The sequence below is a fragment of the Nicotiana tomentosiformis genome, chromosome 11 (assembly GCF_000390325.3).
Source record: "Nicotiana tomentosiformis chromosome 11, ASM39032v3, whole genome shotgun sequence".
NCBI classification, from domain to species: Eukaryota; Viridiplantae; Streptophyta; class Magnoliopsida; order Solanales; family Solanaceae; genus Nicotiana; species Nicotiana tomentosiformis.
Window position 1 is genome coordinate 3,731,475 of NC_090822.1, and position 72,089 is coordinate 3,803,563.

The following is a 72,089-nucleotide window of genomic DNA, read 5'->3' on the forward strand; positions in this document are numbered from 1 at the left end:
AGCAATGAATATAAACATTTGAGGAAATAGAATAAGAAAGAATGAACCCTACATAAACAACAGTTCCAAAATACCAAACCTCAACTTCAAAATATACTCAATTATAAAATATAGTTCATAAATGCGGAAAGAATGATCAATTAAGTAATAATATAGTCTAAGCATGGATATCATTATCAAACAACGAAATAAATTACAAGGAAACAATTTCCACCCGCATGCTTTAACCCGACAACAACACATAGGTACTCGTCACCTCACATATACGTTCTACCCATATATTTAAACACGTAGAAAATATGCATATAAGTTCTAATCCCTCAAGTCAAGGTTAACCACGACACTTACCTTGCTCCGTAACCGGCTCAAAGTCCAGCACAGTCTTGCCTTTCGAACAAGCCTCCGAACCAACCAAATCTAGCAAATTATTAACCAAACGATTCAAAATAAGCCTTAGGAACTATCCCACAAATGAAAGAGGTTCAATTTAGGTCATTATTGAAAATGTGAACCCTAGGACCGCTTGGTAAAAACTCAAAATTCGGACCAAAACACGATTACACATTCACCCCCGAGCACGGTTTTGAAACTTGTTTTGAAATCCGACCTCAAGTCGAGGTCTAAATTTCAATCTTACGAATATCCCTAATTCTACCTAAATCACCAATTTCTACTATGAAAATCCTAGATTTATGGTTGAAAGCTTATGAAATGTAGCGGGTAATTGAAAGGAAGTAGGTTAGAGTCACATACCAATGAATTGAGGAAGACGAGCTCTTGGAAAAATCACATCTAAGATTATTATGGTTGAAAATTTGAAAGAAAGAGCAAAATCCCGTCTAATTCAGTTATTACCTAGCTACGGATGTCGCATTTGCAATATTTTGTTCGCAATTGCGAAAATCGTAATTGTGAGAAAGATGTCATAAATGTGAACTCCTCTCAGAAGCCCAGTCATTACAAATGTGATATTTTTGGTCGCAAACGCGAACCCCCAGCTTTCGCAAATGCGGACCAGTTCTTCGCAAATGCGAAGACTGTCAAGAACAATACTGAGTCGCAAATGCGACTCTTCCTTCGCAAATGTGACTCTTCCTTCGCAAATGCGGAAAAGAGCAAGTTCGCAAATACGATATTTTACCTCGCGAATATGAGGACCCCCCAGCCTGCCCAGGCTCGCAAATGCGAGATCTGCAACAGAAACCAGAAGGAAAAAAGGCACCAGCTATGATTCTAAGTCCAAATTCACCAGTAGCTTATACAGAACTTACCCGATCCCCCGGGGCTCCAAACCAAAATACACACTAGTCCAAAGAATATCATACAAACTCGCTTACGCAATCAACACACCAAAATAACACCTAGAACTACGAATGAGACAACCAAAAACAAATGAAATTTACATTGAAACTTAAGAATTTTCATTTTAACAACCGGACGTCCAAATCACGTCAAACCAACTCCGTTTTGCACCAAATTTTATAGACAAGTCGTAAATACAGTAATGAACCTATCATGCTCCGAAACCAAAATCCAGACCTCGTAGGAACAAAGTCAAACTTTGGTCAAATTTATAAATTCTTTAAACCTTTAAACTTCAATTTTTGACAAAATGCGATAACTCGAGTTAGGGACCACCGAATTTAATTATGGACCTACGCCCAAGTCCCAAATCACGATACGGACCCACCGAGACTGTCAAAATACAAATCCGTGTCTGTTTCCTCAAAATGTTGATCGAAGTCAATCAAATAAATTTTTAAGGCACAAATTCATATTTTAACCAGTTTTTTTACATAAAAGCCTCCCTAAATAGACACAGGTTGTGCACGTAAATCGAGAAAGAATAAAAGGAGCTATATGAGAATTCGGAACACAAAAGTATGGGATAAAACTCTAGATAACCTATAGGGTCATCACACTTAGCTTTAGAAATGGTAATCATTGTGAAAAACGATATTAATCATCTATTTATGATAAAACATTAATAATTGTTTGCCGGAACAGAAATAGATAAAAGCTAGAAATATCGATAAAAATTAATAATACTTTTTTATTTGACTATTGATTTTGAGAGACGTCAAAGCGAGCAGAATTAAAACAAATAGAAAACCAATAATAGAATATGGTATTTATATATATTTCCAAGAGAAATTGTAATTATGTTGAAGACTACAAAAGTTGTGCCGAGGTAATTAAACAAGTCACTAACACTAATAATAGTATTTATTAATATGTTTTTACAAAAAGAACTAATATATTAATCATGATCAAGAAGAAGAAAAAAGGAAGAATTTATTGCATCAAGAACATCAATTATATTTCTTTAAATAATAATATATATATATATATATATATATATATATATATATATATATATATATGGTGAGGTAGAGTAAGATTATATATTGTGTACATATTAATTTTGAAGAAAATTGCACCCATCTTATTACTTGATCCAAAGAGATTGATAGCTCAAAATGCCTATTTTAAGTTACACCATCTTTTTACCCTTCAATCATATAATATTTATGTGTAAAACGATAAATGCACATTTTAATAAATATTACATTAGATATAATTTCTCCAATTATTCACCATAACTATACTCATTAATTTAACATCAAATTGTAGAAATACTTACGGTAGGACACTTAACAGTTGTACATCAACTTCGAATAATCTAATTTTAAAGTAGATGAAGAGATTATTATCACAATTTTCTCTAAATTAATTTCTTCATATCAAGTATATTATGCTACTTATTTGTTTTTTAATAAAAAAGGCAATTGCATAACTTGGGTAATTAGAGGCAAATCCAAAAATCACAAGGAAGTTGTCATGACCCAAAATGTAACGACCCGACCAGTCGTTTTGCTTTGTATATCCCCGTTCCCCTAATTAATACTTTTCGTACGTGATTTTACTATTTTATAACTTAGGGGGATGGTTGGTTTAGGTTTGTAAGAGTTCAGGTTGAAATCGGAACACTTAGTTCCTTAATAGTGGCCTATGATGACCAAATTTAATTTGAGTCAACGTTTTGAGTAAACGAACCCCAGAACCGGAATTTGATGGTTCCAATAGGTTCGTATGATGAATTTGGACTTGTGCGTGTGTTCGGATGTGGCTTCGGGTGATCCAGGAGCATTTCAGTGCTTAATGTTGAAAGTTGGTTCATTGAAGGTTTTCTAGTTCTTTAAATTTAGTTTGTAGTAGACTTTGGTGCTATCGAGGTCCGTTTTGGATTACAAACACAAGAATAGGTCTATATGGTAATTTATGACTTGTACGCAAAATTTGGAGTGATTCCGAGTAGCCTAAGTACGATTCAGCGCATTCGGAGCTAGTTAAGAAGTTTCAAGTTCATAAGTTGATTCAATTTCGTTTTTGGGTGTGATTCTTAGTTTCAATATATTTTTATGTGTTCCTAGATTTCGATCAGGTCTGTATTATTGTTATGGACTTTTTGGTTCATTTAGAAGGGATCGCAGGGGGCTCAGGTGAATTTCGGACAGCCCAGAGCTAAGTCCAAAATTATTGTGTGCCGGTTCTGGTTTCCTTTTTCGCAAATGTAGAAGGACCCTCACTTTCGCGATTAAGGATTTTGGGATTGGACACTTTTTCTTTCCGCGTTCGCGAATATAAGGCCGCGTTCACAAAGCTCCAGGGCATGTGGCCTTCGCTTTCATGATGGCATGGTCGCGTTCGCGTAGAAGGGGTTTTATGGCCAGGGCTCTATAGGTCATTGTGCTTCGCATTCGCGAAGGGCAGGTTGTAATCGCGATGGTTGGGCTGGTCTAGACTTCACGATCAGGAGGACCCTGTCGTATTCACGAAGAAGAGTTTCATGTCCTGGGCAGGCTTTGCCTTCGCGATCGCGAGGCCCTTTTCGCGATTGAGATAAAGGGGCAGAAAAATGTTAGAATTTTAAGAATTTGTTGAAAAACCTAGATTTGAATTAAAATAAGATAAGACTACGAAAATGATTATGGAATTGGGTAAAAAATTTATAATTGTGTTCGTAATTTTACAAATAATAATTATTTACAAAAATAGGTGTTTAAATTGTTATTTGCTACTAATTTTGGGTGCTTCGTATGCACGGAGTGACGAGAGTCCGTGCGTACCTAGAATCCGTGTTATGTCCGAGTAGACATAGGCCTTTATTATGCTATTACTTGTACTATTAGGACTCAACTTGTTCGTTTAATTGTTTGTACTAATAAGTAAAATTTGGTTAAAGATTATGTTAAATCGAGCTTCATTACTTAGAGAGTTGGCGGAATGTTTAACTATTGATGGAAATTGTTTTCTTTCATAGCCTTATCTCCGAATTTTAAATATGAAATTTGAAATCCGAAGCGTTTCCCTATTCCTGTGGATCTGGTCAAACGCCTCGGCAATATTATTATATATATATATTATGGGATGTATCCATGGATCGGGTCGTACAACCTCGGTAGTGTATGTACACGGTTATTATGGATCGGACCGTACGACTTAGGCAGAACTCGTGCATGTTGTCACTCGGAGTCCGATTACACTTCATTTGTCTTTCATGACTTGAGGATTTATGAATACATGTTGAGCCCTTACTTGTTGAGATTAGTATGTGATATTTGAGGATTTTTAATTGTTATTTTGATAAATGGTCATTTATTTATTGCCTCTTATTCCATCATTGATGTTGTATTTCGTGTCCATTAATCAACCGTGTACATTTGGTATATTTCCCACTAGTAAATGTCAAAGTCGACCCCTCGTCACTACTTCTTCGAGGTTAGATTAGATACGTACTGGGTACATGTTGTTTATGTACTCACGCTACACTTCTACACATATTGTGCAGGTTCTGAGGCAGGTGCATCTGGAGTTCATCCGGGCACGTACACGCATTATCCAGAGGCTTACTGGTGAGCTGCTTTCCCATGCTCCGTTCTATAGCACCTGGAGCCTTCTCTTGTTATGAATTAGCGTTTGTGTCTATCTTGTTTCAGACAGTAATTCTTAAGGAGTTTTACATATTCTACTATATGCTCGTGCACTTGTGACACTGGGTTTTGGGAATATTAGTAGACACTCATGGGTTTTGATTATTTAATTCACTGTCTCTCTTTCCCGTTAGTTTATGCTTTACATTACAACGCTCACTTACTACTTGTTTCCGCATTAAATAAAAATCAAAGATTTTAAAATATTAAAATGAGAAATTAAATGGGTAAGGTCTTTGTTGTCTTGCCTAGCGGCGTCGTTGGACGCCTACATGACCTATAATGGAAATTGGGTCGCGACAGCTTGGTATCAGAGCTCTAGGTTCACTTAGGTCTCACAAATCATGAGCTGCCCTAATAGAGTCTTGCAGATCAGTGCAGAGATGTACGTACTTATCTTCAAGAGGATATAAGGAGTTAGGAAACTTCTCTTTCTTCATCTCCTATCGTGCATTTGATGTTGTCCTAAGTATATTTCCTTTATTCTGTCAAATATGGTAAGAAAATGTGCGGTAGATATACCCGGCGGTGGAGGGGTTTGTCACGACCCCAAATTCCCTCCATAGGAGGTCGTGATGGCACCTAGTCTCTAAGACTAGGTAATTCTATCAATGCAGAATAATAATAAATATCTGAAATAAATAAACTACAATTCAAATAATTACAACTCTCAAAACCCGATAGGAAATAAGTCACAAGATTCTAAAAATTTATTCTCCGTGTCTCTATACAAAAGAGTCTAAAAAAATAAGGAAGACAACATAGTAATATAGAAGGGGACTCCGGAATCTGCGGATGCTGGTAGATATACCTCGACGTCTTCGTGCGCAGGTAACTCACTGTTGTCTGGGCTGGTAAGATGTACCTGGATCTACACAAAAAGATGTGCAGAAGCGTAGTATGAGTACACCACAGCGTTACCCAGTAAGTGCCAAGCCTAACCTCGGTAGAGTAGTGACGAGGTGAGGTCAGGCCCTACTGGAGAATAAATATTGGCATGGTAAAATGTTTAAATAATATAATAAGATAAAATGACAATGGAAATGAATCAAGTAGTATGTCACATTTAATTACACCAAGTAATGTCAAATAAATACCTCGTGGAAACAAAACATAATTATTTTTCACTTTAAGAAAATCACAACAATAATCAAAGGCAACTGCGGGCACAAATCAATATCAACAAGGGCACTCCCGAGGTACCGCCTCGTATTCCCAAATCATAAATAAATTCACAATATCTCATTTTCTTATCTCATCGCGGGAGGCTTCACAATTTATTTTAAAGAAAATATTTTTCCCGAAATAGCATCCCGCGTTTTAGCCATCCTTATCACACCACATGACTTCTAGTAGTTCCCCCTACTATCCACGCGTATCAAGCCACCCTTATCTCACCGCATGCGTTTCAATACCCATACCTTATACCACCGCATGCGTATCAATATCATAATATATCACTATTTGTACCTCAAGTGCTCAAATAATTCAACAACAATATTTTTCCATGATAAAGAGCTCACGGCTCATGCCCAAAATAAATCCTCAATAATATTTTTCCACAATAAAGAGCTCACGGCTCCATCACAATGAGTACGAAAATCTTACAAAAATATTCAGGAATATATAATTCAGGAAAATAATATTTCAAAATCTTTAAGACGTTGCTTCAATATCAAATTTAAAAATGTCAAGTACTTCATATTAATAATATTTAATTTAAAGAAAATCAACCTTCAAATAATGAACAGAATAAAAGAAACCAAGTTTCAACTAAACAAGTAAAACAATTAGCAGAAAAAGGTCAAACAAATTTAAGGTTGGCCAAGGCCTGAACATCCAAGGCTAAAGGCCTCTCTGCTACCGGTAAATATGCTAAGCTGCCCAAACTTTCCGTCTTACGAATGGCATCGGCCACTACATTGGCCTTCCCAAGATGATAGAGAATGGTGATATCATAATCCTTAAGCAACTCCAACCATCTCCACTGCCGCAAATTAAGATCCTTCTGTTTAAATTGATGTTGTAGACTTCGGTGATCAGTGTAGACCTCGCAATGGACACCGTACAAATAATTCCGCCAAATCTTCAAGGCAAGAACAATAGCTACTAAATCAAGGTTGTGTATCGGATAATTCTTCTCATGCACCTTTAACTTTCTGGATGCATAGGCAATCACCCTACCATCTTACATCAACACTTTGCCGAGACCAATACACGATGCATCATAATACACAATATACGACTCTGAACCTGTAGGTAATACCAATATTGGGGCTGTAGTCAAAGTTGTCTTGAGTTGTTGGAAGCTCTCCTCACATTCCTCGGTCCACCTGAACGGAGCACCCTTCTAGGTCAATTTGGTCATAGATGCAGCAATAGAAGAGCTACCCTTTACAAATTGGAGATAATACCCTGCCAAACCAAGGAAACTCTGGATTTACGTAACTGAGGACGGTCTGGACCAACTCTGCACTGCTTCAATCTTCTTCGGATCTACATTGATTCCCTCACACGAAACTATATGAACCAAAAATCCAACTGAATCAAGCCAGGATTCACACTTTGAAAATTTTGCATATAACTTCTTTTCTCTCAAAATCTGAAGCACAATCCTCAGGTGTTGTTCATGATCTTCCCGACTCCTGGAATACACCATAATGTCGTCCATAAACACAATGATGAAAGAATCAAGATAGGGATGAAATACACTATTAGTTAGGTGCATAAATGTTGCTTGGGCATTAGTTAGCCCAAAAGACATCACAAGGAACTCGTAATGAGCGTACCGAGTCCTGAAAGCAGTCTTCGGGATATCTGCCTCCCGAATCATCAACTGATGATAGCCTGAACGTAAGTCGATCTTAGATAATACTCTGGCTTCCTGAAGCTGATCAAATAGATGATCAATGTGTGGCAATGGATACCTATTCTTCACTGTAGCCTTGTTCAGTTGGCGGTAATCAATACACATCTGCATAGAGCCATCCTTCTTCTTCACAAATAAGACAGGAGCACCCCAAGGTGATACACTGAGCCGAGTGAAACCCTTATCAAGAAACTCCTGTAACTGTCCTTTTAATTCTTACAACTCTGTTGGGGCCATACGATATGGTGGAATAGAAATGGGCTGAGTATCGGGTAATAAAACAATGCCAAAGTCTATATCTCTATCGGGTGGAATACCCGGAAGATCTGCTGGAAATACATCAGGAAAATCCATTACTACAGGAACTGACTCCATAGTAGGAGTATCAATACTAACATATCTCACACAGGCCAGATACGCATCACACCCATTCTCAACAATTTGTTGAGCTTTAAGAAATGAAACAACCCTGCTAGGAATATGATCTGAGGTACCTCTCTACTCTAGCCGAGGTACACCTGGCATAGCCAATGTCACCGTCTTGGCGTAACAATCAAGAATAGCATGATAGGGCGGCAACCACTCCATGCCCAAAAAAATATCGAAATCCACCATACTGAGCAATAATAAATCAGCCCTGGTATCAAAACCATTGATAACAATTAAACACGACAGATACACACGGTCTATAATAATAGATTCACCCACGGGTGTTGATATATTAACAGAAGAACACAAGGAATTACGTGATACGCCTAAATATAGGGCAAAATAAGATGACACATAAGAATAAGTGGAACCTGGATCAAATAAGACTGATGCATCTCTATGACATACCAGAATAATACCTGTGATAACAAAATCGGATGCAATGGCCTATGTCCTAGCAGGAAGGGCATAATATCTTATCTGGCCTCCCTCTCTAGGGCGACCTCTACCTGCCCGACCTCCACCTCTGGCTGGATGTGCAGGTGGAGTGGCAACTGGTGCAGTCATCATGACTTAAGAAGTCTGAGGGCCCTATGGAATAGGTGGGGCCTGAGAAATCTGTGGAGGTGCACCCCTCCTAGATCTAGGCAATCTCTCATAATATGATAAGTGTCACTACACTCAAAATAATCCCTCAGAGTACGTGGCTGCTAGGACTGTCTCGGGCATGATCGACTAAACTGCCCGCTAAAAGCACCTCGTACAGGAGGTACAGAAGACACGGGCGGTGCATAATATGGAACTTGAGGTCTGAGAGTAGCCGGAATACCACTGGAAGCTGGAAGTGCTAAATGAATAGGACGACCCACATAACATCTACAATGACCGGCTGCAACTGGGACACGAGAATTATTATATGTGCCATAATCTCGGGGTCTCTTAGCTTCCCTCTCCCGGATCCGCATACCTTCCAATCTCCTAGCAGTTGACACCACCTGTTTGTATGTGATGTACATGTCTAGCTCTCGGGCCATACTGTATCTGATATTAGGGTGGAGACCCTTAATAAATCTGCGAACCCGCTCTCAAACAGTAGCAACTAAGGCTGGTGCATGCCTCGCCAAATCACTGAATCAGACCGCATACTCTGACATAGTCATAGAACCTTGGCGCAGCTACTCAAACTCTGCACGCCATGCCACTCTAAGACTCTGAGGAACATACTCGCTTGAGAACATATTTGAAAATTGAGTCCAAGTGAGTGAAGATGCCTCAGCGGGACTATCTAACTCATATGCCCGCCACCACTGGTAGGCTGCTCCTCTAAACTGGAATGTCATGAAAGAAACCCCACTAGAATCCACAATACCCATAGTACGAAGGATACAATGACATTTCTCTAGAAAATCGAGAGCATCCTCTGAAGCTAAACCGCTGAAAATGAGAGGGTGGTACTTCTAGTACCTCTCGAGCCTGAGATGCTCCCCCTATGAGACTGTTGTCCTAATTTCAGACCGAACTAGGACAACTGGCTGCACTGGTATAACCTCTGGAGCATGGTCAACTTGGGCACGTGGCTCTGGAGTACGGCAGCGAGAGTTTGTGCTCCTCCCCCTGCTTGAGATGTGGTAGGAGCAAGTGGAATTAACCCTGCCTGAGCTTAAGTGCCAAACATGCTCAAAAACTGGGCAAGACTCTCCTGAAGTGCAAGAGTAGTAACAGGCATCTCAGGTGACTGATCTCCAACTGTAGCTACTGGTGGATCTGGTGCAGCAGCTCGTGAAGGTGCTTTGGCTGCACCACGTGGTCTTCCTTGGCCTCTAGCTCGGCCTCTTCCCTGATCGCGTCCTCTTGCAGCTCCAACATGGGGCGCGGGTATCTAATCATCGGCTCGAGTTGTGTGTGTCCTCACCATCTATGAGAGAATAAAAATATAATTATTTAGAACTTTGAAATCAACAAAGGCGCACAATAAGGAATCAAAGAAGTGAATATTTCCAAACAATCCCATAGCCTCTCGAAGATAAGTAGAGACGTCTCCGTACCGATCCGCAAGACTCTACTAAACCTGCTTGTGACTCATAACACCTATGAACCTAGAGCTCTAATACCAACTTGTAACGACCCCAAATTCCCTCCGTAAGAGGCCGTGATGGCACCTAATCTCCAAGACTAGGTAATCCTATCAATGTAGAATAATAAAAAATATCTGAAATAAATAAACTACAATTCAAATAATTACAACTCCCAAAACCCGGTAGAAATAAGTCACAGTTTTGTAAGAATTTATTCTGTGTGTCTCTTTACAATAGAGTCTAAAATAAATAAGGAAGACAACATAGTAAGATAGAAGGGGACTCCGGAGTCTGCGGATGCTGGCAGATATACCTCGAAGTCTCCGTGCGCAGGTAACTCACTGTTGTCTGGGCTGGTAAGATGTACCTGGATGTGCAAAAAAAGATGTGCAAAAGCGTAGTATGAGTACACCACAGCGGTACCCAGTAAGTGCCAAGCCTAACCTCGGTGGAGAATAAATAATGGCATGGTAAAATGTTTAAACAATATAATAAGATAAAATAACAATAGAAATGAATCAAGTAGTATGTCATATTTAATTACACCAAGTAATGGCAAATAAATACCTCGTGGAAACAAAACAGACTTTTTTTCAACTTTAAGAAAATCACAACAATAATCAAAGGCAACTGCGGCCATAAATCAATATCAACAAGGGCACTCCCGAGGTACCGCCTCGTAGTCCCAAATCATAAATAAATTTACAATATCTCATTTCCTTATCTCACCGCGGGAGCCTTCACAGTTTATTTTATAGAAAATATTTTTCCCGAAATAGCATCCCGCGTTTTAGCCATCCTTATCACACCACATGACTTCTAGTAGTTCCCCCTACTAGCCACACGTATCAAGCCACCCTTATCTTACCGCATGCGTTTCAATACACAGACCTTATACCACCGCATGCGTATCAATATCACAATATATCACAATTTGTACCTCAATTAGCACGAAAAGGTCAAACAAATTTAAAGTATATATCTCAGATCAATGATGAAGAATATAACAAGATAAAATAATTTAATAAATGCACAACAGTGATCTACACAATTTAAAAATATAATCTTTCATATTTAGCCCCGTGTACACACTCGTCACCTCGTGTACACGACTTTCAACATATTTCAATAATCACACCAATATCAATCCTAGGGGAAATGTCCCCCACACAAGGTTAGACAAGTCACGTACCTTGACTTGCTCCAATTTAACCAAGTATTATGCTTTTTCCTCGATTTTTCGACTCCGATTGACTCGTATCTAGTCATAATTAATTCGATACACTCAATAAAAATTATAGGAATCAATTTCATAAGAAAATATTACATTTTTCAATAACGAATCTGGAAAAACTTATAAAATCCGACAACCCATTCAATTACGAGTACAACCGTACCAGTTTCACTCAAATCTGACTCCGGATAGACACACCGAAATCTCAAAATTTCATTTCTATGAGATTTTTAAATTTTTTCCAAATTTCTATCTAAAAACACTAATTAAATGGTGAAAATAACGATATATTCGTGTATATTGACCAAATCCGAATTAGAATCACTTACCCCAATATTTTCCCTTGAAAATATATCAAAATCGCCTCGCCTCAAGCTCAAATTCGTCAAAAATGGCAAATGGGACGAAGTCCCGTATTTTTATAACTTACAGATCTATCGGGGAGCTCGATTTGTACCCTGGTCAGGGAGCCCGATTTGTACCCCGATTAGGGAGACCGATTTGTACCCCGGTCAGGGAGACTGGTCTGTCAGGGAGCCCGATTTGTACCCCGGTGAGGGAGCCCGATTTATACCCCGGTGAGGGAGCCCAATTTATTCCCCAGTCAGGGAGCCCGATTTATTCCCCGGTCAGGGAGCCCGATTTGTCAGGGAGCCTGATTTTGACACTTGGTCAGGGAGCCTGATTTTGACAGGGAGCACGATTTTTGACAGCATTTCCAGAAGAAAAATTGTAGCAGCTAAGTCCTACTTTTGATCTGTTAACATCTGAAACTCACCTGAGGCCCTCGAGACCTCAACCCAATACACCAACAAGTTCTAAAACATCATATGAATTTATTTGAAACCTCATATCATATCAAACAACCCTAAAATCACAAATCACACCCCAATTGAAGCTTAATGAAACTTAAGAATTTCCAACTTCTACATTTGATGTCGAAACCTATCAAATCAAGTCCGATTGACCTCAAATTTTGCACAAAGGTTATAAATGACATAACAGAGCTATGAAAATTTTTGGAACTGGATTCCGACCCTAATATCAAAAAGTGAACTCCCCGGTCAAACATCCAAACTTTGAATTCCTATTTTTTCCATTTGAAGCCTAATTTCACTACGGACTTCCAAATAAAATTTTGTTCACGCTCCTAAGTCCAAAATCACCATACAGAGCTATTTGAATCATCAAAAATCTATTCTGGGGTTGTTTTCACATAATTCAACATCCGATCATTATTTGAACTTAAAATTTTAAATTTTCCTCAAAATCCGTATCTCAGGTTAGGGACCTCGGAATTTGATTCCGGGCATATACCCAAGTTCTAAATCACGATACGGACCTACCGGAACTGTCAAAACACTGATCCGAGTCCGACTTCTAAAAATATTGACCAAAGTGAACCTAGTTGAGTTTTAAACCTCTAATTCACATTTTAATCCATTTTTCAAATAAAAACTTTCCGAATAAATTTTTCGGACTGTGCACGCAAGTCGAGGAATGATAAATAGTGCTTTTGAGGTCTTAGAACAAAGAATTAATTATTAAATTTAAAGATGACATTTTGGGTCATCACAGGGTTAGTCCCCATGTAGCTAGAGGATGAGGCAGAGGGAGAGATCCATCTCCTTCTAGAGGACGAGGGAGTCCTAGAGTTGCTCCAGTCATACCACAAGTAGATTCATTGGAGGATCATGTCACTGAGGAGCAGGGTGAGGTACCTGCAGCTGAGTCTTCTGCGTCAGATTTCACATCCGCGCCGGGAGTTTTGGAGGTCATAGGTCGTATGCTTTGGTGAATGGATTCTATGATGCAAGATGGTTTATTTTTAGCGGACCCAACAACATCTCAGGCGATAGGGGGAGCAATAACCCCTACCGCTCAAGCTATAGAGCACACTTCTACCATATATCAGACCCAAAGTGCATTACCTGTGGGCGGAGCCCATCCAGTTGCAGTGGCTGTGCCGGAGCCTAGAAAAGATGCATCCATCGAGCCGCATAAGTTGTTTGATAGATGGACCAGGCTACATCCTCCTGCTTTTGGTGGTGAACGACATGAGGACCCCTAGGACCTTATTGACCATTATAATGACAAAATGCACAACATAAAAGTATTTGAGTCCCACGGGGTGGACTTTACCAAATTTTAGTTGGAGGTCAGGGCTCGTAGATGGTGGTAGTCCTATCTCTTTAGCAGGCCAGCGGGTTCGCGTCCCTTGACTTGGGATCAGTTCACACATCTCTTTCTCGAGAGAAATATTCCACTATCTTAGAGGGAAGAGCTACGTGGTCAGTTTAAGTGGCCTCAGTATGGTCAAATGTTTGTGACAGATTATGCGGTGAGATTGTATGAGTTATCCAACCATGCACTTATGATACTCCCCACCGATACAGAGAGAGTGCGGAGGTTTATTGTGGATTTGCAATGGTAATCAAGTTACTATGGACCGAGTGGTGGAAATAGTGACTCCTTAGGAGCATGTTATGGAGATAGCTCGGTGGATTAAAGGTATTTGCACCCAGGGCCGATTGTATACGATAGGGTAGAAGAGGCCTCAACATTCTGGAGGATTCAATGGCGCCCCGTCTAGAGGCAGAGGTTAGTTTGGGGGTCAGTCCAGCAGACCTACTTATTCAGCACCACTGCCTTCTTGGCGACTGTATTTCAGTGACATTCCAAAGAGCTCTTACCGTCCACCAGCTCTTTGGGGCCCTTCCAGCAGGTATTCAGGTCCCTAGGGTTATACTCAAGGTCAATCATCTTCCGCATCGAGAGGTTGTTATGAGTGCGGGGAGCTTGGCCACATGAGGAGATCTTGCCCCAAGTTTCGGGGAAAGTAAGTGTAGCATGACCAACAGGGCCATTAGCTAATAATTATTGCACCACCTGCCGCATAGGTTGTCCGTCCTGCCAGAGGTGGAGGGCAGGTGGGTAGGGGTCGCCCTAGAGGTGGAGGCCAAGTAGATGGCGCTTCAGCTAGGTTCTATGTTTTTCCATCAAGACAAGATGCAGTAGCCTCAAATGCCATGATCACATGTATTATTTCTGTCTGCGATAGGGATGCTTCAGTGTTATTTGATCTAGGGTCTACATATTCATATGTTTGTTCTCAATTTTCTCATTATCTGGATGTCCCTTGCGAGTCTTTAGGTGATTATGTTTATATGTACATGCCCGTGGGCAATTTTGGTTTTGTGGATCAGGTCTGTCAGTCCTGTATTGTGATCATCTGTGGTTATGAGACTAGAGCATATCTTCTATTGCTCGACATGACCAACTTTGAAATCATCCAAGGCATGGACTGGTTGTCTCCATATCATTCCATTCTTGATTTCCACGCCAAGAATGTTACCTTGGCGATGCCAGAGTTACGTGTATTGGAGTGGAGGGGTTCATCTATTAGTGCATCAAGTCCAGTTATATCTTTCCTAAAGGCTCGACACATGATCGAGAAGGGTTGTTTGGATTATCTAGATTATGTTCGAGATACTTCTACAGAGACTCCCTTGATTGATTTAATTCCTATGGTACAAGAGTACTCTGATGTGTTTCCTTCTGATATACTAGGCATGCCACTAGATTGTGATGTTGATTTTTGTATTGATTTGGCATCAGGTACCCAACCTATCTATATTCCACCATACTGCATGGCTCCGAAGGAGATGAAGTAGTTGAAAGAACATCTTGAAGTGTTTCTAGCGAATTGGTTCGTCAGGTTGAGTGTGTCGCCTTGGGGTGAACCGGTGTTATTTATGAAAAAGAAGGATGGGACTATGAATATGCGCATTGATTACCGACAGTTGAACAATGTTACTAGTTACATGCTGCTAGAGTGTTCTCTAAGATCGAATTTGAGATATGGGTATCATCAACTAATGATCTGTGCTTCGGATGTTCCGAAGACGTCTTTCCGGGCTAGTTATGGCCACTATGCGTTTCTAGTAATGTCCTTCGGCTTGACCAACACCCCAGCGATATTTATGGATTTGATGAACCAGGTGTTCAGGCCATATATTGACTCATTTATCATTGTATTCATTGATGATATATTAATCTACTCGCATAGTTTGGAGGAGCACGAGCAGCATTTGAGAGTTGTGCTTCAGACCTTGCGAGAACAGAAGCTATATGCTAAGTTCTCTAAGTTCGAATTTTGGCTAGATTTGGTGGCATTCTTGGGGCATGGTGTATCAGGTGAGGGTATTAAGGTAGACCCTAGGAAGATTGAGGAAGTCCAGAGTTGGCCTCGTCCTACCACAACGACCAAGATGAGGAGTTTCTTGGGGTTAGCAGGTTATTATCGTCGATTTGTGGAGGGATTCGCATCTATTGCAACACCTTTGACTAGATTGAGCCATTATGGTGCTCCATTCCGATGGTCAGATGATTGTGAGGTGAGCTTTCACAAGCTCAAGACAGCTTTGACCACAACACTAGTTTTAGTGTTGCTTTCCGGTTCAGGGATGTATTCTGTGTATTACGACGCTTCACGCATTGGCTTTTGTTGTGTATTGCTGCAGGAGGGGTGAGTTATTATGTATGCTCTACGTCAGTTGAAGCCACACAAGAAGAATTACCCCGTACATGATTTGGAGTTGGACACGATAGTTCATACTCCCAAGATCTAGAGGCATTATCTTTATGTGGTGTCCTGTGAAATTTACACTGATCATCGTAGCATGCAACATTTGTTTAAGTAGAGGGATCTTAATTTGAGGAAGCGCATGTTGCTTGAGTTATTGAAGGATTGTGATATTACCATCCTTTTCCATTCGGGCAACGTGAATATGGTTGCGGGTGCTTGAGCAGAAAGTCCGAGAGTATGGGTAGTTTGGCATATATTTAAGTAGAGGAAGGACATTGGCTTTGGAATTTAAGTCCTTAGCTAGCAGAATTGTGAGGTTGGATATTTCAGAGGCAAATCGAGTTCTTGCATGTATTGTAGCTCATTATTTATTATTTGAGCGGATCAAGGATCATCAGTATGATGATCTGCACCTTCTGGTTCTTAGAGAGATGATACTAAAGGTTGGTGCCAAGGAGGTTACTATCGGTGAGGATGGCGTTCAGCGACTCCAGGGTCTCTTATGTGTTCTATAAAGACCCGGCTGGTCGTCTTGAGAGTTGTAGCCCTGTTCAAATATTTACTGATCATTTACTGTTTATTAGTTGCTAAGTGAGTTGCCGGGGTACTTGGTTCAGTTTTGGGGATGTTTCGGAATGAGTTGAGACACTTAGTCTCAAGGTAGGAAGCTTAAATTGAAAAAGTTGAGTGGATGTTGACTTATGTGTAAACGATTCCGGAATGGAGTTTTTTAAATTTCATTAGCTCCGTTGGGTGATTTTGGACTTAGGAGTGTGTCCGTACAAATATTTGGAGGTCCATACTTGATTTAGGATTGAAACGCCGAGAGTTGGAAAATTAGAAGTTTTGGAAATTGAGAAGTTTGACCGATAGTTGACTTTGTGGTTATCGGGCTTGTATTTTGGTTCCGGTAGTTGGAGTAGGTCTGTTGTTCCATTTATGACTTGTATGCAAAATTTGTGGTCAATCGGACTTGATTTGATAGGTTTCGGCGTCGAGTGTAGAAGTTGGAAGTTTATAAGTGCATGAGGCTTGAATCGATGCGCGATTGGTGGTTTTAGCATTGTTTGATGTGATTTGACACTTCGAGCGAGTTCGTATGATAGTGTAGTACTTGTTTTCTTGTTTGTTTGAGGTCCCGGGGGCCTTGGGTGAATTTCAGACTGTTTACAGTATGGAATTTGGACTTAGAAGATGGCTGAAGCTGCAGATTTCTGGTTTCTGGTTTCTGGTTTCCTTCTTCGCGTTCGCGAGGTAAGTCCCGCATTCGTGAAGAGTATCCGGAGGCAGGTGAAGATTTGTTCTTTGCATTTGTGAATATGGGACCGTGTTCACGAAGATCTGAGGGAGTTGTGCATTGCGAACGCGAGAAGAGGGTCGCGTTTGCGAAGAAGAGGGAGGCAAGCTGGGGACCTCACGTATTTTCCCTACACATTTGCGATTGAGGATTCCCGTTCGCAAAGCTTGGGGTTAGTTAGTCATCGCATTCACGAGGGGAATCTCGCATTCATGTAGGAGGTCTTTTGGCATCAGAGTCTTTTCTGCTTCGCGAACGTGAGGCACCTTCCAAGTTCGTGAAGAAGGTCGTTGGGGCAGAACTTAAATATTTCAAAACGAGGGCTAGAGTTCATATCACAGATTTGATTTTGGGAGCTCGGTTGGTGGTGATTCTTGGAGAGTTTACAAGAGAGTGTTTCGGGTAAGTTATTCTTAATTCGTTTTGGTTAAATTCCATATTTATGTTTTTGATTTCATCATTTAATTAGTGATTTGGGTTGGAAAATTGGGAGAAACTGGAGGAAAGTTCTTAGGCCAAAATTTGGTGATTTAGGTGAGATTTTGGTATCGGATTTGAGTAATTTTGGTATGCTTGGACTCGTGGTTGAATGTATGTCAGTATTTTGTAACTTTCATCAGATTACGAGACGTGGTCTTGGGAGTTGAATTAAGTGTTGACTTTTTGACTTTTGATTAATTACTTAGCATATTCATATGGAATTAATTCCTTTAGCTCCTATTGATTGTATCGAATTGCTTATGGCTAGATTCGAGGCTTTCGGAGACCGATTCACGAGGCAAGGGAGTGTTGGAGTAGGGTTTTACCCGACTTGAGGTAAGTGATGGTTCTAAACTTGGTTATGAGGGTATGAAACCCCAAACTACGTGTCATCTGATTGGTGTTGAGGTGACGCACATGCTAGGTGATAGGTGTGTGGGCGTGCACCATATGAATTATGAATCTATCGATTTTGTAGAACTGTATAGTTGAATAATCTTGTTGTTATCCGTATATTCTCCATGTGTTATAGAAATTGAGCTGCAAGTCATGCTACAAATCATGCTTAGGCTATATGTTGGTATTGTTGGGACCCATAGAGGTTGCATTACATGTTGCATTAATTACTTAATTCGAAATCACATACTCAGTCACACCTATTATTTGCATATCATATCTAAGTCTATGTTGTCATTCATTTATACATTATAGCATCATTGTTTGGGATGTTTATCATGATTCTTATGAACCCGAGAGACTGAGAAAGATTGATGACTGAGTGAGGCCGATGGCCTGCTTGTGAGGATATTATGGGGTCGGTTTGCACGGCGCAGCATGTTTATTTGATTCATGACATGATTGAATTATTATAGCGCTTGGGCTGGAATTTCCACTCCGGAGTCTGCACACCCACAGTGAGTGCATCTACCTACTATGTGTGAGTGTAAGTGCCGAGCGATAGATATGATTGAGTGGCTATGAGGATGGAGTGAATGGGAGGACTGATTGACTGATACTCCAAGAGTATGCACATGATTTCATTACTGTCTATATACTTTTGTTGGCATATGTAACTGTCATGTAGATACCTAGATGTGCCATATCTTGTTTAAATTGAATTTGACAAGATTTACCTGTTTGGGCTTTAACTGATAAACTTGAAAGCATGCCTTCATTTATGTACTGAAATCCTGTAATTGAACTATACATGTAAAGATCGTCACTACTTTCCGTCCAATAGTTAGACTGGTTACTTACTAAGTTGGTTGTACTCACGCTACATCATGCAACTCGTGTGCGGATTTAGGTATTTTCGGTTACGACGGTTGCTGATTCACAGAGTTTAGACTTTTGGAGATCATCGAAGTAGCTTCTTTGGCGTCTGCAGACCTTGACTCTCCTCTCCTATCTTTCAGCTTATTTATTCAGTTCTACTTTCTAGACAGTGTACCAGACTATGTCATTAAGTAGATGCTCGTGTACTCAATGACGCCCCGGTTTTGGGATAACTTATGTAATGAGTTATGGTATTTTATTCCGTTTTATGAGACCTCTATTTATTTAAAGTGTTTTTAGTGTATTTCTAAGTTAGTGTTGGAAATGTTTGAGTAGTCGGCTTGCCTATTACCATGATAGGCGCCCTGACGATAGGTTAGGTTTTGGGTCATGACATGTTCCTAATGTTGATGGCTTGAGGAAGAAGATTCTAAATAGGCACACAACTCTCGGTATTCTATTTATTCTGGTACTATGAAGATGTATCGCGATCTGGGGAAGCATTATTGGTCACAGTGGATGAAAAAAGACATAGTTGAGTATGTAGCGAGGTGTCTAAATTGATAGCAAGTTAAGTATGAGCACCATAGGCCAGGTGGCCTATTCCAGCGGATAGTTATATCATAGTGGAAGTGGGAGCGGATCAGTATGAACTTTGAAGTTGGGTTGCCACGGATGTTGAGGAAGTTTGATGTCGTTTAGGTCATTGTCAATAGGCTGTCCAAGTCGGCACACTTTATTCCAGTTGTGACTATGTACACTTCAGAGAGATTGGACCAAATTTACATTCAGAAGATTTTCCGGTTGCATAGTGTGACTGTTTCCATCATTTCAAATAGAGGCCCTCAGTTCACTTCGCATTTTTTGGAGAGCAGTACAGAGTGAGTTGGGCACCCGGGTAGAGCTCATCACAACCTTTCATCTGCAGACTGGCGGGAAGTGGGTGCGGACAATTTAGATTCTGGAGGATATGCTCATAGTGTGTGTGATTGATTTCAGAGGGCAGTGGGATCCACTCTTGCCTTTGGCCGAGTTTGCTTATAACAACAATTATCAGTCTATCATCGAGATAGCACCATTTGAGGCTTTGTATGGTCGGCGATGTCATTCGTCCATAGGATGGATTGATCCCGGCGAGGCTAGGTTATATGGTACTAATTTAGTGAAGGATTCCTTGGAGAAGATAAAGTTGATTCAGGAGCGAATTCGCAAAGCACAGTCCAGACAGAAGAGTTATACGGATCAGAAGGCGTATGATTTATCATTTATGTTGGGCAAGAAGTTTCTCCTGAAAGTCTCCCCGATGAAGGGTATCATGAGATTTGGAAAGAAGGGCAAACTGAGCCCAAGGTTTATTGGCCCATTTAAGGTGTTGAGATGAGTTGGGAAGGTTTCTTACGAGCTTTCTTTGCCTCCCAGTCTATCGGGGGTTCATACGGCCTTCCATGTGTCTATACTCCGTAAGTACTATGTTGACAAGTTGCATATGTTAGATTGAAGCACAGTTTAGCTAGATGAGCGCTTGGGTTATGAGGAGGAGCCAATTACTATTGTTGATAGGTAGGTTCGCCAGTTGAGATCGAAGAAGACTTCTGTAGTAAAGGTCTAGTGGAGGGGTCAACCAGTCGAGGAAGCGACTTGGGGACCGAGGAGGACATGCGGAGCAGATATCCGCATTTATTCAGTACTCCATGTATGATTTTAGACTCGTTCGAGGACGAACGTTTGTTTAAGAGGTGAAGAATATAACAACCCGACTGTTAATTTTGCTTTCTAGATCTACGTTCCTCTAATTAAGACTTTTCGTATATGCTTTTACTGTTTTATGACTTGTGGGGATGGTTGGTTTAGATTTGGAAGAGTTCGGGTTGAGATAGGAACACTTAGTTCATTAGTAATGGACTATGATGGATAAGTTTAACTTGAGTCAATATTTTGAGTAAACGACCTCAAAACCAGAATTTGATGGTTCCAATTGGTTTGATTATAGGACTAGAGTGCAGAACCAATTGTGTTGCATATATATTAGCTAAAGAGGTGGCTAAGCAGTAAAATATTCTTACTTTAAACCTTTTGTGTATTTTGTAGCTCCACATTTGTTGGCTTCATAATATAACAAGTTTGGATACTTGTAACAGCAAACAATTAAGTGCTAAAAGATGGGACCTATCTAGTGTCATCAATCAAAAATAAAATGCTCTATTAGAGTTAATTCCTACGATGATGATTCAAGTTATGAAAATTATTCAGTAAAGTCACTATTGTATTTTTTAGGACAAAACGTTCATCTCAATATACCTATATCTCTTATAAAATAAAATGGGTATTGTTTAAAACCCATATGACCAGACACTAAAGCTTAAAACCATCGGTAAACTAGATCAAACAAAATGGGTATTGTTTAAAAGATTAATTCCTAAGCCAGCTTTTTTTCAACTATCCCTGACCCCTCACATCCCCAAATATATAACCAGAAGCTAAACTTTGAGAAATAGTAGGGGTATATCTATAGGAAATTAGTAGCTACACTATTGATTTGGTCCTTGATTCTTAGAAGTGGAATTTCGTATGTGCCTGGATGCCTTGGATAGCTCCAGCTTGTGTTTATGAATTAGTTAATATGATTGAACGGGTCCCGGGTGAGTTTTGGACCACATGAAGCATGTTTGAGATAAATGATTGATGGTGTCCAGTGTGCTTCGTGATCGCGAAGCTTGGCTCGTGTTCGCGGAGAAGAGAGTGTGGCCTGGGGGTTTGGCCTTCGCGTTCGCGAATGGGGGAGTCACATTCACAGAAAGGGCTGGATCCTTAGCCTTCGCGTTCGCCAAGAAGTTGGTCGTGTTCGCGTTGAAGATGAGGCAGATGGCATTCGCGATCGCGTGATCGCGATGACTCCTGCCAGTTTCGATAAAGAATTTCAGGCGATGGCAGATTCGTACTTCGCGAATGCGAGGGTTGGACCGCCTTCTCGAAGGATATCATTGGAAGGGTTATTTTGAGTCCTATTTGCGGAACTTAGCTAATTGGTTTCAACATTTTGAGTTTAGGAGAATGAGAGGAGGAGAATTTTAAGATGGATTTTTCTGCAATCTTGGAGAAAAGTATTTTTCACTCGGATTTGATGCATAAACTTTGAATCCAAATGCTCAAATACTGGAACAACTAGGAAAATGCAAAAATGTTAATGTATCAAGAGATCTAATTCACGAGTAACCTTGATTCAGTACACATATATTAGCTAATTAGATAATCTTCCCGGTATGTGAATTTCTTTGGTCAGTCATCCCTCGTCAGACCAAAGCAAAGAGAAGCTTTAATAGAGTTGAATTCTTAGACCTAAACTAATGGAAATTAGTTAGAAAAATTACTTTATTTTGTTTTGTAATTGAACAGTCACTCAATTTTATCCGCAGTAACTGAAAAGTGACCCAACACCTTAAATAATTAAAAACACAAATTTTTGATTGTGTTATACGAAATTGAACTCGTTCGCTTCCGATTAAATTTTTGGTTTAATATTACCTTGTTGTTAGAAAATAAACTCAGAATACTTTTAAATCAGAACAAAATGTGATGGGTAAATTTAGACCCCTTTTCTCGGAGAATTTGATACATCATTTCATATCGGAGCTTAGTTCATGTTAAAGGCTATACAATGGTAATCTGCTAACGGTGACAACAAATGGTCCTAAGCACAATAATTTTATCTCGTACATCAAATAATGTCCATCAATAGACACGTTTTTTCCATTAAAGTAAAAGAGCATTTACTCTTGTTATACTAACTAGGTTAAGTTGGGATCAACTTAAATTAATAAACTAACATTATATAAGTTAATAATGATTATTTTCTGCAAAATTTAGGGATATTGCTCTTTCCTAGTTTAAACTAACATAATACAAGTTGTATTGCAATGTCTAAATTAGTTTTCTCAAGGGGAAACATGTCACGACCCACACCGATGGGCCGCGATGAGCACCCGATACTTTACTCAACCGAGTACCAACATAACATATCTTTCTTATTACACCATTATAGGTAAGTGGGCCAAAACGGGCGTCATGAGATAAATAGAGTAAACATGAGGGAATTACCCGATATAGAACGACCCAACCTGATATAAAAACCCATACACGTGACATACGGGCCTATAAGGCCAACATGATCATTCATAAACTCAAAACATAGGTCGACAAGGCCATACAAATACCCGTGCATATGACATCTGTCTACAAGCCTCTAAGAATACATAATTATCATAAAGGTCGGGACAGAGCCCCGCCATACCAATCAATACATGTCCTAATGATACTGACCAAATAGCAACTCCGGAGAAAATAGAGCGCACCAACATCTTCTGCTGAGCTGATAGCCTACTTGGAGGGCTCTCAACCTGTCTATCGGGACCTGCGGGCATGAAACGCAGCGTCCTTGGGCAAAAGTGATGTCAGTACAAATAATATACCAAGTATGTAAGGAATGAGAATCAGTAAATAATATACATGAGAAACATGGAGTAAAAGACTCAACATGTAAATCTGAATAACTCTGTGAATCAATAATATTTACAATGGCATGCATATGCGTATAAATGTCATACCATGCATAGGTATATGTGTTCATAACATCATCAAATCACTGAGGGCATCCCATCATATCATCTTTGCCACTGTAGGCAAATCATCAACATATACCAGCTGATCAGGTGGTGGTGCGTATATAACGTCATCTTGTCATGGGTCAATTTACATGTATAAATGCATGAAATACATAAGAAATACGTTAATAAGATTTCTCGGGATGTCATAAAATCAATATGCCTTTCAGATAACTTTATCAAATACGTATTTTTCTGAGACCCATGAATAGAAGATATAATAATAATTCACATGGGGAATAAAAAACATAGACACCCCTAGTATTTCTATGAATAGAGTCATTTATTGAAATTGTACATTTGCTCGATTTGTTTGTCTCGTATTGATCATGCCAAAAGAAAGAAGGGATGACCTTAATATACCTGAGTCGATTATCTTGAGAAAGATTACACCGTACTTCCTTAAAATTGTAAAAGTTTACGTTAATTTGAATTGTTGAAGGTCTTGGGCGTTGCTAATATGACTTTCGTTTCTAACACACAACATTTATGTTTGAATCCTCATCAGATGCCTATGAGAATGAGTTTTGGAATTGACGTTTCTTATCCATCCATGTCTCTTAAGTTAGGGATATATTCTTTTACATGGATGTGCGGCCACCACATAACCCATAATGATTTAAATCTTGCCACCTACTCTACAATGACTTAAGAGTCATAAGGTTTGGGGGCTGCCACGTAATTCCCTTGTTGGGGGGTTTAATCTTTATCCAGTAATCTTTAGTTAATTAGGTAATATTCTATTATTCAATAATTAATTAATTACCCACATAATTAAGAATTATCTCAAATTTCCTTAAAATACTACTCACTTTTAGCACACTTCATACAACTTACTATCATGGCCATGTGGTACCTTGTATGGTATTAGTTCATAAATACCGGGTATTTTAGCTCAGGTCGTATTTTATTAAAAATGTCTAACTTCGACGAAATTCATTTTCCTCAATTTGCTTACCCTCTCACCTTCACGAATTTACTCGTCACTTGTTTGAAATAGCATAATGCTTATAATCTCAAAATAATCTCATTCTCGAACTTACGTTGATTAACTTACGACAAAACTTTAACATACGAAAATGCGGGATGTAATATCTCATTTCCAAGTTTTTATAAATTTACTTATGGCATACTCTTTACGTACGAAAATATGGGGTGTAACATCATTCTATCCTTTGGAACATTCATCCTCGAATGTTGACTGATGCATTTATCATACTCTATAGCTCTTGTGAATACTTTAATACTCTTCTTGCCATCTAGGCAATTGTTCTGTGAATAAATCCAAAGTCCAGGATATTCCCACCCGTAGGTCTCTTTCTCATACCATAACTTGTGATCGGAATTCTTCCAATCTCGTAACTCTTGCTACCTTCTGTCATGCAACCTGTACTACTTTTTCTTTATATGTGCGCCTATACGACTCTTCCCTCAATCTGTTAGCCAATCTCTAGGCCTTACTTTGTAAACATATACAGAGCTTGACAAGATGTCCCTCTGGGCATCTATAGGTATACTGAAGTTCTTCGCTCGATACATTGTTGAACTTGCAAATATTGCTATACCTTATTTCACAGATCCGTTATCCATCCGTATGACTTTACTGTATCAAGATAGGTCATATTATACATTAACTCTTACTTTGAGTTTTCGTTACTGAGGTCTGCTACCAAACTCCAGGTTACTCTCGTTGCTTATCCTATATGTATAAATCTATGTCCTTTAACACTTCTTCATTACTATTCATCTTAAGACTGATTGCCTAATCTCATCTCATACTTTGTAACTTGTATCCATCCATTGTTGATTCACCTCAATGTTGATCTACAATCTACCACTTGAAGATTTGAAGCTTCTTACGTAATACATTGTCGTTAGGGCCCACGTCTCATCGGAGAACATCTAAAATTATTGGACTGATCCAACTAGGGCGATACCATACTTCCATAACCATATTTTATAGCATTCCAATGTGACTCACCTTACATGGGTATTTTAATCCCGTACAATTCATGAAATCCTCTTCAAGTCATTAGTCAATCGAAGGCCCAAACGTCATCCGTTATCTATCACAATTACACCCTTATTCTACTACCAGAGCAACATTCCATCTATTCTAAACGCTATTAGTATTAGACTCCTTTGAGTTTATTCCGGCTATACTGAACTTTCTATAACTTAGAGAAACCGTAAACTCTGTTGCTTTCATGGACTTAATTTTGAGAACTTATCCATTTTTGTCACCTTCTCACTTTCCCTTTTCTTATCCTTACTCTTGTCTTTCTAAAACCTTGTCGCTCTACTATACTTTATCATACGTTTTACATATATCCATTTACACTACTCGCAACCTTCCTTCAACTTTATTGCACCATAGATTTCCTTATGTCATTCTGGAACAATAAGCGAGACATCACATCGTTTCTAACTCTTATTTACTCTTTTAACTAGACTTCTCGATACCTAGAAACTATAGGTTGGAAGATATGCCACTGACTATACCGCTATCATTCCTGGATACTGAATCCGAGTGCTTCTAGCCTTCTGTATGAAGTTACAGATTATTCACAACCTTCTCCGCCTGAGTATCTCGTACGTTGTTCACTTTTACCTTACTTACCTTAAAATCTCGCATCACATCTTCTATTTCTTTTATTACCTCCCTTCCATATAGGTAGGATTCACATCCACAACTTGAAGCTCTATTATAATACTTGCACCTTTGGTGCATACACAATTCGGTGGGAGCTTCATACTGACTTCTTATGAGGCTCGCACTTCTTCTAACTGGCTTTATCGTAAATCCATTATAGAATATGGTTGTTGTACTATCTCTCTTGTGCCTATGATATTAGAGTAAGTCTTCAATGTCCTTGATCACGATTTCTATAATTTTCTCGGTTTAATAATCAGACTGCTGATTCATTTGGTTGATGTAAACCTTTAGTTTCGTCTTCCTTCTAATCAACCTTCGTGTAGGCTTGAGCTATCTTCCGATCTGCATCTCCTAGTATTAGTTATTACTTTAGCCTTACATGGGTGCTATAGAATATCCATGATACAATCTTGTAACAATTCAATCCTTTGTTTATACCTTGGGCTCAATTCTTTCTTTTAACTTATACTGGAGTCTTCTACGGCTGTGTGAATGTCAGTATATATGCTTCATGGATAATATTCCAAAATCGTAAGTGCGTTCATGACGTAACTAACTCAAGATCACTGATCGAATAATTCCTTTCTTTCATTCTCAGCTTTCTTTAAACGTAGGCTTACTTTTCCTGGCCTTTCTGCCCCCTTGTTGCATGCATACTTAACTTATCTTAGTGCCCATACATACTCCATAAATTCCATACCACCCATATGATCTTGAATATCACTTTTGATTTTTTGACTTCCTGCCCGTTAGCCATGGTAGGTGCAACTTTCTTATGGAGTGCATACAACATTGTTTTGAGACTGTTGTTATAAGATCACTTCCTCTTTAGGTCACTCAGCTTAGGTCGAAGCCGTCTTCCTTACTTCCTCAGCTAGTATTTCATTATAGTACTTAGGGAAGACCCTCTGATTCTTGCAAAGCTGTGAGCTTATTATATCGTATACTCGACGAAATTATTGATGTCCTTCCTCTCCTATAATTATTCGTAGTTACTTACCTCCATGCCCTTGTACTTGTAGGGTTGCTTCTGATCGGATATTTTTATTGTCTTAACCAGTGGCACTCTCTTTTATATCTTTAACACTCATACGGTACCTTTAACTACCCCAACTCCTATCTTAATATTTCTCAAGGTTACGATATCATATCTGCGAGACTGAATTCCCCATGTTGGGGCTTACTATGTTTATCTTGCATGATCTATTGATTTATGTGTATCTTCTTGTCTAGCCATAACTAGGCTATTGCTAAATCAACTACCAACTACTCGTTGGCCCATTTTCATATCAACATTCCGCGTAATCTTTCTTGGGTTATTTCCTTTGTCTTAACTTACGTCTCACACTATCTCCTTATTTGTCAATAACGTCTTGGGCAGAAACCCTTACTTCCTCTCCTTGACATCGTGCTTGCATAATGTTCTAGAATCGTAGCATATCTGTAGGATTTTGGTAAGTGCAATCTCGTTCCTTTTTCATTTTTTTGCATTCTTCCTTTAGCATTTTATAATTACTAAAACCATTTAATTATGACTTCATGCCACATCACTCCATAGTCCCCCCTTTCGGAGAGTACTAAGAGTTGGAGCTACAATGATCTACCTATAGATATTTTATCTCTCCATTTTTGGCGTCTTTCCACATCATCGATGATCCTTACTCGCCTCGCGGTAATCCTTCTGTACCAAGGATAACAAAATTCCTTACTTGCGAGGGTGACAGTTAGTGTAACTGGCACATACAGTCCCTTACGCTTAACTTTGCTCACCTTGCTTGCTTTAGGGAAGCGTCTTCCTGAATGACATTCAAAGGGTATTCTTCTGTTGTCCATTCTAATATCGTCTGGATGCAATCTCTGAAATTCTCATGATGTCGACTATTACTCAGTCCCTAGTTCATGTTTAGTTTATCTTGTTCATCAGTCCATGTTGATTTCTTATTACTCTGGGGTCTAATTTGTTTTTCTTTTGGTAATCACATTGGAGTCACGAACATATTTCTCAAAATGAGGATATGATTTTATGGCCTATATTCTTTTGTTGCCTTAAGGCCCGTCACCTCTCGTCTTTTCCTTCACTTGACTATAGACTCTGTAATACTGTCATCTTTTTGATCTACTATTGTCATCCATGTATCACATCTTACTTATAATGCTTCTTAACTCTCTTCTTATTTCCCGCTAACATTTATGTTTATCACTTTATTCTGAAAACTCGAACAAGACATTCTTTTTCTTTTAGCTCCCCTTGCTTCATCAATCGGTCAATCAGGTTGCCTAACATTCTTTCTCTACTATGGATGGGAGTCACACTAAGATAATATTTATCCTTTCTAGGCTTCCAGTGCCTATATTTGTAGTACTCATATCTAGCTGTACTATTTTAGAGTGCACCATCTGGGTGTCTCACAAGGAGATCTATTAGCATATTTGTAATATCCTTCGGAAATGTCAGTTAACGCTAACAATCCATCCACTATTTTGGGTTACACTAACCCCAGCTGGATCCTGTTATCCTGTCTTCGCTTATACTACTACTATTAGCCCCCATAAGGTATAAATGAGATGGGTGTGGCTAATTGTACATACCTCTGTTACTATTGAACGTAACTCAAAAGGCTTATATTCCTCTGTGATAATCTTCATTAGCTGGGTAGCTCGTACCCTTTTTCGTCTTGCTTCTTTTACTTGCTGAAACTTGTGTCTACCTTTCGATTCTCTTATTACTTTTTACCGTAATTGTGGATAGACATTCTTTCCTTAGGGATCCTTATCAAGAAGTTTACACATCTTAGTACATGCATGATCTGCTGAATACCTTATATTTATACATCATAAGCATAATGTAAAAATTGAGTTCCTCTGACTCAACTCTTCTACAGCTATATCTCTTACCAACCGTCTTTCTGGATATAGGCATCGTCGTATTCTGAATAAGATAGAGTTTAGGAAATTGATTTCTTATAACTGAGCTCTACCACACGATCTAGAGTAAGAAGAAAGCGTGACAATCCTAAATGCCCTATAGCCTCCTGCTTATAAGTGTGGTGTATAACACACCCATAAACAAGACTCTACTAGACACGGCTTGTGGACTTCCTAGGACAGAACTGCTTCGATACCACTTTTGTCATGACCTAAACCGGGTGCCCGTCGTGGCCCATCGGTTTCGGTCGTGACAAAACACCATTAATTGCTGTTGCGATTATATACAATTGATTCACCATTTTTCTGTTGGGTTGTCACGATCCAAAATCCAACTAGCCACCTAACCCAACCCGCTAGGTAAGCCAATTAGCAACAATCCAATTCAAATGAGATTTATCGAGAAAAATAATGATAATATAACTGAACTTTTATTCATTTCCCAAGGAGTGGTAGTACAAATCATAAGCTGCTAAGATTTAGACTTTACAAAGCTGGTATGAAATAAATACATAATTTATTTGTGATATATATGAACAGATTAATAATTCTAAAGCTACCAAAAATAAGAGGCAACTATGACTAGAACGCAGGTACGTCTTCAATGCTAACTCCCGCCAAACACAGCAACATCAACATCCAAAATTCGCCCGCAAGGTGCAAAAGTGTAGTATGAGTACAACCGACTAATGTACTCAATAAGTAACAAACCTAACCTTAGGTTGAAAGTAGTAACGAGCTTGGACAACACTCAGAGTCCAACACCAATAACCAATAACAACTCATAACAATATAATAAAAGTAGTAAAAGAAACAACTCAAAGATATGATGCTCAGCTCGTTCACAGTTACGGAAAAATAGGCATGCTTTTCAAGTCTAACAGTAAAACTCAAATCTTTCACCCAAGACACCAAAATTATGAGTAAGTCAAAAATCTGTAATGCTTCTCAAAAACATTCAACAACAGTTAAGATGTTTCAATCTGATATAGCATGAGTAAAGTACATCTCTATGCCTACATGTCAATGTGCATGTGAAGTCATAAATGTAACATTATCGTGTAGCATGAGGAAGTGCGATCTCTAGGCTTGTAGGTGAAATATTCATGTCAATGCAATGCATCACAATGATGAACACATGTACTCATACTCTCAGAGTACTCAATCTCACTGTCTCGTACTCCCACTCATCATGCTCAATCACCTAGCACACTCATTCACTCAACACTGTACGGTACTGTAGCGGCGCGCAACCTGATCCTATCATGAATAAATAAATATTATGCTCACTGGTGGTATGTTAGATTCCGGAGGGGCATACCCTGTCCAAGCGCTAATATAACCTATTGTATCATACAACCCGATCCCATCATGAATCAATAATACCTGTTGTAAAGTGCAACCCGATCCCATCATGAATTAGTAAAACACGTTGCGATGTGCAGCCTGATCCCATTAATATCACTCACAATCAGGCCCTCAGCCTCAACTTAGTCGGGAATCTCTCCAGTCTCTCGGCCTCACAAATCTCATGCCAATCAACCCAATCAATGATAACATGATGTGACAACAATGACAATATAGACTGATAAAATGTTTCAATCTCATATAACATGAGGAAAGTACATATCTATGCCTACATGTCAATGTGCATGTGAATTCATACACGTCACAATACCGTGTAGCATAAGAAAGTACATCTACAGGCATGTAGGTCAACTATGGATGTCAATGCAATACATCCAGTGATGAACTCATGTACTCATACTCTCAAAGTACTCAATCTGAATATCTCACACTCCCACTCATCATGCTCAATTACTCAACACACTCACTCACTCAACACTGTGCGGTACCTGTTGTGGCACGCTCCTCGATCCTATCATGAATCAATAAATATTGCGGTCACTGATGGTATGTCAGACTACAGAGGGGCGGATCCTTACCAAGCGCTAATATAACCTATTACGGTGTAGCCCGATCCCATCATAAATTAATAATATATGATGTAGTGTGCAGCCCGATCCTACCATGAATCAATAATACCAATTGCGACAAACAACCCGATCCCATTATGAATCAATAATACCTACTATGTTGTTCAATCTGATTCCATTATGTCAATAAAACACTTTGCGGCGTGCATCCCAATCCCATCAATATCATTTACAATCAGGACCTCGGCCTCAGCTCATTCATCAATCTCTCCAATTAGCAACAATCCAATTCAAATGAGATTTATCGAGAAAAATAATGATAATATAACTGAACTTTTATTCGCTTCCCAAGGAGTGGTAGTACAAATCATAAGCTGCTAAGATTTAGACTTTACAAAGCTGGTATGAAATAAATACATAATTTATTTGTGATATATATGAACAGATTAATAATTCTAAAGCTACCAAAAACAAGAGGCAACTATGACTAGAACGCAGGTACGTCTTCAATGCTAACTCCCGCCAAACACAGCAACATGAACATCCAAAATTCGCCCGCAAGGTGCAAAAGTGTAGTATGAGTACAACCGACCAATGTACTCAATAAGTAACAAACCTAACCTTAGGTTGAAAGTAGTAACGAGCTTGGACAACAGTCAGAGTCCAACACCAATAACCAACAACAACTCATAACAATATAATAAAAGTAGTAAAAGAAACAACTCAAAGATATGATGCTCAGCTCGTTCACAGTTACGGAAAAATAGGCATGCTTTTCAAGTCTAACAGTAAAACTCAAATCTTTCACCCAAGTCACCAAAATTATGAGTAAGTCAAAAATCTGTAATGCTTCTCAAAAACATTCAACAACAGTTAAGATGTTTCAATCTGAAATAGCATGAGTAAAGTACATCTCTATGCCTACATGTCAATGTGCATGTGAAGTCATAAATGTAACATTATCGTGTAGCATGAGGAAGTGCGATCTCTAGGCTTGTAGGTCAAATATTCATGTCAATGCAATGCATCACAATGATGAACACATGTACTCATACTCTCAGAGTACTCAATCTCACTGTCTCGTACTCCCACTCATCATGCTCAATCACCTAGCACACTCAGTCACTCAACACTGTACGGTACTGTAGCGGCGCGCAACCCGATCCTATCATGAATAAATAAATATTATGCTCACTGGTGGTATGTTAGATTCCGGAGGGGCATACCCTGTCCAAGCGCTAATATAACCTATTGTATCATACAACCCGATCCCATCATGAGTCAATAATACCTGTTGTAAAGTGCAACCCGATCCCATCATGAATCAGTAAAACATGTTGCGACGTGCAGCCTGATCCCATTAATATCACTCACAATCAGGCCCTCAGCCTCAACTTAGTCATCAATCTCTCCAGTCTCTCGGCCTCACAAATCTCATGCCAATCAACCCAATCAATGATAACATGATGTGACAACAATGACAATATAGACTGATAAAATGTTTCAATCTCATATAACATGAGGAAAGTACATATCTATGCCTACATGTCAATGTGCATGTGAATTCATATACGTCACAATACCGTATAGCATAAGAAAGTACATCTACAGGCATGTAGGTCAACTATGGATGTCAATGCAATACATCCAGTGATGAACTCATGTACTCATACTCTCAAAGTACTCAATCTCAATATCTCACACTCCCACTCATCATGCTCAATCACTCAACACACTCACTCACTCAACACTGTGCGGTACCTGCTGTGGCACGCTCCTCGATCCTATCATGAATCAATAAATATTGCGGTCACTGATGGTATGTCAGACTATAGAGGGGCGGATCCTTACCAAGCGCTAATATAACCTATTACGGTGTAGCCCGATCCCATCATAAATTAATAATATATGATGTAGTGTGCAGCCCGATCCTACCATGAATCAATAATACCAATTGCGACATACAACCCGATCCCATTATGAATCAATAATACCTACTACGGTGTTCAATCTGATTCCATTATGTCAATAAAACACTTTGCAGCGTGCATCCCAATCCCATCAATATCATTTACAATCAGGACCTCGGCCTCAGCTCATTCATCAATCTCTCCAATTAGCAACAATCCAATTCAAATGAGATTTATCGAGAAAAATAATGATAATATAACTGAACTTTTATTCACTTCCCAAGCAGTGGTAGTACAAATCATAAGCTGCTAAGATTTAGACTTTACAAAGCTGGTATGAAATAAATACATAATTTATTTGTGATATATATGAACAGATTAATAATTCTAAAGCTACCAAAAACAAGAGGCAACTACGACTAGAACGCAGGTACGTCTTCAATGCTAACTCCCGCCAAACACAGCAACATCAACATCCAAAATTCGCCCGTATGGTGCAAAAGTGTAGTATGAGTACAACCGACCAATGTACTCAATAAGTAACAAACCTTACCTTAGGTTGAAAGTAGTAACGAGCTTGGACAACAGTCAGAGTCCAACACCAATAACCAACAACAACTCATAACAATATAATAAAAGTAGTAAAAGAAACAACTCAAAGATATGATGCTCAGCTCGTTCACAGTTACGGAAAAATAGGCATGCTTTTCAAGTCTAACAGTAAAACTCAAATCTTTCACCCAAGACACCAAAATTATGAGTAAGTCAAAAATCTATAATGCTTCTCAAAAACATTCAACAACAGTTAAGATGTTTCAATCTGATATAGCATGAGTAAAGTACATCTCTATGCCTACATGTCAATGTGCATGTGAAGTCATAAATGTAACATTATCGTGTAGCATGAGGAAGTGCGATCTCTAGGCTTGTAGGTCAAATATTCATGTCAATGCAATGCATCACAATGATGAACACATGTACTCATACTCTCAGAGTACTCAATCTCATTGTCTCGTACTCCCACTCATCATTCTCAATCACCTAGCACACACAGTCACTCAACACTGTACGGTAACTGTAGCGGCGCGCAACCCGATCCTATCATGAATAAATAAATATTATGCTCACTGGTGGTATGTTAGATTCCGGAGGGGCATACCTTGTCCAAGCGCTAATATAACCTATTATGTCATATAACCCGATCCCATCGTGAATCAATAATACATGTTGTAAAGTGCAACCCGATCCCATCATGAATCAGTAAAACACGTTGCGACGTGCAGCCTGATCCCATTAATATCACTCACAATCAGGCCCTTAGCCTCAACTTAGACATCAATCTCTCCAGTCTCTCGGCCTCACAAATCTCATGCCAATCAGCCCAATCAATGATAACGTGATGTGACAACAATGACAATATAGACTGATAAAAGGTTTCAATCTCATATAACATGAGGAAAGTACATATATATGCCTACATGTCAATGTGCATGTGAATTTATAAACGTCACAATACCGTGTAGCATAAGAAAGTACATCTACAAGCCTGTAGGTCAAGTATTGATGTCAATGCAATACATCCTAGTGATGAACTCATGTACTCATACTCTCAAAGTACTCAATCTCAATATCTCACACTCCCACTCATCATGCTCAATCACTCAACACGCTCACTCACTCAACACTGTGCGGTACCTGCTGTGGCACGCTCCTCGATCCTATCCTGAATCAATAAATATTGCGGTCACTGATGGTATGTTAGACTACAGAGGGGCGGATCCTTACCAAGCGCTAATATAACCTATTACGGTGTAGCCCGATCCCATCATAAATTAATAATATATGATGTAGTGTGCAGCCCGATCCTACCATGAATCAATAATACCAATTGCGACATACAACCCGATCCCATTATGAATCAATAATACCTACTACGGTGTTCAATCTGATTCCATTATGTCAATAAAACATTTTACGGCGTGCATCCCAATCCCATCAATATCATTTACAATCAGGACCTCGGCCTCAGCTCATTCATCAATCTCTCCAATTAGCAACAATCCAATTCAAATGAGATTTATCGAGAAAAATAATGATAATATAATTGAACGTTTTTTCACTTCCCAAGGAGTGGTAGTACAAATCATAAGCTGCTAAGATTTAGACTTTACAAAGCTGGTATGAAATAAATACATAATTTATTTGTGATATATTTGAACAGATTAATAATTCTAAAGATACCAAAAACAAGAGGCAACTATGACTAGAACGCATGTACGTCTTCAATGCTAACTCCTGCCAAACACAGCAACATCAACATCCAAAATTCGCCCGCAAGGTGCAAAAGTGTAGTATGAGTACAATCGACCAATGTACTCAATAAGTAACAAACCTAACCTTAGGTTGAAAGTAGTAACGAGCTTGGACAACAGTCAGAGTTCAACACCAATAACCAACAACAACTCATAACAATATAATAAAAGTAGTAAAAGAAACAACTCAAACATATGATGCTCAGCTCGTTTACAGTTACGGAAAAATAGGCATGCTTTTCAAGTCTAACAGTAAAACTCAAATCTTTCACCCAAGTCACTAAAATTATGAGTAAGTCAAAAATCTGTAATGCTTCTCAAAAACATTCAACAACAGTTAAGATGTTTCAATCTGATATAGCATGAGTAAAGTACATCTCTATGCCTACATGTCAATGTGCATGTGAAGTCATAAATGTAACATTATCGTGTAGTATGAGGAAGTGCGATCTCTAGGCTTGTAGGTCAAATATTCATGTCAATGCAATGCATCGCAATGATGAACACATGTACTCATACTCTCAGAGTACTCAATCTCACTGTCTCGTACTCCCACTCATCATGCTCAATCACCTAGCACGCACAGTCACTCAACACTGTACGGTAACTGTAGCGGCGCGCAACCCGATCCTATCATGAATAAATAAATATTATGCTCACTGGTGGTATGTTAGATTCCGAAGGGGCATACCCTGTCCAAGCGCTAATATAACCTATTGTGTCATACAACCCGATCCCATCATGAATCAATAATACCTGTTATAAAGTGCAACCCGATCCCATCATGAATCAGTAAAACACGTTGCGACGTGCAGCCTGATCCCATTAATATCACTCACAATCAGGCCCTTAGCCTCAACTTAGACATCAATCTCTCCAGTCTCTCGGCCTCACAAATCTCATGCCAATCAGCCCAATCAATGATAACGTGATGTGACAACAATGACAATATAGACTGATAAAATGTTTCAATCTCATATAACATGAGGAAAGTACATATCTATGCCTACATGTCAATGTGCATGTGAATTTATAAATGTCACAATACCGTGTAGCATAAGAAAGTACATCTACAGGCCTGTAGGTCAACTATGGATGTCAATGCAATACATCCCAGTGATGAACTCATGTACTCATACTCTCAAAGTACTCAATTTCAATATCTCGCACTCCCACTCGTCATGCTCAATCACTCAACACACTCACTCACTCAACACTGTGCGGTACCTGCTGTGGCATGCTCCTCAATCCTATCATGAATCAATAAATATTGCGGTCACTGATGGTATGTCAGACTACAGAGGGGCGGATCCTTACCAAGCGCTAATATAACCTATTACGGTGTAGCCCGATCCCATCATAAATTAATAATATATGATGTAGTGTGCAGCCCGATCCTACCATGAATCAATAATACCAATTGCGACATACAACCCGATCCCATTATGAATTAATAATACCTACTACGGTGTTCAATCTGATTCCATTATGTCAATAAAACACTTTGCGGCGTGCATCCCAATCCCATCAATATCATTTACAATCAGGACCTCGGCCTCAGCTCATTTATCAATCTCTCCAGTCTCGCGGGCTTAGAAATCTCATGCCAATCAGCCCAAACAATGATAATATGATGTGACAACATTGACAACAGAGACTGAGATATGATATGCAAACAAATATAAATGCTGAGGAATGTGATCATCAAGATGATGTGGAGAAGTTTCAAGGGTGTTTGAGACAAATTATCAATGAAAAAAGAGGGATAACTGGTGCAAGTAAAGGGTAAATAGTGCAGCAAAGTGTGGTTGATACAACTTTTAAGATTCTTTTAATGAATGCTCAACTTTTAGAGGCTGGGCTTAATATTGAGCAACCTACAGTTGTTGCATTAAATGCTGAGAAGGCACGATCTAAGCCAACATATGATGTTCCAGCTTCTATAGTTTTGGCGAGGTTGCATAAGGCTGTTGGTGCTGACAAGAGTTTACCGGTTCCAGTTGTTCGTTCAGTAACTGGAAAACACTCAGCTATTGTGGTGTCAAATCTGGAAGCTTCTGTGCCATTGAATGTTACAGTTGATCAAACTATTGTTGTGGGTTCAAATGATGGTAATGTGATTGCTGGTGTCCTAGTGCTTACTATTGTTGGTGTGTAGGATGGCAAGGAGCTTAATCGAGTTGCATCAGTTGGGCAGACTATAGTGCAACAAGCAGCTCATGTTAAGTCTCCAAATGATTCAATTGGGAAATCTACTACTACAGTATAAAAACCATTAGGGGCAACTGTTGTACATGAGGACGGGCAAGTTTTTGAAAATGTAATTGCCTTGGATAGTGCATATGGTTCAGGTGTTAGGGCAATACTGGAGAAAGATGGGCATTCGATCAAAATTCCAGTAGATCAATAATAGGCAATGGTCAATGGATCACCAAACAAAAATAATTCTACTGCTCGTAAAAATAGATTTTAGCAGCTACGAAGATTGAGGTCTCAAACTCTTTCGATGCCTTAGCAAGGATTTGCAGCAGGTGGATAATGAGGCAGGATCAGTACCTCAAAGAACCAACTCGAGAGTATTAAAAAATCATCAGAAAAATTCAAATGGCATTGGTGCTCAAATTGAGATCGTAAATGTTGATGATCACACTGCTAAAGCAATTCAAGTAGCTGATGTTCTTGTTAATGAGCATAATCATTCTATAAAAGAAGATGGGAAGCATGTGCAACAATTGAATGCTGATGCAAGTTCAATCACTGGACAAAAAAGCACTCCAAGCGCAAAGCAACAACAAAATATGAATTATGCGGTTGTGTGATCAGTGGCTTCAAGGGACATTATTTCTGTAGATGATTACAACGTCCAAGTACCTAATGTAGCTCCTACTCTACAATTATCCAGTCCAAAATTAGCTAAAATAATCAAGGAATCACAGGCGGCTATGATGATGCATACCAATCCAAAGAGCAACATGCCATTGGTCACATTAAATACTTCAGTCCAGGAGATTCCATCCGAGTCTTTGGAGTAATGTGGTGAGTGAGATGGTGACTCTGCGCAGAAGTTACTATCTATAGGTAATGACCAACAAGTGGACAAACTTGTGGCTTCAATTTCACAATCTAATTCTACAAGCGAGCAGCATACTTCTAAGGGTCGATAAGATGTGACAAGTGCAGTTTTGTTGAATCGTAAGACATGAGCTAATCAAGTAGAAGATGAGGAAGAACAAGATTATGTTTCTAGTCTCATAGATGATAGCAATGGTGAAATAGATCAAGTCTCAAACAGATACACAACAAATGATGAGGCAGTAAAGGGTCACGATGAACAGGTCACTCATTCCTCGTCTACTTTGTCGAGCAAGAGAGGTTTAAACCCCAATGCTATTGGCTTCGTACCTACCAATTACAAAACACAGTTACAACTGATATCGAATTGGCATTTGTTCAAGCATCATAAAAACCATCAGTTGCTGCTTTGGAGGTTATTAGTTTGACAATACAAGCTGCAAAACAGCTCGCACAACCTGGGCAGCAACATGCACTAAGCGCAGCAGGTTTGTCATCTATACATAACAATGGTGCTACTGGAACTTCAAGTGCAATGGCTGAATAGTACAATTTGACACCTACCAATATCCTCCACCCTCATGCTTCTCATGATTTAGACACATTGACAGTGCTTGATAATTCTAGCATGAGCAACAAGCTTTAGTTCCTGAATTGGATCCCACTGCAGCCTTTGCTATTGATATGGGGATTGATTTCTATGCAGAAGGGGAAGAGGAAGAATTACTTGATGCATCATTTGCCAATGTAGCGAGAGAAGGGGATATTTCTCATAGACACCGGAGAAATAGTTCCAACACAAGCAAGAACAAGACATTGGAGAGACAACATAGTTGCGATGGTACGGTGACACAAGAGGCTTCCATTAGGCGACTTCCGATGAGAGTTGCAACGCAGAAGGTGGCTCCGCCCCTACCACCTCCACAAGGTCAAAGAAGTCAAATCGATCCAAGAAAAATGATACAGTTTAAAGACATTTTAAAGACGGTTGATGATGAAGACAAGGTTCTACAAGTTGAAGAGCTCACAAGATTAGAGAAGCGAGAGCAAGACTCTAACAACTGCATCATTATATTTTACCATTTTATTAGCATAATCATATGTCATATAATCATAGAGTATGTTATAAACTCTATGATGATCACAGAGTACTTAGTTCGTTCAACTTCTTTTTTTACACGCTTGTTAGTAGACGAGGTTGTTCATGTCTCAATAGGAATTGTAAGGTAAGGTCTAGCGTAGTATGAGTTCTCTTATGTCCTATGCCTTTGGGAATTATCCAATTGGCTATAGGATCATTTGCCCTTGTGAGACTATGCCGACAGCCACATAATAGGCAACCATTAAAGTAATGGAGGCACAGAGAGATGACTATATAGCCAAGGCATAGAGGCAACACTACTGTAGCTTTTGCTCCTCTTCCTTATACTCTTCCATTGTGAGTTTTCCTTTATTAATAATATAATACCTACTAGGAAGCTTGCCTTGTAGTATAATTTTCCAAAAAACAAATCATCAACCAAATGCCAAAAATGAGGATTGATTCATGAAATATAATTAAAACTCAGTAGAGAACACTTACCCTAATCCATATGGTAAAAATCACTTCAAAAATCGTCTCAATCCGAGCTCCATAGCTCCAAATATGCTAAAATGGTTAAAACCCCCAAAAATATAGTACTCATAATCAGTGGACGAATTAATGAATCGTGATCGCGGGAATACCATTGCGATCGCGAAGAAGGAAAATGCTCTACCTTAGAAATAATCTAAGCGATCGTAGAACAAGCTTCGCAATCGCGAAGCAAAAATGCCCAGTCTCGAAAAGTTTATACGCGAACACGGCCTCAGGCTTGCAAACGCAAAGAATAAGTCATGAAGATCTACCCAACTCAGCTCTACACTACGAACGCATACACACTTGCGCGAATGCGATGCTCAATCTCCAGCAACCTACGCGAACGTAGATGATTATTCGTGAACACGATGAAGAAATACACATCTCCAGATATTCCCATACGCAATCACACCTCCTACTTCGTGATCGCGAAGAACGTTTGGTGCCCCTGACATCAAAAGAAATCAACAATGCCAAAATGAAAACAAATTGTCCAACATCGGTAGAAATCAACAATGCCACTGTATTGAAAAGCGTTCATAATCTCCTCGAAGTCTATTAGATGGTTATTTAGATCTTCGTCCATCTTCCCTATGATGACACATTAGTTTTAAAGGGTTTGGAGAAACCATTACTTCAACTTGAAATTATTAGCTACAATTGGAGCTGGTCGAACACTAGATAATCCTTGATTGTAGACCAGTCTAGCATAATCGCCAAGTGGTCTCCTAGGCAAGGGTTGATTTTGATTAAGTCTGAGACCCATATCTTCTTCGTAGATGTTCTGCGCATCTCTAATAGCTGCTTCCTTAGCATCCCGTTCAGCTTGTTATCTTCGTTGGGTTGCTTCTCTCGCAGCCAAATCTACATTATCTTCACCATTTTCAGACATAAGTTCTTTAGTTGAGGACTGGCCAACCTTTTCTGATATCTCGGTGAGCCTTTTTTCCTTCCTCAACTATCGTTGTTATTTTTCTATATCGGGTTCGTATGGTAGCACTTCATTCGCAAAAGTTCTAGTGATGCACCACTCTAAACCTATAACCTACGCACAATAAAAGAACACCAAACGTAAAAAGTGAAAAATAAAAATAAAAATTCCTAAATTAGCACTACAAACTATTTCAAACACTATTGATTTGCTAACCCCCGCAACGACGCCAAAATTTGACGAGCTCGAAACACACACTTAAATTCTGCTCACTAATCAAATATAGTATAGTATAATATCGTATCTACATGGATTGGATTTAAATAATATTCAACTAAGACATCTTCAACTATCCCCTAGGGTATGAGAGTCGTTTGGTTTGCCAGCTCCAAAGATATTTTCATTGATCTTATGTCTCCAATCTCCTTATAAGGAGATAGAGGCATTAAGTTAATTGAGTCACCAGAATCATATAAGGATTTATCAAAATTAGTATAGCCTAAAGAGCAAGGTATAGTAAAACTCCCTGGATCTCCACATTTTTATGGGAGTTTATTTTGCAATATCGCACTGCAATGCTCTGTGAGCTTGACCACTGAGGTATTTTCTATATTCCTCTTTTTTGTCAGGATCTCTTTCAAGAATTTGGCATAAGCTGGTATTTGGGAGAGCACTTTTGTGAATGAAAAATTTACATTAACCTGTTTCACAATATCCAGAAATCAGTCAAATTGCTCGTCCAACCTTTCTCTATATAGCTTTTGATGAAAATGTAGAGAACTAATATGCTCGCTCTTATTAGATTCATCCCTTCTCGAAGTTTCCTCCTTCTTCTTTTTGTCAGCTCCCTTCTTGACTTTCTTCTTCTTATCAATATCATTCTTCAGCTGCTCCCCATTTTCGTTTTCAAGTACCACCTCCTTTAGGAATGGAGTGGTATCTTTCAACATTTGCCCACTTCTCAAGGTCATAACGTTCACTGTTTCTTTGTGATTTCTCTCAACAAGCAATCAACAATACACCAAATCCATCAAAACCTAAAGAGAACTACTCCATAGATATGGAGCAATTCATCACAAATAAAATTAAAGTATAGGAAACATAAATTCAATCCAGAGAACTTTCCTAGCCGCATGGGCAGCCGCGGCACCCCACGTGCCGCCCCACGCGCCGCGGCAGTGGACGTTTCTCCGAGTATGAAATTTTCCTTGCTTTTTGATATCCAGATGTGGTCCTCGACCCATCTTAATCCCTTGAACCTTTACTCAGACTTCAAAGCTTCAAATCACTCAAATTCATTCTGTAACATCTACATAGCTCGGAATCACTCCTACAAGGCATAAAACACACAATAAGTACAAAACACTAGCGATTAAAGCTCAAACACAATAAAAGTGCAGTAAATTAGAGTGCAATAAGCGACTACAACACGATATTATAGCCTACCATCAACACCCCACACTTAAACCATTGCTCGTCCTCGAGCAATCAAACTACACTTCACATAAACACGACCCTTTTAAACAACTCTCATAAATCATCACACCAAAAATATTTAAAACAGATTAAGTACAATATTGTAACATCCTAGCCACAAGATTTGCCTCAAAAGCACCACACATTATTTATAACCCGCTCACTTACTCTAACACAAAGGTCAACGATAGTACCTTTCCTTCATGAATCAAGTTCCCTCACACAACAATAGAGAGTACTGCCACACACAATGAAAATTAAGAACAATTAGGAACTCAAGATCGAATGAATTCACTCACTCTTAGAAACAACATTCATATGCCACAAAAGATGCACCATAGGCTTTCCCATAGTGTACTAATCTACTAATTGAGCTCATTCAGTCAAGGATCAAGTAGGACTTCATTTGGTTGTAATGTAGGCTATGGGATGAGTATGATAAATTTGGATATAAGAGTGACTACACCTCCCTAAGCACTTTAATACATAAAATTTACCATTCAAAATCCCACACTTATGTCAAACCAAAACGCCACCTTCACATCAATATACATTAACTCCCTACTTCTTTAAGCACAATTACATCAAGCGTCACCACTATCAGGGAACATTTTCCACAATTATACACTTTTGTTTTCTTTCTTTTTCTTATTCAATGCAAGTTGCTCTTACTTTTTCAAAATAGTGCACCTTTCTCCTTATTTCATTAGTTCCACTCAAAAGACAAACCAACCACCCCACACTTTAACTTTTACAAAGTTCATAACAAATTCAAGTGCTCACAAAGGGTAAAAGGTTCAAATAGATGTGCAATTCGAACAAATGAGTAAGGCATGTAATGTGGTTGCCAAGGAAACATGATTGCATGCTCAAAGGAGTTAACTAAGATATATAACAATTAGGTGAGTAAAAGTATATAACTGGCTCAACAAAAAAATGCCTATATCACTTCCAAGACTAAATAAAACTACTATTTATCTTTGCAAACACACGAGGCAAGTTCTAGACATCAAATGCAATGCACAAAATAACACAAAATATCACACCCACATGGCACATAACTCACCTAGGATCGGACTCATCAAGACACTCTAGTCAAAGCAGTTAAGCAAAGTTAAGATCATACAATTTAAGGTACTTATACTAGAGTCAAAAACTGAGCCTAAGTGTCACACTAAAGCATTCACTATTCTCAAGGCATAATAAAGTTAAGAGATATTGCTTTCAATTCAAATCAATGAACAAGGTTTCCTACTACTAAAAAAATAAAAACTAACTACACCCGGTTCTAATAAAACCATGGGAAAAGAACCACGGCACAAAGAAAATCTTTTTACCTTTTTTCTTTCGACTTTAATCCCTCAAGACACCTGTCGGCGGTATCCACACTTATATTTCTCACTCGCCGCAGCCTTCTCTTTTGATCCATTCACTTTCCACTCAACACTTACATCTGGCTTCTCCTTTTTCACCCTCGTTTCTACATTCATCTCGAAAGTTACAGTCTCCACACTTATTCTAAGCATGAGCTTTCTCTTGTGTATATCTAATATTAATCTACCCGTTGATAAGAATGGTCTTCCTAAGATGAAGGGGACCTTATTGTTCTCTTTCATATTCACAACTATAAAATCTACAGTAAATACGAACTTATCTACCCGAACTAAGACATCTTCTACTATCCCCTCGGGTATCAGAGTCGTTAGGTCTGCCAAATGCAAAGATATTGGCACTGGCCTTATCTCTCACGATTATATGAACAAGTGAATATAGATGCATCAGTTCAATCTTCTAAAAACGCTTCAATACATAAAACTAGAGTTATAATCCACAAACAATCATCAATACACCAAATCCATTAAACCCTAAAGAGAACCACTCCATAGATATGGAGCAATTCATCACAAATAAAATTAAAATATAGGAAAACATAAATTGAATCCAAACTCAGGTCTCAAGTGATGAAGGAATGATGAAATCCGTGTGCTCTTGTTCTTCCAACTCCAACTTAGCTTACTTAGGTCTAAAGTATGTCAAAAGTCCAGAAAATAACGTTTTTCCATGTATTTATACCAAGTAGGGTCGTCCCCAAACAAAATCACCTTTCCTAGACGAAATAGGACATTTACTCTGTAAATATTGCACAGGTGAGCCGCATGGGGCAAAGCTCCATGCGGGGCATTAGTGGTGAAATTTTGAGAGTTGATTTCTGAAAGAGAGCAGGAAAATGGGCAGTCGCGGTGCCCCACGCGCCGTAGCAGTGCATGTATCTCAGAGCACGAAATTTTCCTTGCTTATTGATATCCATATGTGGTCCTCGACGCCCGAACACAATCCCGGCATAATCCCTTGGGCTTGTATTTAGACTTCAAAGATCCAAATCACTCAAATTTATTCTGTAATATCTACACAGCTTGGAATCACTCCTACAAGTCATTAAACACACAATAAGTACAAAACACTAGCGATTAAAGCTCAAACACAATAAAAGTGCGATAAATTAGAATGCAATAAGCGACTAAAACATGAGATTATAGCCTATCATCATCCATGCATATACACAGGGTAGATCCCACATCTACACACTGTCTAAGTTTGAACAAGCTATATCGAGCGATAACCATTACCCGAGATGTAATCACATGATATACCACACAACTCGGCATACTTGTCTCAATAATTCCCTATCATAGTAGTTGCTCAAAACAAACTCAATACCGGTAATAAACCTTATTCTAAACCTTCGTACACTGCCGATGATGAAAGAAACACGCAGAAACTCGTAACCACTCATGAGATCAACAAGTCGTGGAGCTCTCTCTCTCTCTCGTGTGACCAGAACCAAAGCCAAATCCTAGGCTGACTTCCGATGTTACTCTTCCCAACACACCGTAATCAAATCCGATAATACCCATTCTTGGTCCAATGACCTCATCGCATCAAACGCAACCATTCTATCAACATGCCACTCCAATACAGCCTATGGCCACAAACCATGCAACACATGCACCAATAAGCAACAATTCAGAGGCACCCAAAAATGGAAAATGACTCAAATGAGAGAATCATTCTGCAAGGTCAACAAGTACCACAACAAATGCAATGTTACGAACCCATCACACCTAGTATAACTAAGACACACGAATCTAATACAATGGATAATATCTCAACATAACCCGCTGCAATGCGTGACCCATCTAAACACCGGTCCAAATAAAATACCTCAAGCCACAATGCTCAAAATCAACAACCACATGCAATTCCACATTAAGTACATGAAGGGAATGACCACAACCATAGAGAAACAAATAACATGATATACCATGGCCCGAAAAGAACAAAACCAAGGCACAATCAACCGTTCAACACCCCAATAACCAGCTCGCTCGAATTTTGTTGCAAGGCTAAAACAGAACTACACCATGTATGCATATAACGAATGAATCACTACCCCTCGTAGTATAGAAGACTAACACATAGTACTTATCAGAACACAAACAAGCCTAACTCTAACTGAATGACACACCTTTCAACAATAACGGTGTCGATCCATGCCACATCGCAAAATATGAACATCAGGAGTCGATCCACCAGGCGAGTACCTCAATACCAATGAAGCATCCGTAAGTCAAAACACAGTGCGCCCTCTAAAATGCGCACCTTTCTCAGGCAATACCAAGTAGTAATACCATTCATCTAGTCATCTGAAACTGTCCATGTTGTCTAAGAATTCATGACCTTCCCTTCAAAACTGAAATGTGACCTTGCACATGCAAATCTCAATCCCACAAAGCACACCGCATCTATCATGTCATCATATGAAAAGTATGAGAATCTCATAATCAACTCTGAGTCACCCAGAATACATACTCGATCAGTTAGAAACCTTCCATTTGATTCCATCCAAGAGAAAATCACAATACGCAACATGCTGGTAGGAAATATCCATCTCAAATCGAGGTAAAAACCATCGAGAACTCTTCGAAACCTATTTGCACATAACCAAGCCATTAGAACTGATTCTCTCTAACTCAACCAAGCCACACAGGTCACCAAAACCAAGGGTATTGCCATGAAACACGTGTAGAGACTCACCACATCATAAGTACCCAAATAACCGATCATATCCACTACTGTGCTGATCCAACCTACAACTAAGTTGTCCTATTTCTTTGAGTTCCTTCCGAATTACCTTCAAATTGACAGTCTTCCTTGCTATAACACCACGATCCTTACCACAAGCTCACCACAAAATGTACTCACATAAAACCACACCGCCTTAAGGCCCATAAGCCGATGTATTCCCTTTCAAGCATCCCAAAAGTTCCACAACTGAGACACCTACTGTGAAGAGACCTTTTGTGAATCTAAAGCCTTTTCCTTCACCTTCCTGATACTGAAATGTAGAATCCATAATGATATAGCTTCATAAAGAAAGACATAATATAATAATGAATTAATTAATAAAAAAAAGGAAAATACTACGAGTCTCGACATCATCCAATGTAAATCGAGCCATATACAAATCCATAATATTCTCAATTCCTACATATAAATCTTGAATCTATTAGAACCTTCTTGAGAGTCATCCACTCTGCTTAAATGTCAATTGCACCACCCAACCGGGACGAACGACTTGTTCCCCATTAGCACGACAACACCCAAAGAAGTAACCCCGCCTTAATGCAACTGAGCAAATTCCTACTACATGCGTACTTTAATGTAATAAAATTGTCGATAACAAACTCCTCCACTTGTCTCAAAACCATAGATCAAAACACTGAATAACTCACAATGCTTATACTTTATTACTGCCATAATCCCGTGGTGAGATTCAACTAAGTTATTCACAATCTCCTGCAACACAACCCCATAAAATACCTCAATCATCTGTTAAGCTCGCATTCATCCTCATGACGGTCAATCCAACTTTCTCAATCAATACAAACTCAAATTGCAACACCTATGACCCATTGGTAGAAAGTAAACCCTCCACAAAATATCATAAGGATCACACATCTGTAGATTACCCCGCAGAGGATGACCCACCTACTTAGCCTCAATTGATATCTCTCAATACCCTTTCACCGCCACAACTACTATGCAATTGCTTAATCTTCCTGAGTCTGAACTCATAAACAAGACTTGAGAACCTACTTCGCTCCACATATAAACAACATGAAATGTTCTTCAATACGATCATAACTCGATACTATACAAAACATCAAGACATAAATCAATCACCCAATAGTCCTTTTTACATCCCAATCAAACTCGTTACGTCACATCCAAACCATTTGAACACATCCTGTAGTCACGTCATATTCACCATATAGCCATCCAACCACTCATCGAGCCATAAATTCCACTCATAGAGACACTACCAGACATATAATACCAAAAGCACATGCTCACATAACTAAAATCTCCGTGCTCAAGCTGCATTCAATTCCCGGCCTCGACTCTTCCATATTGGCTCATCATCAGCACTGAGACAACATATCTCGCACCTCATCCGAGCGAGTGGATGTGCTTCAAGCTAAATCAATGTTGTACGATAAGGAAATAAAGATGCGAAGTTTATCCTAGATACCCTATAACCTCCCGAAGATAGGTATGAACGTCATCATACCAATCCGCAAGACTCTACTAGACACTTGCTCATGACTCGTATAACCTATGAACCTAGAGCTCTGATACCAACTTGTCACGACCCAAAATCTAACTAGTCATGATGGCCTCTAACCCAACCCACTAGGTAAGACAATTAGAAAAACTCCAATTCAAATGAGATTTACTATGTGAAATTATGATAATATAACTAAACGTTTATATACTTCCCAAGGACTGAAAGTACAAATTATTAGATGCTAAGATTTAGAGTTTACAAAGCTGGTATGAAATAAATACATAATCTGTTTGAGATATACATGAGAAGTTTAATAATTCTAAAGCTACTAAGAACAAGAGGCAGCTATGACCGAAACACAATAACATCAACATCCAAAATATGCACGCAAGGTGCAAAAGTGTATTATGAGTACAACTGACCCCATTTACTCAATAAGTAACAAACCTAACCGTAGGTTGAAAGCAGTGATGAGCTTGTACACAGTCATAGTCCAACACCAATAGCCAACATCAACTCATAACATTAAAATACAAGTAGTACAAGAAACAACTCAAAGATATAATGCTCAGCTCGTTCATAGTTGCGGAATAATAGGCATGATTTTCAAGTATAATAGTAAAACTTAAATCTTACACCGAAGTCACCAAACATATGAGTAAGTCCGAAATCTGTGATTTTTCCAAAAAACTTTCAACAACGGATAAGATATTTCAATCTTTGAGAGCATGAGAAAAGTACATTTTTATGCCTACATGTCAATGTGCATATGAAGTCATGAATGTCACAATACCGTGTAGCATGAGAAGGTGCATCTCTAGGCCTGTAGGTCAAATATGCATGTTAATGCAATACATCACAGTGATGAACTCATGTACTCACACTCTCATAGTACTCAATCTCACTATCTCGCACTCACACTCATCTTGCTCAAACATTCAGCACACTCAGTCACTCAGCACTGTATGGTACCTGTTGTGGAACGTAACCCGATCCTATCATGAATCAATAAATTTGTGCTCACTGCTGGTATATCAGACTCTGTAGGGGTGGATCCTTCACAAGTGTTAATATAACCTGATACGGAACGTATCTCTATCCCATCATAAATTAATAATACATGTTACGGCGTGCAGTCCTATCCCATCATGAATAAATAATACATGTTGCGACATACAACCCGATCCCATCATGAATCAATAATACTTGACGTGGCGTTCAACCCGATTCCATCATGAATCAATAAAATACGTTATGGCGCGCAACCCGATCCCATCAATATCACTCACAATCAGGCCCTCGTCCTCAGCTTATTCATCAATCTCTCATGTCTCTCGGGCTCACAAATCTCATGCCAATCAACCCAAACAATGATAACATGATGTGACAACAATGAAAGCAAAGACTGAGATATGATATGCAAACGAATGAATATGACTAAGCATGTAATTACAAATTAAGCAAATAGAATAAGTACATGGCCTAAACATGGTTTCTAAAATGGATCACAACTCAATTACTCTAGCACGTAGAAATTGCATGGATCAACCGAGTCACAATTCACACAGTGCATGCCCACACGCCTGTCACCTAGCATGTGTGTCACCTAAACTCCAAACACATAGAATGTATATACTGGGGTTCATCCCCTCATCACAAGGTTTAAAAGTTTTACTTACCTCGAACAAGTCGAACCTAATATCGAGCAAGCCGAACAATACTCCAAAATTTCCATCCCGTACATACCAACCTATGAACGAGTCAAAAATAGCCAAAAGTAGCTCAGGAACATCAAATAATGCCAAAGGAAAAAAACCCAATCGATAGAGGCCGAATCTTTAATCAAAAGCCCAAAGTCAACAAAAATGTTAAACCTAGGATCGCACCTCGGAATCCGATAAAACTCACAAAATACGACAACCCATTATATTACGAGTCCAACCACACTAGTTTCACTCAAATCAAACTCCGAATCTATACTCAACACCCATAAATTCACTTAATGAAATTTTAGACAACTCCCCCCCCTCCCCCCCCAAATTTATCTTTTGAAGTGATCAACCAAATGCCAAAAACGAGGATAGATTCATGAAATATAATCAAAACCGAGTAGAGAACACTTACCCAATTCATATGGTGAAAATCACTTCAAATATGCTATAATGGCCGCAACCCCTTAAAATAGAGCACTTATAATCACAAGACGAATTAATGAATCGTGATCGCGGGAATACCATCACGATCGTGAAGAAGAAAAATGCACTGCTCCATAAATACTCTACGCAATCACAGAACAAGCTTCACGATCGCGACGCACAAAATTCTTAGCCACGAAAACTCTTTATGTGAACGTAGCCCCAAGATCGCGAAGGCGATGAAGAAGTGATGATGACTTGCCCATCTCAGCTCTACACTGCGAACACATACACACCTGCGCGAACGTGATGCTTAATCTCTAGCAACCTACGCGAATGCAGGCGAATATTCATGAATGTGAAGAAAAAATACTCATCTCCAGATATTCCCCTACACGATCGCACCTCCTACTTCACGATCGCGAAGAATGTTTGGTGCACCAGACATCAGCAGAAATCTGCAATACCAAAATAAAGAAAAATAGTTCGGAAAGAATTCGAATCATGCTCGAGCCCCTCGGGACCCCATATGAACATTCCAACAAGTCCCATAAAATAACACGGACCTACTCGAGGCCTCAATTCATTCATAACAACATCAAAATATCGAATCGCGCCTCAAATCAAACTTAATAAACTTTGTGTAACGACCCGAACGGTCGTTTTGTGCATTTGTATTCCGTTCAGTTGTTTGATGTCTTCAGTAGCTTCATATGATTTATTATGACTTGGGTGAATCATCGGTTTCAGTTTTCAGGTGATTCGGGATTGATTTGGAAGAATGATTCTCAACTAGGAAGCTTTAAGTTGGAATAGTTGACCATGTTTGACTTTTATGTATTTGATCCCGGATCGAAGTTTTAATTATTCCGTTAGGTTCATATGGTGATTTTTGACTTGGGATTATGCCCGGATTTGCTTTCGGTTGTTTCTAAAAACGTTTCTGCACTAATTGGCGAAAATGGTCAATGTGAAGGTTTGGAATGTTCGTAAGTTTGACCGGAAGTTGACTTTCATAATATCATGCTCATATTGTGGTTTAGGGAATTAAAATAGTTTATTTATTTAATTTGGGACTTGTGTTCAAGATTTAAAGTCATTCCAAGTTGATTTGATATGGTTAGACACGGTTTGTGAAAGTTGAAAGTTCAAAAGTTCACTATGTTCTATTTGAGGCGCGATTAGTGGTATTTATATTTTTATGTATTATTTAAGGCCTCAAGTAAGTCCATATTATTCTATGGGACTTGTTTGTATGTTGGAAAGGGTCCCTAAGGGCTCGAGTGAGTTTCAGATTGGCTTGGATTGTGTTGCGCTCGTTTTTTATGTTTTAGCGTCATTTCTTCAAGTATAAATGGTACTACTACATTAAGCAAATGAGCTCCAATATCTATTTTGATTGAAGCATTAGATATGTATAGTAATTTTGGAACCATAGAAATTAGAATCATCGAGTTTCAACATCATTTGAGGAATTTGTAGAAATTTTACTAAGAATTGGGTTGCTATATTTTCAGATTAATTACGAAATTACCATTGAATTCGTATTTTAAAATCTGCAATATTTCCAAATATTTAAACTAACATATCTCCTTTATTATAAGGTCAAATGGGGTAATTCAAAAGCATAACTTGAGAATACCATGAGAAATCCATTGGAGACATCAAAAGTAAGTTTCGGGATCGTTTGGCTAAAGAAATGAAGCAGAACAACTGGGCAGAAGCATATAATATCGAAGGTTTGTTCATTTGGTCATATTTTGAGTTGGGGAGCTCGGATATGGGACATTGTGGAGGCAATTTTCACCATATGGATTAGGGTAAGTGTTCTATACTCGATTTTGGTTATATTTCATGAATCCATCTTCGTTATTGGCATCTTATTGATGATTTCAAAGTGAAATTTGGGGATTTGTGTCTAATATTTCATAAAGTGAATTTTTAGTTTTGAACATTGATTCGGAGTCGGATTTGAGTGAAACTAGTATGGTCGGATTCATAATTGAATGGTTTATCGTATTTTGTACGTTTTGTTGGGTATCGAGGTGTGGGCCTATGTTTGACGTTTTGGTTGACTTTGGGCTTTTGATTAAAGATTCGACCTTTATCGATAGGGTCTGTTTCCTTTCCCATTATTTGATGTTCTTGATTTGATTTTGCCTACTTTCAAGTTGTTCGGAGGTTGATACACACGAGATGGAATTTCTGATGTATTGTTTGGCTTGATCGGTATGGTTTTGGCTTGTTTGAGGTAAGAATCCTACCTAAACTTGGTTGTGGCACTAGTTTCCTAAAATATTTGTGATAGCAACATGCTGTGAGTGCGCATATGATGGGGTTTGAACCTATATGCAAGCACCGGGAGTATTTATACATCCCCGGGGTAGTGCTTAGACTATGATATGCCTAAAGTTAACTGTTAAGCTTTAAGCTAAAATGTTTCTCATATTTGTATCATTGTCGTGAACTAATTGAGCGATGTTTGAGGTTACGAGGAGGCTAATTCCTTAAATAAACTTGGTAATTGCTATTTCTCTGATAAATTGCCGATTTGAGCTATGATAGAGCATATTGCACATGCCTACACTTTAGCATGTAATTATACCAGTCCAGAAGCATGAAATCTATTAATTATCCATCATATACATGTGTTCTTGTATACTAGCTTTTGTTTGATATGATTTGGAATGGATGCATGTGACCACGACGGGCGAATTGTGTTGTTATGCCCGTGACCATGCTAGGCGAATTATGATATTGTGCGTGTGACCATGCTGGGAAGATTGTGATATAAGCACTTGCATTGTCCATGCAGATTGATATTATTAGCACGTGAGTTGTCTGTGCAGATTAATATTTTTAGCACCTGAATTGTCCGTGCAGATCTAGATATTGATACAATAGCACATGAGTTATACGTGCAACACGTGAGTTGTCCATGCGGTTGATATTATTAGCACGTGAGTTGTCCTTACAGCGTGTGGATATAGATCCATCCCACTAAGGTCACCCTCTCATGTTTCTCTTTTGATGTTGTACACGCGGATTATGTGAAGCTGACAGGTTTTTGGTTTATGTGAGCTCTGCGAGAGCTGGTTACTACTATTGGATTAGGTTGCGCGCTGCAACAGATTGATATTTCGTTACTGCATTTTATCTTTACTTGCAATTTCCTTGACTTTTTACCTGATTTACTTGCATATCTTCCTTATATGTTTGATTGTTGACTGAGCAGAACATTTTAAAACCAGAATTATAAGCATAAAAATGGTTTTACCTGAAATTTCCTGATTTAATCATACATCTGTTCCATACTTGTTGAAATCACGAACTACACAGGTGTTAGTGAGTATCATCTATAGTTCTTGCTTCTTTTATCTGACTGAGGTTAGTTAGGATACATATTGAGTACATGAGGTCGGTTTTACTCATACTACACTTCTGCACCATTCGTGCAGATCTTGGTGTTGATGATGTTGTGTATTGCGAGGGATGACATTGAAGATGTACTTTTGTTCCAGTTATGGCTATCACTTGTCCTTGGTAGTTTTAGATTCGAATTCTGTTCATTTACAGTTCAAACAGATGTTGTAATTATTTCCATTCAATTTTGTAAAAATCTAAGTCGTAGTGGCTCATGACTTGTACTACAAGTCCTTGAGAAATTTTGTGTGTAAAAGTTCAGTTATATTATCTTTATTTCTATCAGTAAATCTCTATTGAATTGGATTGTTGTTAATTGGCTTACTTATCGGGTTGGGTTAGGTGTCATCATGACTGATTGGATTTTGGGTAGTGACATTTTAAATCTTTCAACTTACAAAACAAGTGCCTAAACTTATCAAATAAACTTAGAATGAACTCAAATTTTGTATACAAGTCCCAAATGACATAACGAAGCTATCCCGATTCGCGGAACCACAATATGAAGCCAATATAATTAAAGTCAGCTCGCGATCAAACTCATGAACATTCCATACTTTCAAATTTCTAACTTTTGCCAATAAGTGCCGAAACCTTCTATATATATCCAAATACAAATCCAGGCAAGTCCAAAATCACCATTCGGACCTAACAAAATGATCAAAACTACGATTCAACTTCAAATACTATAAATTCAAACTTTGTCAATTGTTCCAACTTAAAGCTTTAATCATGAAATTCCTTCTTTCAAACTAAGTCCGAAACACCTGAAAACCAAAACCGACGATATACACAAGTCATAATACATCATACGGAGTTGTTCATGCCCTCAAACCACTGAGCGAAGAGTATATGCTCAAAACGATCGGTCGGGTCATTACATGGGAGATGCTCAACAACTCAAGGTACATATTGTTAAAACGGCTAACGAACGATTAAGGATTTTAGTAACAGATTCTACTTTCTTTCTTTCTTTTTTGTTTCTTTTAAACTCTATTGGAAAGTGTACGCTGGAGAATCTTCGAGATGAAAAAGAGTTCATAAACTATAGATATTGGACATATTATTTTTGACATGACACATAAACATATAGAAAGAACTCTAAACAATGTATGCACATATCAGTGGCAGATGAATTTTATAAACTATAAGTTCGTTTGAACCCATTATTTTTAGCACCAAAATAAATATTTAGGATGACCCAAATATAAAAAACATATGTGCACTCAATGAAGAGATGTTTATATAACAAGAGTGAGTTAATGCTCTTACTCTTGAATTAAATAAACATGTCCATTGAGTAAAAACAAATAATTATTTGATTATGTCGTTTGGCATGTCACGCCCTGACCTTGAGGAGCGCGGCTAGCGCTCAACCAAGATACCCCGGTCAACCAAGCCTTTACAATTCCTTCTACCCAACTCGCCCTTAAATAAAGAGAAGGTACATTTATATCATTAATTAAATATTAAGTGGATTCTATGAACAATGCCAATTCCATTACCGTTAGTCACTTCATTTTATAGTATCAAAATACGTACACAATGATAAATAAAGTGCACAAGTGATTTAAATACAACAAGACTAGTTTGAATTTAGCAATACCCATTTACAACCCATATTGTGTCTACGGAGCCTGTATGGATACAAAATACTATGATAACACCGACAACAAGACCCCATCTATACCTCAAAACATAATACATGTGGGACAAAAGATACACGATCCCGAATGAAGTGGGGCTCACCAAATCTTTCAAGAAGAGTGTGTACTGCTATCAATAATCAATGCCACTTGCTGCGGAACCACCTGCATCCATTAACGATGCAGCGCCCCCAGCAAAAGGGACGTTAGTTCACATCGAATAGTACTAGTATGTAAGGCTAAAGACTCTCTCTCTAGAACAAATTTTAACACAAAGAAGGACAATTATAAATCAATGGAAGCCTCAGATAATACTAAAACATCAAAATTAGGAGCAAGATAGATGTCAAGTAAATTTACATCATTTTAGGTTGGGAGATCTTAGCACTTATATAAGACAGTGATTTTAGCACAGAGTCCGATCACGGCCTGACCGGCTAGGTCATCTCATCTAAAGACATCAACCAAAATCACAATCGTTATCTCAGTCTCGATCATTGTTTCAATCATAATCTCAAGCACAATCACTGCTATGTGTGCGGCATGGAGACCGATCACGACCCGACAGGCTACGCCATCTCACACAATGCCATGTGGATCGACATCACCCTTTTCTAACAATCATCTCATCCTAATAAAGGGGAATCCTTTCTTCACATCAATCTCATCCAAGCAAAGGGGTACTATCACAATTAACTCCTACACTGACACATGTAGTTTCGGGGTTAGGTCATTTCAACCTGCCCTTCCTCGGTGACTAACAATACTCCCCGGGATGTTTATTTATTTAAAGGACTACTCCCTTATTGCAGTGCAGCTGACAGAACTTCTCAAGAAGGTCACACCTTGGAATTAGGCTGTCATGCGAGCAGAGGCCTTCAACACATTGAAAATGGCTATGTCTAGTACCCCCATCTTGGCCCTCCCTGATTTGGCCAAGCCATTCGAGGCACAAACGGATGCCTCCGACTATGCACTTGGTGGAGTCTTGCTACAAGAAGGGCATCTCGTAGCGTATGAGAGCCAAAACCTGAAGGATATAGAGCGGCGCTATGCCACCCACGAGAAATAATTATTGGTTGTCGTTCATTGCTTATGCCTTTAGAGGCATTATCTACTGGGAACCCCATTCGTGGTCAAGAAAGACAACATAGTTGTTAGCCATTTCATGACCCATCCAAAGTTGAATGGTCGACAGGCTAGGTGGTAGGAACTCGTAGCGGAATTTCACTTCAACCCGGAGAACCGAAGTATGAAGACTAATCATGTTGTTGATGGGCTCAGTCGGAGGGCTGATCTAGAATCAGTGTGCATACTCGCCACCCTAAGGGGAAATGAAGTAACTACCACCATAAAAGACCAGATACAGGATCTACTCATCAAGGATCCTACTACACAGTATGTGGTTGATTTGGCAGGACAGGGCAAGACTCGCCAATTCTACAAAGAAGATGGTTTTCTGAAAGTGAAAGGGAATCGATTTTATGTTCCTAAAGGAGGGGATCTGCGAAGGGTTCTTCTGGGAGAATGCCACGATACCTTGTAGGCCGTGAGGAACACACCATGGCATTGCTTCGTTGTGCATATTATTGGCCTCAAATGGTCGATGATGTCGCTCAGTATGTGAAGACTTGTCTAGTATGCCAGAAGGATAAGCCATACCACTCGACGCAGGCAGGACTTTTGGAACCACTATCTGTCCCAAAACGACCTTGGGAAAGCGTTTCCCTGGACTTCATCAAAGGATTGCCCAAGGTCGGAGATCTCACAACTATCTTGGTTGGGGTGGATCGGTTTTCTAAGTATGCTACCTTTATATCAGCCCCATAATATATATTAGCAGAAGATACAACTCGACTCTTCTTCTCTCATGTCGTCAAATATTGGGGACTACCAAAAGACATCGTTAGGGATCGCGACTCACGCTTCACTAGCACCTTTAGGACCCAACTCTTTAAGTGCCCCGGATCAAAATTGATTTATAGCTCAAGTTTTCATCCACAATCTCATGGCCAAGTTTTCATTCGCGATTCAATGGAATGCTAGAAGAATATCTCCGGCACTTTGTAACCGGATCGCAGAAGAACTGGGTGAAGCTTCTCGATGCTGCTCAACTGTGTTTTAGTTCGCAAAAGTGCTCAATTACCAACAAAAGCACTATTGAAATTGTTACCAGACAGCAACTGCTACTCCCACATACTGTGAACGCACCAAACATGTCAAAATCTCCTTGAGCTACTAGCTTCTCAAAAGAATGGAAGCAAAATTTTGAGATAGTGCAGAGCTATCTTGTCAAAGCCCAAAAGAGGATGAAGAGGCATGCTGATCTGAATCGCCGCTTTGTTCAATACCAAGTGGAAGACAAAGTGATGGTCAAAATCCCAAAGCGGTACTTGTTTGCAGGGGTCCATGACACTCGCCTATTGCAAAAATATATTGGACCCTTGTCCATTGAAAGGCGCATTGGGAAAGTTGCATACCGGGTGGATACCCCAGCTTGGTGGAAAATCCATCATGTTTTCCATGTCAGTCTCCTGAAACCTTTTCGGGAAGATATAGAGGATCCTTCACGAAGCCAACTCACAATACCAAGTATTTGAGGCCCAAATTCAACCGGAAAAAGGTGTGTTGAAGCTATTCTTGATGATCGAGTGATTCACGCCTCAAGGAAAGATCACCAAGAGTTCTTGGTGAAATTGCAAGCATGTGATGCAGAGGAGAATACCTGGGAGAGGGGAACAAACTCAAATCCTACAGGAGCCTAATTGATTATCTTGCAATAAAGGCGATGAAGACGTCGCGAACTCAGGTTGGGGAGAATGTCATGGGCGGCTTTCCAGCCATGCCCCATGACCCCTTGGACGCACCCCATGGAATCGGCATCTCCAAGTGACAATTGCCCAGCCACATGCAAATGCCAACAGATAGCCATCATCAGTGCCCAGCCATCATCAGTGCCCAGCCACATGCAAATGCCAATAGCGTCGCGCGTGCAGACCCTGATGCTAAATACAAAGTTGCTGCCAACAGACTTGTTTCTACTTTGTAGAAGACTAAGTCCTTTTCTTTGTAAATATATAGTAGTTTTACTGCATTTTCTTTCAGTGTGCTTTTACAACATATTTAGGTCAAGTCATGTAACTTTGCTTTATTTTTTTAAAGCATTATTAAGGAGGACCAAGCAATCAAACTTTCTAGCAAGCAAACAATTTTTTGTACTGGTGTCTCTCCCCCCCGACACCATGTTGTTTTTCTGTAATATCTTTCATTCAATGCAATCAAGCTTTCTTTTATTCTCAATTCTCTGTTCTGCTCTCTCAATTGCTCATGGCATTGGTTTTCCCGTACGGCACTGACAATCTAGTCTAACATATGAAGGGGACCTCAGTTGGCGAACAGAAATCGCACTGGCATTGATTGCTTAGCCTTACGCCGCCCTTCCAAAGAATCTCAGGAAGGCGTCGCGTAACAACACAAGCGCGTAATGTATCCTCGAGTGTCTGAATAGTCCGCTTTGCTTGCCCGTTGGTCTGCGGATAGAAAGTTGTACTAAGATGTACCTACGTACCCAACCCTTGCTGACATTTCTACCAAAGGTTAGCTTTGAATTGTGCCCCCTTATCAGAAATGATAGAAACTGGAGTGCCATGCAGTCTGACGATTTCCTTAATATGTACAAAGTGTGCTAAATTCGTGAGTCGATCCACAATCACCTAAATAGAGTCGAACTTGCGAGGCATGAGAGGTATTCCTACCACAAAGTCCATGTTGATTATATCCTATTTCCACATCGGAATTTCTATGTTCTATGCGAACCCACCGGGCCTTTGGTGTTCGGTCCGCACTTTCTAACAATTTGGACATCTTTCCATAAAGTCCGCTACATTCCTCTTTATATCATTCCACCAGTAGAGTTCCCTAAGATCATGATACATCTTGGTAGAGCTCGGGTACATGGAATACCTAGAAGTGTGAGTCTCGATCATGATTCTTTCTTTGAGACCATCCACATTTGGAACACATAGTTGCCCTTGGTACCTTAGGGTACGATCATCCATGCAAAGAGAAAAGGACATGGTCTTATATTTATGAATCCCCTCCTTCAATTGTACTAACAATAGGTCATTCTATTGCTTCTCCTTGACATCCACCATAAGAGACAATTCAGCCCTATTTTGTACAATCACCCCTCCTTCACAAGAGTCCGCAAAACAAACTCCCAAACTAGCCAACCGATGAAATTCCTTAGCCAACGACCTTTGATATGCCTCCAAGTGAGCCAAACTACCTATAGATTTCTGGCTAAGAGAATCTTCCATAACATTAGCCTTCACCGGATGATATAGGATATCGATGTTGTAATCCTGGAGTAACTCAAGCCAGCTTCTCTGCCTCACATTCAATTCCTTCTGTTTGAAAATATATTGAAGGCTCTTATGGTCCGTGAATATATCCACATGGACCCTTTACAAATAATGACGACAAATCTTCAACATAAAGACCAACGTTGGAAGCTCTAAGTGATGTGTTGGATATCTCTTTTTATGATTCTTGAGTTGCCTAGAAGCATAAGCTATCATCTTACCCTGTTGCATTAAGACACACCCGAGTCCGATTCTTGAAGCATCACAATATATCACAAACCCATCTACATCGTCTGGTAGAGTCAACACTAGTGTCGTAGTCAATCTCGATTTCAACTCCCAGAAGATCCTTTCACAAGCATCTGACCATTGGAACTTAACCGCCTTCTGCGTGAATTTATTCAACAGAGTGGCAAGGGTATATAACCCCTCCACAAACTTCCTGTAGTATCCAGCTAAGCCCAAGAAACTACGAATCTTAGTTGGGGTAGTAGGTCTAGGCCAATTCTTCACCGCTGCAATCTTCTGAGGGTCGACCTTACTTCCTTAATTAGAGACGACATGACCCAAGAATGTGACAGATTCACGCAAAAATTCACATATCAAAAACTTCGCATACAACTGGTGCTGATACAGGGTCTACAAAACTACCCTGAGATGATCGGCATGGTGCTCTCGACTTCGCGGATATACAATGATATCGTCAATAAACACTATCATGAAGGAGTCAAGAAAAGGGTTGAAAACTCGCTTCATAAGATCCATGAAAGTTGTCTGGGCATTTGTTTGCCCAAAAGACAATACAGGAAACTCAAAGTGCCCATATCGGGTCCTGAAAGCTATTTTCGGAACATCCTGCTCCCTCATCTTCAATTGGTGATACCTGTATCTTAAATCGGTCTTAGAGAAGTACTTGGCACCTTGCAACTGGTCAAATGAGTCATATATCCTTGGCAATGGGTACTTATTCTTGATTGTGACCTGGTTGAGATGCCGCTAGTCAATACACATTCTCAGTGGCCCATATTTCCTTCTTACAAAAAGGACCAGTGCGCCCCAAGGAGACACACTGAGCCGGATGAAACCCTTCTCTAACAAATCCTTCAATTTTTACTTTAGCTCCTTCAATAATGTCGATGCCATTATGTAGGGTGGAATAGATTTAGATTGGGTGCTCGGCATCACATCAACCCCAAAATCAATATCCCTATCTGGTGTGATCCCAGAGAGATCATCCGTAAAAACCTCAAGAAATTCACTCACAACCGACACTGACTCAAGTGTAAGTGCCTCAACATTGGTGTACTTAACCCCAACTAAATGGTGAATACACCCCTTGTTAATCATCTTCGTGGCCATAAGGTAAGAAATAAACCTACCCTTTGGAACCACATCATCCCCCTTCTATTGAATCACTGACTCGTTTGGAAATTCAAACATAAAGGTTCTGGTTCAATAGTCAAGCTAGGCAAAACATGAATAAAGCTAGTCTATTCCTATTATTACATCAAAATCAACCATCCCCAATTCAACGAGATCGGCCATTGTGCCGCAAGCTCGCACCATGACAACATAATCCATATAAACCCATAGAGCCACAATAGACTCGCCAACCGGAGTAGATACAAATAACGACTCATGAAGTTGTTCCGGTTCTATCGCAAATTCCATAGCAACATAGGGAGTGACATAGGAGAAAGTGGAACTAGGATCAATAAGAGCATACACATCATGAGATTAGATAGTCAATATACCTATGGCAACATCTGGAGAAGCCTCTGAACTTCGGTGACCCTGCATAACATAGAAACGACTGGGTCGTTCCGAACTCTATGTACCACCCCTAGCTAAACCACATCTGCGGGTGTTGGAGTTCCTCGAGCAGGAAGAGGTGTTGTGGATGTAGTAGTTGAAGAACTGGTTGGCCGTGCCATACCTCCGCCCGCACTCTGGAGGGACGAAAGGAAATTCCTCTGAATGTGACCCGACTCAAAGCATATGGGTAGGTCCATGTAGCATATTCCCAAGTGCATCTTTCCACACCTAGGGCATGGAGGCCTCTGTTGCTACTTGAATCTCCTACCAGGATGGCCCTGCTACTTGAATCTTTCCATACCACCAAACGAATCTCCAGGATTGCCCGCGGATCGAGCCTTGTTGTTACTCTCTCGCTCCATCCTATTCTTTAATTTACGGTTCGCTATAACTTGAGTAAATGCAACCGTCTTCCCATAGTTCATATATGAATTCAAGGCAACTGTAGCAGCTTCATTAATAACCAAGGTCTAAGGCCCTGCATAAACTGGCACACTCTTGCCTCCATAGTGGGCAAGGTGTATACAACATACTTGGACAAACGCGCGAATCTAATATGGTACTACAACACACTCAGGAAACCTTGCCTTAAGCTCTAAAACTCAGCGGCACAGGATGCCTTATTCTCTACAGGCAAGAAATGATAAATGAAAGCATCAATGAACTCATTCCACCTCGTCGGAGGGATCCCCTCCTCACGGGACTCCTCCCAAAATTCAAACCAAGAATGTGCCACCTCTCTCAGACGGTAGGAAACCAACTTCACTACTTCTATCTTAGTAGAACACATAACTAAAAGAGTCTTGTGCATCTCATCTATAAAGCCTTGGTGGTCCTCATCGGTATTAGTACCTGTGAACACTAGAGGATCTAACTGAAGAAACTTTTTCAACCTGGAACTAGCAGATTCCTCTGGCTGACTGGAAGAAGTAGGCGCAACATTTTATCTCTGGGCCTGAGAAGCCAATATCTGAGCCAACATCTGTATGGCTCCCCCAAGATCCCCCTCAGAAATATCGGGACCGGAAGCTGGGGCTGGAGGTGGAACTGGAGTATTGGTCGGAGGGATCGTTTCACCCTCAAAGGTGCAGGAATCGCCGCGTTCTGATCAGGTGTAGTGGAATCAGGCAGTGTAGTAGTCGGGGGAATATTCTCACCCATCGGGTGCTCACTCGCATCATCAAGTAAGGGATCAACTGCCACTTCTGGGTGGCATTGTCTCCTTGACAATTCTTTCTTTCTTCCTAGGCTCCATATACTGAAAATTAGAGAAATGCACGAGTTAAAGCAGGAACAATCATACAATCAGCTTTATCGCACGATCTAGAACATCAAAGAAGTGTATTATTCCTAAATGCCCAAGTAGCCTCATTATTATAGATGTGGTCGACAACACACCGATAAGAAGGACTCTACTAGATTCGGCTCCTAGAAATACTAGGACACTTTAAAACTTTAGGCTCTGATACCAAGTTTGTCACACCCCGACCTTGGGGAGCGCGACCGACGCACAACCAAGATACCCCAGTCAACCAAGGCTAAACAATGCCTTCTACCCCACTCGCCCATGAATAAAGAGAAGGTGCAATTATATCATTAATTAAACACTAAGTGGATTTTGTGAACAATACCAATTCAATTACCTTTAGTCACTTCATTTTATAGTCTCAAAAAACGTACACAATCATAGATAAAGTAAACAAGTGATTCAAATACAACAAGGCTAGTTTCACTTTCCCAACCCCCATATACAACCCAAACTCTGTCTACGGAGCATCTATGGATACAAAATACTATGATAATGCTGGCAATAAGGCCCCGACTATACTTTAAAATAAAATACATGTGGGAAAAAAGATACACTACCCCAAATGAAGTGGGGCTCTCCAAATCTGCCGAGAAAAGGATATACTGCTATCAATGATCAATGCCACCTGCTACGGAACCACATGTATCTATTAACGATACAACAGCCCCTACAAAAGGGACGTTAGTACATATGGAATAGTACTAGTATGTAAGGCTAAACACCCTCTCTCTAGAATGAATGGTAACACAAAGAAGGACAGTCATAAATCAATGGAAGCCTCAGATAATACTAAAACATCAAAATTAGGAGCAAGATAAATGTTAAGTAAATTTCCATCATTTTCGGTTGGGAGATCATAGAACCGATATACCACCATGATTTTAGCACGAAGTCCGATCATGTCCTGGCCGGCTAGGCCATCTCATTTAAATACATCAACCACAATGACAATCGTTATCTCAGTCTCAATCATAATCTCAAGCACAATCACCTCCATGAGTGCGGCATAGTGTACGATCACGACCCGACCGGCTAGGAAATCTCACCACAATGTCGAGTGGATCGACATCACCCTTTTATAACAATCATCTCATACCAATAAAGGGGAATATTCTCTTCACATCATTCTCATCCCAATAAAGGGGTACAATCATAATTCACTCCTACACTGGCACATGTAGTATCAGGATTAGATCATTTCAACCTACCCTTCCTCGGAGAATAACGATAATCCCCGGGGTATTTATTTATTTAAAGAATTGATAACTCATTTCATTATCTTTTATATATCATTTAGTTCATTGGCGTTGATGGACATAACACAATGTCACTCTTGGCACGTTGGTCGTATTTCATATTTCATATTCATCTCTTTCACTTTCAACATTATCACGGATCATCAACGACCGAGCATTTCCATTCAAGACTTTAAGTGAACATATTGAGCAAATACGAATGTCAAGCATATTCAGATTTCTTACACGATTTGACATAATAGCCTTCATTTGAATCATGACTTAAACATATAACATATAGATATGCAACACATGATGCGGGCACATTTTTAAATAGAATATAACATAACAAGAGCATAGGAATACATATTGAACACATATCTTTCGACACAAGGCTTATTTGGAATAATCTATTTATAATAAACAACTAGGGATTACAAGGATATTGTGTGGTTAAATTCTAAGAGAAGAGTTTAGCCAACATACCTCCCCCGAGCCTTTTAAATTACTACAATGTTTCGGAACTCTTAGCCACTTTGATATATTTAGAAATATAGTAAAATTGAACAAAACTTAGGAGAGAGTTCATAGTTCCAACTCACTTGAGAATTTTATCAAACAATAGGTGTGCATTGAGGTTTCAAGGTCCTCATATGGTGGATTCTTTCATCCCACTAGCCAAAGTTTACCCAAATAAACTCAACAATCTTCCCACTGACATTGATGGTACATACATGCACAATGAACAACTCTCACCCCCAAGAATTGCCTTACTCGTTAGATATTTCCAATTAAATCCTGAAACTGAGGGTTAGGGGGGTAGAATCTTTCTTCTAGGATGAAGACCTAGTGAGTTCTTCTAAATTCTTCAACATTGAGCAATTATTGATGAATGATAAGCTTAGGAACTTCCCCTCTCACTCTATGGCACTCCTTATCTCTAGAAATATAAGTTTTAACCTTCTATAATAATCCCTAAGACTGTTTTATAAGAATGATGCTCAATTCCTTGGCATGCAAGCTCAGATTAGAACTCTCCTATCTAGTGGAGCTTTTCCGTTGCCTCAATCTCGTGAGTCATCTCCAGAGGGTCGACCTCCACGTGATCGTTCCTCTCGTCCTGCTCGTGATCGTTCCTCTCGTCCTCCCGTGACCGTTTTTTCCGTCCTCCACACGACCATTCTCTATATCGTCTAGTAAATGAAAGTTCATCAGACGGTGATGATGATGTTGTAGAAAACACCCCTTGACTTTCAAATACTTTGAACTAGATAAATAGAACCTGTTTTGAACTAGTTGTAATTAGTTTTAACTTGGTTTTGGATTTTTATATTCAATTGAACTTTAATTTGTTAGTTTTAAAGTATTTATTGAATGTTTTGGTTGTTGGTGTGTTGTTGTTGTTGTTGTTGTTATTGTTGTTGTTGTTGTTGTGTTATTGTTGTTGTTGTTATTAGGTGTATTGGTATGCTGGCAGGTGGTGTAGCTACCAAAACAGGCATTTTATGCCAAAATTAAATCCAGAAAAACTGACCAAAGTTGGTCGGTTTTTAATTTAAAAACAAATATTCCAAAATACCGACCAAAGTTGGTCGGTTAATGAACATTGAATTCCCAGAATTCAACATTACCGACCAACTTTGGTTGGTATTTTGCCTGCACTGTTGAGGTTACCGATCATAGTTGGTCGGTAATGTTTAATTTTAATTATTTTAAAAAAATATATTTTTTCAATTACCGACCAAAGTTGGTCTGTTTTTTAAAATTTTAATAATTAATAAAAAAAAATATAATTTAGTTAAATCGACCAACTTGGTCGGTAAAATTAAATTAATAAAATATGTTTCCGACCAAAGTTGGTCGGTAAGTACTTAAACTTGTCAGATGGTCGTTTTAAGCTACCGACCAAAGTTGGTTGGTCGGTAAGCCATTCCGACTATCAAAACACCGTCCACACCCTAATGGTCGCATTTTGGTCGATAATTGGCCATAACCGACCAATTTTGATCGATTTTTTTGATATGTTTTTAGCGAATTTCTAGTAGTGCTTGTAAAATTACTCCAAAATTTATCACCATAATACTATAGTAGATGTGACATATGTTTGGTCGTACATGTAATGTTTTTTCCCACTTAATTTTAAAAAACGTATGTAGTGGCATATTATTAATACGTGTACGAAGTACAAATTATGTATTCAAGTACAGCATGTGATTTTTTCATTGTTGAACAGGTAAGTTTGTCTGTTTAGGAGAACTTGGACACATGATGGGCGCACTATTGCGAAGAAGTGTATCTAGAATTTATATTTGACTGGTTTAACTTTAGTCTCTTATATGTTTAAAATTATATATACTATTTGAAAATTTAGTTATGTTCACATATATATCTATACTTTGTGCCGAAATTAAAACCGTTCAGAGTGGAATTTGAACCTCTAATTTTACTTGTAGAGGTGCACCCAATAATACTTGCACCATAGGAATCTTAGAGCATGAGAAACCTGATTGTGTAAAAAGGAAAAAATTATACTCATTTTTACTCTATTTGCACAATATTTCAATTTTTTTCATTGAAGTAAATTCAATTGAATGCCTTTGTCTTACTTTAGCTCCGCCCCCACCTACCAACGTCTTTAATATTATATTGATAAGGTGACCTATAAACATGTTTATCACAAAAAAAAAAAAAAAAAGGGAGACCTAATGACATATAAACATGTTCGTTGTGCATGTGAACAATCATACTTGAAAAGGTAACATAGGTACGCCATTAATTAAATATGTATCTTTCTAGAAAATAGAATTTGCACTTATCACAAAAAGAGATAATCATATATATTGCATAAACACATTGTAAAGAGATCTAGTAAAACTTATGGGTGTTTAACGGGCTGGTTGGAACGGGCTGGACAAAAAAAAATCAGCCCGTCCGTTTAACGTTGCGGGCTGTTAGCGGGATATACTTTTTCGGATTTTTTTTGTCCATCCGGGTTCGGGCTTAGAGAGTTATTAGCGGGCTGTTAGCGGGTTGTTACAGGGCTGTTAGCGGGTTGTTAGCGGACCGTGGATTATTTTTTTTTTTTTAAGTATATTTTGTTTTTCTTATTCAATGTTATTGATACTTAAGTGTTTGTAAACTTTTAAGGCTTAGAATTAAACTTTAAGTTTAAAATTTAAAATTTGAAATTTGAATTTTATAATGTTAAAATTAAAATTTTAAAGTAAGTGGCTACAAAAAATTATTTAATAATAGGCAATATGTAAGGATCAAGCTCCGAAGACTTTCATTTGATATTTTTATTGAATAATATATAATACTTCAAATTAAGTTGCAAGTTCTTTTTTGATTTTGTTATTTTTGAACTTGCAAATTAAAAGTTTACAATAATTATAAAAAAACAAATAGTACATCACATGCTTTGCATCATTTTTGTAAGTTCATCCATGTCAACATGAGGTTTTTGGTTTCCGGCATTGGTTGAATCGGAACCATAAACCATTATATCTTCAATTTCTTGGTCCTCCGCTTCATCTACCTCGTCACGCCCTTGATTTCGTCGTTCTGATCTTATCCAATCTCTGAAGCATGCTAGAATTTTCAAAGCGTTGCTACCCAATGAATGACGGGTATCTCCTAGTTGCTGGCTTACTTGCCTAAATGCGCTCTCTGATGCGACTGTTGAAATCGGCATATTTAGCACGTCTCGAGCCATGGCCGAAAGAACAGGAAATTGATTTGAGTTGCTGCTCCACTAACCCAATGGTAGAAATTTCTTTGTGCGGGGCTCTGCTGACTTTTGTAAGTAGAATTGAAGTTCATTGTTATTCCTGCTACTGGTTTGTTGATGGCTTGATGATCCCCTATTGTAGACCAAATCAAATAATCTTCAACACCATCATTATCATCCAAAGCACTGGTCCCAGATGTTGAAACTGAATTTGAAGGAATATTTGCATCTATAGCAGAAGAAGCATCAACAATGTTAGCATAATAATTTTATAATGTTTCTAAATATTTGTGTAGATAAGAAATACAAGTGTCATATCAGGAGTTTCAGTTGGTCCATTAAAAAAACGTTAATAAACGGGCTGAACCGGGCTGTAGCCCGTTAACAATCCACTAACGGGTTAACGGGCTGAACCGGGCTGTAGCCCATTAACAACCCGTTAACGGGTTAACGGGTTTAGCGGGTTCCGGTGCACCGGTATCAAAAAACTGTTCGTTTGAAACCCGCTCTCTGCCCAACCCGTCCCAGCCCGCCCCCCACGCTATAGTACCGGGCTGAACCGGGTTGGAACGAACTGAACCGGGCTGTAAACGGGTCAGCCCGACCCGATTAACAGGTATAGTAAAACTAGCTAGAAGAGACGTGTCAAAGATAAGTATTCTTTACTAAATTATTAATGCTAAGAATCATCTCTAAAATGATTGCCACAAGAACTCTATGCAAAACATCAAAAATCTAAGTCGATAATTAGCTTCATTATTAGATGTTCTTACCGATCTTTGATAAGGAGTGTTTTACTCTGAATGAGATTTCTCGTTGTGAATTCAAATTAATTTCATCTTGCTGTTATTCATACTTATTGCAATTACTTGTTCTTTTTCAGTAGTTCTCTAGTCGAGGGTCTATCGAAAACAGCCTCTTTGTCCTTCCACGGGTGGCGGTAAAACTGCGTACATCCTATCCTCCCCATATCCCACTTGTAAGAAATTACTGGGTTTGTTGTTATTGTTGAAGCTTAAAATAAGTAACGAACAAGAGGTAAATGTGCTTCATCAGCTATTTGATCAAAAAAGGATAGTTTGTAATTTTGAAGGTGATTTGGAGTTGGTGAAGATGGTTTTATCAACTTTGTTGACAAAATTTCAACTTCCATGTTTTATTTTTTTTGGGAAAATCATGATATATAAATGTGGTGATAATGGAAAATGGGAAAAAAATTAAAGAACTCAAGAAATTTGAGGTACTTGAATATATGTCATCAACATATTGTACCTTCCCCTCTATATAGGAAACGTTATGGGTTCTATCAATCCTTGCAGAGCGAGGAATTTAAAGAAGGGCATTATAAAAAATCTATAATGTTACATTTTCGATTTGAACTCTGATTTGAAAAAATTTTAACAAATTTTTCTAATTAATCATAATTCTTCTTATGTCAACTAAATACAACTAAACATATTTAAAGCTTAAGTTATATAAACTGTCAGTATTTGGAATTTTATATTATCATGTCAATGTTACTTGTTATAGCTAGCAGATAACTTCTCTTATTCTTAATATTACAAATATCATTTCTTTATAGTAATAAGCAACAATAATATTAGTGGTACTCTTTTAACTAGTTTGGGTCGTGGTCCGCTCAGTTAAAAACTTACCAGCATCTAGTGATTACTCCTAATCATACTTTTTTCTATTGTTAAGTTAAAAATTAATGTGTTTTAATATATATGCCACGTATATTGGAATGATATAAATACCAAGTCACGACCAGCTGCTACCTAGTACGTCTTCACCTATGACCCACTGAGGTTGGATTGCAGAAACGTTTTCAAGGTTCTTTAAATGAAGTATGTTGAGTTGTATTGTTGGACTTACATTATTAATGTCATTTCAAATGGCGTGTCGATTTTAGGCTATTTTGTAATCAGAGGAGGACCCGAAATTTGAGCGTAGCGGGGGCACCGCTATTGACATAGATATGTCAGCTAGTAACGGGAAAATCGTACGTGCTAACTCCTTGAAAACTTAGTGACTTTGAGTCCATGACCGAAAGGATGTTCAAAAATATCAAAAACTTAGTCTAATAAGATCAAAGATTAAAGGTGTGTTAAGCAGTTCAAGCAGAGTCTCAGTCACTGTCGTTGAATCTTCAACGGATATCTACTACTTTACCGAATTGATCCTTGAAGGCGGAAGGATTTTTGGAGTTTTTTTATTAATGTTTTGGATTTTTTTTATTGAATTACTTATTTTTATACATGTCAAAAAAAATGGTAATGCTTATAAACTTAATAATCATGACAAATAAGGTAATTGGCTTCTTGGTAATGGAATATCTTATTCCCCTTCCAATTTTCTTGAATATATTTTTGTCTCTTTATTACCTTTTGGATGTCTAGAAAGATATTTCACAAAAGAGTTTCAAACTAAATAATTGTTCATAAATTTAGAAAAGATAAAGAAAAAAAAAAACAAAGTTAAGCACTAAATACATGATACTATTCTATCTTGAATTCAAAGAGGAAAAAAATAAAATGAAAAAAAGGGCTAGTAATGGGTCTCGAACCCAAGTCACGTAGTTAATAAGGCAATAAATACTGCATGCTCAACCAGCTGAGCAATCAATATTTTGTCTAAAAGGGCACATCAAAATTATTTAAGGGATTGTTGTCGTATATACAAATTCACCACTAGAAATCCGGTAAAAACCGACCAACTTTTATCGGTAATGACCAATAACCGTCCAAAACGTGACCATTTACGTCGTAGACGGTATTTTAGTTGTCGGAAAGGCATACCGACCAAAGTTGGTCGGAAATTACTGACCAACTTTGGTCGGTTAATTAAATTCAAAAAACAAATATTGCAAAAAAAACCGACCAAAGTTGGTCGATTTTTTCCGACCAAAGTTGGTCGGTATTTTAATTATGTAATCAAAAGATTCACCATCTAGGAATCGAACCGGGGTCTGTACTGTGGCAGGATACTATTATACCACTAGACCATTGGTGCATTTTATTTTAAGACCGCCTTTTATTTGATTTATACTCTTTAATTGTATTTTCACACGAAAATAACTGACAAAAGTTGGTCGGTTTTATTAAAAATAAAATTACCGACCAAAATTGGTCGCTTTTTTAAAATGACCAACCAATTTTGGTCGGTTTTTTTAATATTATTTTTTATTTATTTTAATTAAAAAACCGACCAAAGTTGGTCGATTTCTTGAAAAATAAATTTCGCGGGACTCAAAAATAGTTTTTCGCATTTTTGCGCCAAAGAAAACCGACCAAAGTTGGTTAGTTTCGTAAAAATAAAATTAAAAAATAAAATATTTTGAAAAACCGACCAACTTTGGTCGGTTTTTTGGCCGGTTATTTGACCGACCAAAGTTGGTCGGTCGACCTTGGTCGGTTTTTGCCGAATTTCTAGTAGTGAAATATATATACACGATTTTTCTCGAGGCTAGCAGGTTCCGGTGACCCCTCTACGCCCCATGTAGATCTCCCTCTGCACTTGGATATGGAAAAATGGCCAAATATATATTTCTACCTTCTGATATTGTTTGCATTTAACCTTTGTTATACTATCCGGTTAAATTTACTCCTACCGTTATAATATTCGGTCAAATTTGTCTCTACTATCAACAAAAATTTAAAAATTACCCCTTGATCTATTAGGTAATCCAAAATCTCTCAATTTCCTTTTATTTAAATCACTTGTTGTTGTTCTTGCTCCACTATTTTCATAAATTACTATTGATGTGAATACTAAAGGTACTAGACTATATAAATTATTTATGGATATTTTTAATTCCGATAAGGGTCATCTAATTCCTTGTACTATCGAAAATAAATTATATCTATCCTCCGTTTCAGTTTCTTATTAAAAATAGCCTTACCGTTGTACTTTGGGATTATAATTAACCCCTGGTCGTTAAATCCCTCGGCAAAACTTAAAAATCACACGTGGCACGATCCGATTGAATGTAAAAGATCCACTCCACCTTTCATTTGAAACAACCCGGCCGAAACAAATAACCCGCCCCGCCCTAAGCCCTTCACCTT